General features: G+C 32.4%; 1 protein-coding gene across 4 annotated transcripts; it reads right to left on the bottom strand.

Moving 5' to 3' along the window:
- Positions 1 to 6,368: 6,368 nt before the first annotated feature.
- On the bottom strand, positions 6,369 to 58,264 carry LOC124356637 (serine/threonine-protein phosphatase 4 regulatory subunit 4-like). 4 transcript variants are annotated; one of them, XM_046807755.1, is made up of 21 exons: positions 58,057 to 58,264; positions 56,574 to 56,653; positions 46,187 to 46,292; positions 44,020 to 44,164; positions 42,511 to 42,584; positions 40,370 to 40,476; positions 37,422 to 37,648; positions 34,992 to 35,114; positions 33,420 to 33,523; positions 29,345 to 29,542; positions 28,891 to 29,049; positions 24,030 to 24,209; positions 22,794 to 22,896; positions 20,112 to 20,234; positions 19,302 to 19,501; positions 16,428 to 16,518; positions 16,165 to 16,201; positions 15,811 to 15,887; positions 14,341 to 14,476; positions 9,189 to 9,906; positions 6,369 to 6,891 (listed from the first exon to the last, which is right to left on the bottom strand). In XM_046807755.1, the coding sequence occupies exons 1-21, from the start codon at positions 58,111 to 58,113 to the stop codon at positions 6,883 to 6,885; spliced, it is 3,054 nt and encodes a 1,017-aa protein (XP_046663711.1). In that variant the 5' UTR covers positions 58,114 to 58,264; the 3' UTR covers positions 6,369 to 6,882. The 4 variants fall into 4 exon arrangements, with proteins under 4 accessions (XP_046663711.1, XP_046663713.1, XP_046663712.1 ...); XM_046807757.1 differs by having other exon boundaries at positions 6,370 to 6,891; positions 56,552 to 56,653; positions 58,057 to 58,073; XM_046807756.1 differs by lacking the exons at positions 56,574 to 56,653; positions 58,057 to 58,264 and adding an exon at positions 52,428 to 52,716 and having other exon boundaries at positions 6,370 to 6,891.
- Positions 58,265 to 60,948: the final 2,684 nt, after the last annotated feature.

The raw sequence follows: 60,948 nt of genomic DNA, 5'->3' as shown, positions 1-60,948 counted from the left end.
ACTATTTTTTAATTTGCCTCATTGTATCACTGGTGTAGCAGAGCGAGGCAGACTTATAGACACCATAAAATTCAGAGAAAGTAGATTTAAAGTTATTATGTAACAATTTGTTTTCAGTTTAATACATTAAACTTGCGCCACATTACATTTTATTTCTAGCAAAGTAAAAACTAACTCCACAGTTAGTTGAAATCGAATAGAATCAAATTGCCTTAAAAAAATGTTAAAGATAGACATGTTTATCTTTAAAATTACTTTTTTACAGTATATATTGTTTTCCTGTTTTTCAGATGCAATAAATATGAAATTTAAACTGCAAATATTAAAGTTTGGATTTGTATTGTACATCTGGCTGTTCTAAAGTGACTTGAGTTTTAGCCCATAAGAACAATATTACCCTCAAACATTTCCAACCCTATAATCTGTGCAATGTTAATGTTAATGTTCAAAATGGACACCCCATATGTTCTGCACTTTGCAAGCTTTTTTAATCGCCACACATACAATATTTCTTCTAATTGTAAATATTTTTAGTTTTCTCAGAAAATGTGATTAAGATTGTTAAACAAAATAATAATTTTGAACTTTAAAAAATTGCTCACACAAGATAAATTAAGTTTGTTTTGAAGAAAACCCAAAATGTACAAAAGATGCCCAATTTCATAAGGAATACAGATACTGTAAATAATTTTGTAAATGTGTAGAAGAAAATTTCCCTATAAATTATGTGTAGCGGTAAAATTTTAACGTGAAAAAAGAACTTCCTTTGTTTTATTTTATTAACTATGGACCTAATATTGCATCCAGGTAAAATATATCTCAGCATTTTATGTTATGAACATTCCTTTTCCAATTAGTAACCTTTTTTTTAATTTTTCTTGTGAAGTGTAACTTTGAAATAATAAAGTACAACAAAATTAGAGCTTTTATTGTAAAAAACTCAATGAAATTATTAAAAATGTGTTTGGCTGGATAGCTAAATTTATATCTTTAAAGCTATAAATTTCCCATGATTCCAGAACCAAAAATAAAGCGGCAATATGTTTTTTATAATTGTTATGGGATTAAAATCAAGACAGTAACAAGTACAGCCATTAAATATTTCTTCTGTAAATACAAACCAAAATTTTAATATTTTCATTAAAAAATTTACGTATCCAAATAAAAATATTGTAATAGTTATTTTTTACAAAAACCATATCCTTATTTGATTACATATCAAAGTCCAAAAAACACTCAATCATTATTAATTAAGAGGCTTCTCTTATATTTTTTATTCCTACAGTGAAAAAAAAAAAATACTTTAATACAGATATATAAGTAAGACTTTAGTCATTTCAAGCTTGTTTACTCCCTTTAAAAACTAAAACCTGTCATTTCTTAAAATACAGCTGTTTCAATCTTCATTTACTTTATGAAGTTTGACTCTTAGATTACATAAAAAAAACAACAACTGTTTAAATTACATTTTGTTCCGTTTGTACTTAATTTACCAAAGTTAATCAATTTTCAATTAAAGTGTATAAACTATGATTAAATTTGGCTGTTTAATATACAATATTATGCAAGGCAAAGTACTGCATACACTATATAAATGCCTGTATATAGTATATAAATATATTTATTTAGACGATACGTTTAGATTACGTACTCTGGTTGGTACGTTCTTTTTCTATTTTTGGAAAATCAAATTCCTGTTTAATCAACACTAACAAATCAATTTGTTACAACAAAATATATACTTACTACAAATATAGGAAGGGGTTTTGATACACACTTTACTACAAATAGTTAAAATTAACAAAATTTTACACGACTGTACAGAAAATCACAAACAGTACAAAAAAAAACAACACAACCATCTCTATACCACTTTGATATGGCTACATACACAAGACACACAGAGTTAATGTTTTAATTATTACATTGTCTTTTATTAGTTATCACATGTCAATTTTACAAAGGTACAACACAATATTGCTTAAGGTACTAAACATCATAAATAGAAAAATACCCTTAACATAAATTTGTATATAATATCTCAAAGAAATTTATGATTTTCAACCTTGTAAGCTTGGAAAAATCATTTATTATTAGTTAAATTTATTAATAGTTATTAGGAAGAAATGTTTGGTCCTGGTATATTGAATAAGCTTTGTAAAAAAATTAACAACACTGACATCAAACCTGTTAATGTTATAATATTATTAGTAAAACTTGATTTACAACTTTTTTCTAGTGAAGTACTGCAAAGCACCTTATGTTATATCTGGCACTTTAAAATACACATATATTTGAAGTGAACAAATTTCATGACAGATCATATTTTTATATGGCACTGAAAAGGTTAAGAACACCTGTTCATAGGAAATCATCACATAAATGTCACTATTAAAATCAACAGTTAAAACTAATACCAATTAAACATTTTGAATATCAAATTAATCTCTAACTTTGCCACCTCGCTGCCCGCAATAGTTCAAAGCGAAAAAAGATATAATTACCCTTAATTGATACTAATAAAAAAAAGAAAATTCCACCAAAGTTCCCCTTTAAAAGATTAAAATCTTAGCGTACTATATATGTGAAATTCGTAAATGACAATAATGTGTATTTATTAGAAAAAATAATGCTATAAAACTATATAAAGAAACCTTTTTTTGAACAACGAAATAGATTTAACAAAAACCGAGTGTAAAATGTTTTAATAAAAACTTCATATACTCTTGTAATAGTTAAGAAGATAAATATTACATATATCAGCTTATATTGATAAGGCATAATACACCTTAGCAGATCTGATATTTTTACACAATGTAGTATAATAAAAATAAATAATCTAGCTGAATTATATGAAACCTCATATCATTCTATTGGACATGTACATGTCATCTTATTAGTACTAATTAGTAATTAGTTTAAAACATTTCAATAAAATGACAACTGCACTACAAATGGGGTTTCACTATTAAATGTACTCAAAATTAAATATTGTGTGCACGAACTTCTGATCTTCACATTTTTTTTAAAATTAACAGAGAATCTCAATAGTATAATTTATTAAAAACAAAATTGTAATTATTTTAAGACATCTTTTCGTACGTACAATTTTTTTTTTATTCATGTAGTTTTATTGAACAAAGTAAATAAAAATACTTCTTAATCGCCCTCAAACATTTTTCTGATACTTTGGTATTGAATCCATATGCTTTGGGTGTATAAAATAAATAAATATGTCCAAACTTAAGAGATGCTTTATTTGACTTTCATTATAACTTTATATTTGTTTTGTTCTACTGCTTTTTACAAGTTTAGTTGACACAGTCATGGATATGTAATTTTGCATGTACATGAGGCATGCTACAAAGTGAAGCTACGTTGAGGTATATTTACTCTAGAAAAACAATTTACTTTTTGTGTTGTGCTGCAAAACTTAAATAACAAGGATCTTGGATTTCTTGCAATACGCTGTTTGACTCCGCTTTTGTTTGTATTCTCATACTGTGTAATTATCATTAACAATTAGCACGCTAATTTTTAATTAAGGCATTTCAGCACCTTGGAATTCCAATTATTTTTGTTGTTTGGCATTTGATCATCATGATATACTTTGTTTTGTTCATCAAGACCTTTATTGTATTAAATAGTTGTAATAAATTGTATAAATAAATTTATATTTTGTTTTCAAGTTATAGGTTAGTTTCTGATCTTAAGTGTAGTCAATTGTAGAACTACATTCTGAGCACGACAGCTTCCATATATTTTTCCTTATATCAAAAAAATAATACACTATATTTGAGTTCTAAAATTGTGATATGTACCAAAGACAAGCATTTTGTAGTTGTATGAGTGTTACAGAGTGTGTAAGAAAATAACTGGAACCTGTTGTGATAAGATTGTAGTACCTACAATTGACTACACAAGATCAGAACTAACCTGTAATTTGAAGAAAAAATTATTATTTTTTCAATACTCGTATAGTCAATTATTAATCTTCATCACATACTATATATCTAATTTATGACAAAATAAATCAAATTCAGCAATAACAAGAATTCTTTGGCAAAATTAGACAACTGACAAAAAAAGAACAAAAATCAATACCATGAATCAAACTTAAACTATTTATAAGTGCGTGGAAAAAGATTAATACAACATGTTGTACGAGCAACTCTCTTATCAGTCATATCTAGATACTATTTTTTCAGTTCTACGTTGAATTAATATTTATACTATAAAGTGGCATCATTTTTGACAACTACAACTGCCAGGCCCATTAAAAATAAGTATTAAAATGAGTTCCTGAATTTAATTCAGGGAACTACCAAGTACCTCATGTGTGAAAGTGAGATTTTTCTGTGAGGCTTCTGCAATGTCTAAGCAATTTGAACACTTCCAGACCAATAAACTTAAGTTTTGATTTTAAATAATTAATTCTGGCTTATCTGGTTGAAGAACACAGATTACAAAATCATTGTTATGGGCTGATAAAACGACAATACAGAAGGGGTTGTTTAGGTTCAAAAAATCTATTTCAATTTAGCAGTGAAGAGAAAGTGGAGAAAATGTCATGAGTTAACAATTCTGTATCAAAAACACAATAATATTTAAAAAAACAAGGCTCCAAGAAACATCTTATGTAGGCTTTCTCTAGTTTATCTAGTTCTCCTTCCAGTTTTTACTTTCTCAATCTATACGAGGCAGAGAAATAGCGGCATATGTAGAAGTCTTTTACATCTTTGAAAGAATAAAAGGAGTTTGGACATTTGCCATTGTTATTTGTCTTCTTTCAAGACATCTATCGTCAATAACAAACATCAGACGTAGACGATTGGTTGTTTTTGTTTAATTTTGATGTAATTATTTATAATAAATCGAAAAAACTTTAAATTATATACGATTTTAAATAAAACCAATAAGACTCCGAAAATTACTGTATTAAAATTGTGGAAAATTTGAAAAAAAATGTTAGGCAATTTGAAGTGACTGCGGAAAAACTATCTATTATGCACTTCTCAAATTATGAAGTTCTCAAAATTTGGACAAAATATTTTAATTCACACTAACACAGTACTTAAGAATTAGAATGTTAAGTAAACATAATAATAACATTGTAAACATTTATAGTCATGAGTTTTGAAATTATTATTGTTTGTTAAATTGTGGATTAAAGAATAAGAAAAATCAGAACCAGTTTAAACAGTGTGGTATTTAAATAGTTTTTAAATATTATGAGTACATGGTTACATAAAAATAAAATAATTATATAGTTTTATTTAATTAGAATAACAAATCATGTATAATATGTTTATAATATGCATTTGGATTATATTCGACAGTACAATCTTAACACTTAGAGTGCTAATCCCGTAATTTTACGGAACGGCGAAACTTCCGAAGAATGCTAATCCCGTAGTTTTACGTGGTTCTCATTTCAATTGGTATTATATTACATTGTCCGTATTTAAACAGGTTTTGCCTACTCTACAATGTTATTTGGGTTTTTAGTAACACAATTCACCGCTAGAAGGCGTCAGATGTATAGAATGAGCTTGATTACAAAGCAACTTCGGTCGCTTTGTTTACGTGCCGCTAAACGTGACGTTCGTTGCAGCCGGCAGTCGATGGCGCAATCATGGCTTCTCGCAGCTTGAACGACGTTGCGATCAGTGATGTATTAGATGAAGATAGTTTTATTGTTGTTGATAGTATTTTTGACGATTCTGACATTGATCTTGATTTTATGGAAGAAGATGAGACACATATTTCAGGTAAGAATAAGTCTATATAAACATCAGTCTAAAAGTTTGGTTATGTTATTGTTTTCGTGAATCAAACTATAATTCGTATTATAATAAATTAACTTTATTCAACTTATATTCTATTCATATGAATAAAATGAAAATATATTCATATTTTACATAGTATATTATTATGTTACAGATGCTGAAAACGGTATACTGACGGCAAAAGTAATGCCGACGCATCAATATGTCGGCATCGTTTTTTTGTCAAAAAAACTACAAAATATAAAAACATGATTTGTATTATTCAAAGGATAGTTTATATTTGTAAATGGGTCATTGTAAATAATTGTATATATGCTTAGTTTAGTTTGTTACATAAAAAAACTGTCTCAAAAAATATATATATTTTTTTTAATATATGTTTTTCAAAAAGATTTTTTTATGTGTAGTTTATTAAAATATTACCAACAATCTCACGTTAAAAGAAAGACGAAAGTAAGCTGAATTAAGGCATGTAAGTATTTTTCTTATACCTTAAATACTTTTTTTTTTAATAAATTTTTGAAAACCACCAAAAACGCCCAGCATTCTACAGAGTTACATGTTATTTAGGGCCAGCACTCAAAGTGTTAAATTAACACAAATTAAGATTGCACTTGTTATTTGAGAAAATTATAAATGAATCAAAGAAGTTCATGTTATTTTCTGGTAAAATCCATAATAAGGTTATCTAAAAAATCTGGAATGCGGATTAGACGAAACAGTTTCATACATTCAAATCCACTAATTTAAAGTCACTGCAAGAAGACAATAAAAAATAAATGTTGTTTACCTTAATTTATGTAAATTGTTTACATCGATACTGTACTTGTGTAGTAACAGCTTGTGAGGATTACGCACTATTTTGTGTACATTAGAGATGCAATCCTAATTAAGACCCTGCTATGGCACTAACTCTAAGGCTGTCATTTACATTACAAGTCTTTGAATCAATAAATATAAAATCTTACGTATCTATTAAAAATAAATACTTTGTTGCGTCATAACTTATTTCAACCTAATTTTACTATCACAGTTACCATAGAAACTTTCTTCATTTTGGGAGTTGCTTCATTTTGGTTTTGATGGCTTTGGATCAGTTGCCCTAAAACAGATACAATTAATTTATAATGAACACAGTAAAAACTTTGGAAACTTTACTAAAACATGAAAAAATAATCTAAAATACACATGGTGTTTACATATTTAATCATCTAATTGAATATATGTTGCAATTTAATGAAATTGTTGAATTCCAAGTAGCTCTGTCTGATTTTAACCATGTTAAAGTTTCATGACAAACTACACAGTTTTGTACTGAAAATGCAGAAATAAGAATCTCATGTTTACTTGACAATCCTGTAATGACAGCAACTCTATTGTGGTGAAAATTTGGCCTAATAAACATGAATATCCACTATTAATTTTAAAGTTATTTTTAAATTGATAATAGTCAGTGTGTGATTAGTTAAAGAAAACTGCTACATATTTTTATCTAAACCAACTTCAGATATTTTTATTCTTCCAAAATATGTGATTAAAATTATGTTAACTAATTGATTAATACTGTAATAGCACCAGGAAAAATGAGAACTTACATTAAATTTTAAACAAATGGTGTCCTTTTTCAATTAAAAATTTAAAATATCACTTATATTACAAAACAAATCCTAGGACCCTGCCAAATTTTAAAATTAAATACAAGTTTTTAATATAGATAACACTTTACATTTTATATTTTTCAAACAATAGCATCAATTTTAAGCTAATAAAAATACAACAATAAAATTAATATCTGATCAATATTATATTTTATGTTTTTTTTCCCACAAAGGGAATTTTTAAAAGAAGGGATCTTCGAAAGCAAAGTTAATTTAAGAAATGCAATTTATTTTCATTACTTTGCGCTTGGGCAGTGTCTACTTGGTCTTTGACCTTAGCCTTTTTGATTGTAAGGGATGTGAAATGAGGAATCCATATTTCACCTCCAGCTACGATCTTTCTCAACATGCAAAAGAGTAAGATTTGAAATTAAATGCAAGATTTCAGAAGCTGCATGCACTAAGTGGAAGATGAAATGGAGCTGAACTTAACACTTAACATTAGAATTGAATCACTCTTCCCACCACAGCTACATTTTGTGTAGAAAACTCAGTTGCTCCACCATGCTTTAAGATTGTTTTTAAAACTTTGTGTGCACTCAATTGAGCCCCTGATTAGAAAAGGAGAAAACTTTTCATCTAGATTACACTTGAACGTGAAATCTAGGTGTCTCTGATGTCAAAAAATTCAGCGTTTTTTTTTAAACTTTTCCTTTGCCTTTTTTTTGGATCTCTTCTGACAAACGGGACTCCAGATTCCAGAATCAAGTCTGAGACAGCGTTAGATTCCAGGTGCCGCACTAAGTGGAAGGATTAAACCAACTCAATCAAATAGCTATGTTATCCTTACTCTGCATGCCATCCAATCCCTTCCTCCTTATAAAGGTGTCAAAACATTCACCGAATAATCAGCCTTTTGTTTTCATGAAACTCTGTTAAAAGTTTAGAAATCCAAAGAAAGTATAGCTTCTTTAAGTTAAAATTTTCAGAAACAATTTTTCACACCACTGACGAAAAATCTTGACGAAAAAATCACTGACTTGAAGGAATTCGTTTGAGAAAGTAATTTTTGTGAAGCATCCGGTTTTACAAAATCACACTGAGAGCAGGTCTCATCATGGATTTTGTTACAGCCAACTTTAAAGGTGTGACCCTCTTATGCACTTTGCCAACAATCATAGCACAGCACCGTAACTTCACAAATCTGCCGGTAAATGGGTATAGGGCGGATGATTTGATAGTTTTAATAATTTTCAAAACACAAAACAGACCGTAAAATTTAACAACGGACAGTTGAAACTGAGAACAGTTGTTCTAAACAACTGCCCAGAACAGCTATTTTTCAGTCCAATTTTACATTTTACTGTCATGAAAGGTATTAAAAATATTATAATTACGTCTCTAATCGAATTGATACACGAACACATGGTAAATTTCCAATGCTGTATTTTAATTTCATGATATATTTATATAAAACAAATTTTGTATACAGAATTAGTAATAAAATAAAAGATCTATATACAAAATATTCCTAAAAGCAAAAGTACAATCAACATTATTAAATAGTAAGCGTGAATTTTCAAGTAATCTCTTGTGTCTAAAAATCTGAGATTTTTCATGTGGTAAATTAGAGGAAGGTTTCTATCAATTCATATCCACCAACAAAAAGCAATATTCCTGTTTTCCTACTTGCCATCCTACATTAGTTTGTCTCTTCTTGGCCTCTACGTTATTTGTTCAGAAAATACAATTACTTAGAACTGTTACCTCGTACCAGATAATAGAGATGTAATGTACTCACCTTACTGGGAGTCTGCTGGCCAACCTTGTCACTTTCGGTGGCAGATTCTCCACTGACATTGACCTCTTGGAGTGGTTCACCTTCTCTGTCTCCAAGACACACGACTGCGGCCCGAACTATTCCTGACCTTGTCGAACCCAATTTGGGACTCATTACGGTATTGTTGTTGATGCAAGACATACTCTTCTTATTTCCGACATCCTTTTTCGCATCGACGTTCAAACTGTAGCGTTTATTCACATTTCCAGACCTAGTCTCGATTCTGGTGTAAGTGTTAGAGATGACCCCCACATCCAGGCTGTACCTCTTGTTCTCCTTCTTGGACGTCCTCGTTGTCCGACCGGGATACTTCAGTCGGTCAGATGTTCTGGGGGAGTATGGATGGATAGAGTCCGACACGATTTCTTTATCCGGCAGTAAAAGCTCTTTCTCGATTTCTTCATTGGTCAAAGGCTTGAAATTTGCTTTCTTCACAGGTAAGTTGCTAGGACGGTAATTGAAGTTGATATTTTTGTTGATGAGTGTCGGTCTGGACGTTGTTAATACTGGTAGAGTCCTTGTACTGGTCTTGTGCTCTGAGTTAGATTCCTCCGAGTCTAACAGCAGCAGGGGACGATGGACTGGTCTGGGGGTTGGTATTCTCTTGACTACTTCCGTCGCAGTATTAAGGGGTATCCCTGCATCCACTAGAAACTCATCAGGGTCATCCATTGCCAATCTGGAAAAATATTGAATAATGAAACACATATAGTAGCAAAAAATGTTGAAATTTAAATTATGTTAATAATAATTAGAAACCACTGCAGAAAGACTAAATTTGTTAAAAGGATAGGTTCCAGAAACAATAAAAGTGGATGAACTGAACATAGGAACTATCATCATAAGGATAGCTAAAAAGTAGTAATATAATTATATTTGAAATATGTTACATTTAAAAACTGTAACATTAAAAGTCATACTTTTAAATACGGGTTGACTATAGAGGAAGACATACGTCCTGTATACATTTACTGTTAATTTGAATTGTCCAATACATACTTTTGCATTACTGTTAATTATTTTACCTGTAACCGTTTTTATTAATATTTACCATGTCAGCCTTTATTGTTATATTTCATCACCATAAAACAACAAAAGCTTTTTTGCTTTTTTGTATTTAGTTCTTTGGCTAGTCCTAAATAACTTTCACTATCTGACAAGTGTTATAATTTTGGAGGAAGGATTTCACCACCATTTGGTATAGTTTCCTCATTGATAGATTAATAATTTCTTACACCATTCCATAAATGTGTAATAAATTTAAAACCCGAAAGAAAAGACAGCCGCTACAGAGATACCCAATATCAAAATCATGATGCTGGATGATGTCACAACTAGTTGCAACAGTTAGTTCATAATGGCATAAAGTTCACTTGCAAAATACTACATTTTTCTCGAAAAACAAATGATGGACCTTCTATGTTTGATCTTGACAGATATTGAGTGTCTTCATTCCATAAAAAAATCATTTCAATTCACAGATAACATGCATTGCTTATGTTCCATACATTGAACATGTCATCCATAGACTTTCTCAGAGTCAAAAGTTCTTTGAAGACTACAATCTTTTTTCATGGTGTTCCACTATGGGACAAATGAGAGAAATTTCTTTTAAAGTTCAAGTTTACAGACTAAACAACTTTCAAGTACATATCTAGGACACTTGAGAAAATATACAGTTACATATTTTATTGTATCGCTTACAGTTTAGCAATTACAATTTCAAAATATGGCCAATTTCTAAGATTTCTTAACACTGAAAAAATACTTACAATACTGAAAGTTATAATGCAGTGAAGTTGATGGTTGTAAATGTAATTAAATAGTCTCAAAAATGTATTAATGTTTAGTCACCATTTGTATTTATAACAGTTTAACTTATATTTGACTAAGTGATAGTCGAATGGTTATTATCTATTTGTTGGATGCGGTGAAGCGCATGCTAAAACACTCGGCGTGCTATAAAACATTTCAATGTTTATCTGTTTTCTGTCTCATCTGTATTTTTGGCTGTCAGTCTGTTATAGACTACACATATTAAAGTCTTACATTTGATAAACAGACAAAAACGTCAAAGTTAGCCTGTTATTCAGTCTTATTGTACAAAATCCTTATTTTCTGACAGATGTTTAATAAATTTTGCAGTACTTTTTGATTAAACGGAGGTACCTATTCAAAGCAAGCTGCAGCTGATGTGGTTAGGCGATTTAGGTTTACTAACCGTTAGTATTTATTGTTTAACTGCACACCCAAAGTTGCTCTAAGTCCTGTTTATTATCGGTGGCCTCCGTTTAATCAGAAAGTACCAAATTTTGCACTATGGTTTGTCTTGATAGTAAAGCAATTTTAATGATGATTAATATAGTTAGTTTGTAGATTGATCTGGTAATTAAGGCTCGATTTCATTCATATATGACCAAAGGAGACAAAACCACAAATAAAGTAAGTGAATACAGAAACTTTGTAGGTAATATTTTTATTGATCTGATCTTATAAATTTGAATGTATATTATATGGCTAATTATAAGATTGAATTTAATTGATAGAAAACATATTTAGAGCAGAGTCCTATGGAGAACAATTTCTCTAACACTGATCTGTCTTTGGAAAGAAATCTCGATTAGATCAAACATATTTTTTATGAGTTCATCATGAAGCTAAAGGAATCATTTCAATCAAATTTGCAAGACTGTAAAACTCTTGAATGAAAGCAGTGGTTATTTATTATAATATTTTTAAAAGGAGATTCTGAAGCCCTTTTTATTTACAAGGACAAGACACTGATGAAACCCATACTGTACTCAACTCAATAAGATGTTTTATGCAGCTTCTCAAATTACAGGATATTGAGGGTGGATGTGTGTGAGGGATTGAGGTGGCTACAGGCCGACATCAAGTTGAGTGGTCATTATTTCAGCCAGGCTGCTTTGGAAGAAAGTCAAGCTAAAAAGTCAAACTCTAGCAGTCAAAAGTGAACAAAGGATACTTCTCTCTCACGTATAAACTTACTGACCTTTTAACACATTCACTGTGTAAAATAAGACAACAAGCAGATCTAAAATGCGGAAAGATACAAATGGTGACATTCCCTTGTTGACTGGAACTGATAACGTAATTTTCGGTAGTGGAATTTCAGTGCATTGCCACTGGTTCCAGTCCGTATTCAATACTCTGCTGGTTTCTCAACCCCTATCCCAACTGACATCCGTGAATCAGTTTGTTTATTTTTTTAATATTTATCGATAAAACAAAAATTTACTCCTCCCCCTCTCCAACAACAATATCCACTCTCATACAAATCGTCATCATCAGAACGATTTGAACTTGACTCGGATTCTTCTCCATCAGAAAACACATGTTCAGTGAGTTTCCTCACTTGGCGTACAGTACATATGCACAGCCATGATAAACTTAATACCCACAAAATAGAACGAACCAAGTTAGTGATCATAAAATACATGAAAAGAAACGGTGAAACCAGCAATAGATACAGTAAGCAGCATAAAACTGGTCTCACGCTCTGAGGCAATACGGCAGAGTGGAGGGGCACCCATTGGGAAACTTGCCCAAGTGGCACTTGTGCTCTTTCTAGACAAGCAAAATTAATCGATATCGGGAATATTTTTCAACTTGAAAATTACGAACTTAGCGCGACAGGCAAGGCCTGTCATCGGTAATTACGCTGATGCTAATTGATGACGGATGATATACTCCATCATTGGTAGCTAACGGATTAAACGATTTATACTACTGAAAGAAATGAAGATAATATACAATAATATACATTTTTATTTATTTAGAAAGTGTGTAACATAAAAGTACATTTGATAAATTATTAGTTTGTGTTTTAATCATACAAAATAGATTATCACTAAAGAAAGAACACTACCACTTCTGTTTACATCAGGAAAGGGGAGTGGTAGGATGTGGATTCATAAGAGGTAAATCTGCAACCAACTCATCTCCTAAAAAATAATATAAATTAAAATTATAATTTGTATTAAAGATAAATTTATTCATTTGCAAACTAAGTTAAAGTTAATCTTTCTGGAGCAGCGATAATCAAAAAGATTAATGATTGACTGCTATCTGAAATTTAAGTTGATGTAAACATACTACTAATATTGTTGCTGTGATGAGGTATTAGCTTATGTTATGAAGATTTTCCAAATTTTGAATTGCTACGTTGTAGGTTTAAAAGAACAAAGAAGATTTATGGAATCATCTCTCATTTTGTAATATTAAAAATCATAAATTCCAAGCATAACTAGCTGTTTCATAAAGATCAAAGGTATAACATAGTTGTCTAAACTATTTTGATAAACTAAATGAAATTATCACAAAATAGTAAAGTAGAAGCAAAATATAACCGATTATATATTATACACATTATGTCCAAGTTTATTTTAAAAATAATAATTAATTTTTATATCTAATGATTGTATAATTTAAAGTGTGTTTTAAAATTTAGTTTTTTAGGTTCTTCAGATTCATTATAACATTTTTCCTGTTTTTGCCATATTTCATTTACTGAAGAGTTTTCTACGTGTTACTACTTATTCAATCAATAACTGTTCAAATTCTAGTATTTCAAAAGTATTTAATTTTTATTTAAACCAAGGTTTTACACGCTCATTAAAGAAAATAAGTACAAATAAAAATAAAATAACACTTCTACGTCTTAAATTAAATTCTTAAACAATTAAGATGAAGCATTTATGTGTGTGAATATTTGTATTTATTTTTAAATGTTTCTTTTTAAGAAGTAATAACTAGCTGATTATATAATTATTAAAATAGACTAATTTACATTTGAACTAAACCTCTTTATGAACACACTTTATTTTAATTGTAATTGTTATTGTTTCTTCAAATTATAATTTATAAACTATTAATTCACTTTTATTTTTGAGTTTAGATAGTGCAGGTCATCCCTATATTAATCTCAATGTATGGTGGAAATTTTATTCGATCACAAAAATCATGACGGAAATTTCAAGAACAACAAATTTCTTAAGTCAATAGTTAACTTTACAAATGTTCAACAATAATGGTGTCCAGGAATACTTCATAAATTTTAAATCTATTACGTGACCTTGACATTTTTAAATACCTTTGTAATGATGGCTTTCTTTTTTCACCTGGTGCTTTGACCCCGGACTTCTGTTGTGTGGTGCGGGGGGACACCGGATACCTAGGAGAACCTGTTGTCGCTGCCGGCGTGCTCTGGACTCGAATAGCCTGGTTACCTGCACATCACAACACAGGTAACGTACAAGCTTTTTTCACAAGGCTTCTAGCAGGTGATGCAGGAAAAACAAGTATGAATTTTAACCCTTCCCATGCTGTAGACGGATATTTTAGAATGGTAGACTTTGTCCAAAACACCAAATACAATTATATCCGATATTATAGATTATGTCTCTTGGAAAGTTTTTTTAGTTCATAAGGCCTTCGAAATGCCCAGTGCATGCTCCGTGCTTATTGCAGTTGCCAAGGAAGTATTTATAAATGACCTTCACTCTGCAGCAGGGGGAGGGTAGCACCCTTTGTGTAACTCCGACCACCTGCTCGTCAGTTTTGCGTCTCCTACAGAGCCATAACCAAGCATATCCATGGCATGTATTACTGCTTTCTCAGTTGTCAAGAGTAAGCGTCTACTACGTATTTTGTTATTATTTTTCATCGTGTGGTAGTGTTGTGATTAGTTTGAAATCTTGTTTTATAGTGCGACAAGGTGTTTTCAATTTAATTTAAATTTATTCGAAATAAACAGTTTTATAAATAGTTCTTTTTATATTTTTATCAATAAATATGCTAATTTTAAGTAAAATGCTCTGTTTTATACTTTTTTTGCCAAGGCATGAACCCCTTCATTTCCTAAGTCACCCTTATAAACCAAGAATCCCAAGTAATTCTTATAACCAAGAATCCCAAGTAATTCTTATGTCCAAGAATCCCGTCACCCTTATGTCCAAGAATCCCGTCACCCTTATGCCCAAGAATCCCAAGTCACGGTGAAATTTTTTGATTATGCAAAGAAAAAACTAACTGATAACAACCCTAGACATGTTTGGAGTTCAAGATATGTCATCTCCTTTTCTTGGTGAAGGAGCAAGGAAAATATTCAAGATGTGCTAAAATAGAGTATCAGAAAAAAGGATGTAATTTGACAAGAAATATTTCACAAGTTACAATTTTAAGGAATGTTATAGAAAAACATTTTTGTCTGAGAAATGTTTCAAAGACATTCACAGGTATCCTAAGGTTTGGGGATTTTTTATACAATTCAAGAAAATACAAGAAAATGTAATAAATTGACCAAAAAAAGCAAACACTTTTTTTGTAATGTGAAACTATTTTTTTATAATGTAATATAAAATACACATAATTTTTATGTGTCTATAATACAAATTTGTTGAGTAAAGTAGCCCGACACATTGCATTGATAATGTCCTAGTTCAAATATATAGTTTCATCAAAGTAGGAAACTAAAGAAACTGATATTTGGCCGGTTGGCCTGACGTGGCAGCAAAGTAAAAATACAACTAGTTTTCAATTGTAGTGTACAAGCAGTTCTTACCAGTATAAGGTTTTGGTCTGGAAGAAGCTGCCTGCTGTTGGCTGGCCACGCTGTACTGGGATGATATACTTCTTGCCCTGTAACAATGTAAGTAACTTGTTTGATCACCAATACATAGAAAGCTTACAAAAATAAATATGTTGATATTTTGATGTTTTACTGGTTTCAACCAAAAAAACTGTTCTTTTATATATATATATATATATATATATATATATATATATATATATATATATATATATATATATATATATATAATAAAATATAAAAGCTGGTGAACACACATTTACTAAATTAAACTGTAAATCTAGATAAAAACAAAATTTCTAAAATATGCATTTAAAAAATACTTACGATGATTCACTAGTAAAACTTCTCATATCTGTCAAAGCTGAAACAGAAAAATAACATTAGACTGCATACTAAAAATATCGAAAAAATACTTAACTGGTACAAAACAAATTTGAAATAAAAAAATGTAATAATTATTAAAACTTGTGTTTAAAAATACAGTAGTATCTCTTTCATCTAACGTTATATATTTTAGATACTAATTCATAATTAAATACTGTATTTATCTGACCCTTGTACATTGAATATAAGGTATAAATACTCACGTGATATAGTATTGGAAAAGCCCATTGTATTGCTTTTCCGTTGCATTGAACTGCTTTCACCATCTGGCTCTAGCCGTTTACTGCCCAAAACCTAAACACATGTAAAGAACAACTGATTAATGTCTCTAGAAATAAGCATGAGCAACAATTCAAATACAATTTTAAATCTCCATACACTGGTAGTTACAAGATTTTATCATTATAATGATTTTTGTAACTAAAATTATTGCTATCAATTTAAATTAAAATAAATACTTAACCCATTGGCCTAGACTCACGTATATACCATGTGCAGTGATGCACGGACCGAATCTGGACTCACGTGTGCAGCACGATCTGGTGACGTTGCGATGTACTATTTAAAGTATTTATAGTTTTTTTCCCGTTAAATGGTATGCCAATACGCTTTCTGCAAGACCTTTTGAGTTGTTTGTGAGTTCAGGTGTGCCAGCTATGGCAGAAAAATATTACTTTTTTCAATAATTGTAATCAGTGCTTATTTTGTGTTGATACTAGGATTATGTTACGTCTAAAATTACGGATAGCACTTCTGACAATATTATTGAAAGTTTATTACAGTAGTTTTATAAAATCCATTTAAATATTTATTTGTGATATTCGGTAAAATTTTGTTTTGTTGCAAGACTAAAGGCTAGCCTGCAAAATAGAAACAATGTTGTTTGTCGTTTGTTTGTGAAGTTTTATTTTTTTAATTATTATTTATATTTTTATTTGTTTATTTTATTTTTACAGTGTATTTTTTTAGTGTAGTTCTGTGTTTTTATATGCAAATTGTGTGTGAATGCTACAAAATCTGCGACCCGTGCAAACTGATGGAAAAACTGCACCTGATGAGTACTCAAATATAATTTTTTTTAAATAATAAATGTTCAAATAAAAATTTTAATATAATTTATTTTTCATGACAAAAAGTTACTGAACAATAATTTATATTCAGTTTTTAGATAATAAATAATTTTAATAGCGAAAAAAAATTAAAACTAAAGTTTTTTACATAAAAACCTAACACTTTTGTTTTAATTAACATTATTAGTAAATTTAAAACTAAATAAAAATTAATTTTATAGTTGTAAAATGTAGCTTAGTTTCTTAGAAACATGATTGTAAAATAATCATGGTAATAACTTAATTAGTTAGGTTTCTATAAATATTATACGAAACCTTTACACTTTCAGCAAAATTAATTGCTAGTTCAAGTCCATGCAGCACCAGAAAAACTAATACGCCAATGGGTTAATACACATAAAATACCTAATATGTTACAGCTAAATATTTGTGGTATCTAAGGTTAAGCAACAGAGGTTGTAAAATAATGGCACAAACAACAGATTATAAAAACCCATAAGTTAGGTTTTAATACAGCCGCTCTATATCAGAACACTGGAAGTACTGGGTTAAATAAATGTTACCAATATTTTGATACAACTCTATGTTTTTTTTTTACTTTTTTCATATGAGTCGATGAATGAATTACTTTATTTCCATCAAGATTTTACAATGTACACAGGAACAGAAAACATACACGAAATAATTATTATTAATCTAAAGGAACAAAATAAAAGTAACTAAACTGGTTTCTTATGATAAATTCTTATCTTATCTGCCTGAGGAAAGGTCGCTCTAAGGAAATGGGTCTACATAGGCAATGTGGCCTGTGCGTAGACACGAGTTGCTCAAGTAAAAACAATAATTGCAACAATTATTCCAAAAAGGATGAGTTTGAACTATTATTGTAAGGTTTAATTGATTAAAGCCACAACCCCAACTATATGCAGCTAATGCCGATGTACGTCTTGAGTCAATGTGGCAGAGTGTGTCGTGGGGGGGGGGGGTGGATGGTGGAGAGGTAGCGGTCAAAGCCGTCCATAGTTGGTCGCTATCAGTGACTCGACCTCTGATACAGTAAAATTTTAAATTATGTTATTTATATTTTTTTTATCCAAATTTAAGATGCTGAAAAAATATTACTCGTAGTATTGATTATATTTGAAGAAATAATTCTATATCAAATTTGGGAAATGTAGTAGCAATTTGTTGTTGAGATCGATTTACTCACTCTGAGAGATCGAATTCCAGTACTATTGGAATAGCGGGTATTATGTGAATGTGAAACTGTAGAAAAGAGGTTACCTGAATTTTTGTAAATAAAAAGTAGGAGATTCTTAATGTTAAGTTGTCTTATGGTAAATATTTGAATTTCTCTGTATAAAGTGTCAGTTAGGAATCGCTGGGGCTTTCACTACACTTAAAATAAATACAGGCGTACACAACGCGTGCGGCGAAAGTCAGTTAACCGCTGCAAGCCGGTTTCTCTGTATCCCAGTTTATCTAATCTAAGGTGTAGTCTGGATTTATTTTTTTTTATAAGATTAATTGATTAGCCTATCACTGGCGACCCTAAAGTTGGAGAATGAAGTGTGCGTTTAAAAAAAAATGTAATTTGGATGTATTTGTATGTACATTAGTGTCTACAGTCAAGATTCGCAAGCTTACTATAGATGAACGAGGTTCACTTTTGAAAAAGTGGTGGCATTTCATAAATGTGATTACGGCACTCAATCTCCTAATCAGCAAGCAATCTATAAATTAAACCAGGGGTTTCAAGAGATATGTATATTAAGTGATTACCACATGTATAAACAATGTAGGTGGCAACTTTGGGAATTTCTGTAACAGGTAAATTACAATAATTGTATTATAGTAAATAACATATTAATTTTATTACGTTATGTCTACATGAAATAGAAGCTAGAGCTAAGCTGCACTGATTCTCTGACTATTACCACACCTTGTGGACTAAAATGTAGTGTTATAAGAACCAAAAGAGCAAGCACAGTACACAACTGTTCTTACCTTCACCTTGTCACCCTCATCCATGAGATTCAGTGCGATCTTGAGCTGCATCTGCACGTCACGGTCGGTCTCTCCACTCATTGAGGTAGTGGCAGCATCTATGCTAGCCAGCAACTTGCGATCTACTGGATCCATAGCTATTGTTTTCAATTTTGGCAACAGCTTGCAGAGCATCAACCGAATGTTGGGCACCTTATCTTCTACACAGACAAAAAAAAACAGAAATCAGTTCTATCTAGATCTGCAACTTCACGTCCTGATCAGTCCCTGCACTCATTGAGGCACTAGCATCATCTACGCTAGCCTGGAGCTTGCACAGCATCAACCAAATGTTGGGCACCTTATCTTCTACACAGACTCAAATACAGATATCAATGCTATCTTGGGCTGCATCTGAGTGTTTCAATCGGTTTCACACCTTTATCAAGTGCAACATCTACACTAGACCGGAGCTTGCAGTCCGTACGATCTAAAACTAGTGTCTTTAATATCAGCAGTAGATGTCTCTGTATAAATCTTTTTTTAATGTGTGAGAATAGTCTTATTCAGGACTCAATATCCTAAAAAAAGAAGAACATCTTCAAGATTGAGAATTTAGGTCACAATAATATAAAGAAAATCTAAGGTACTGGCTCATCTTTATATTTTGATAACTAATTATTATATTTTAATAAGAATATTTTTGCTCTCAGCTTGGATCACAATAATGAATTTATAGATGTACACTTGAATTTTACTTTGGGATTGAAATATAACAAACTAAAACCAATGAGTTTACAAATATTTAGCTCTTAACTCAATGCAACTAACCTGCCATAGAGGTAATGTTGTGGAAGAACAACTCCTTGAGCATCTCCGGTGAGACTGTGACGAGCGAGGACATCCCTCGCAGAAACAGCTGCCGGCAATGGAAGCTGGAGTTGTTACACAGCTCTGTGGAATATTTATTCTAGTTACAAATTAATAATGCTCTGGAAACACTAAAAACAGTCAGTCTACAATCACAACGTTTTCAAAAATGATTTATTACCACGTGATTTATGTTGAACTATATTTTTTTAACTAATAATATTTAGAAATATGCAAATAATATGAGTCTACACTAACTATGAATTATATTACCAGTAACTACTTATTTTACATAATATACATATATATAATTTCAATAAAAATTGAATCGCAAAAAGTACTTGCTCCGCCGGGACTCGAACACGGATCTCTCACTTGCTGGGTGAATGTGCTACCATTACACCACAGAGCCCTCACTTTTTACGATTCAATTATTTTGTATTTGGCCGTTTCTTTCACATATGTGTTTAAATAACCAAACTAACATATGATCGGAAGACCAAATACCTGTCAAATGACTTCTATTTACATTCATTAAATTTGTATAAGTGGCAATAGCCTAATTTAATTCCAATAAACATTGAATCGCAAAAAGTACTTGCTCCGCCGGGACTCGAACTTGGATTTCTCACTTGCCGGGTGAATGTGCTACAGTGTATTAACCCTTCGCACACCACTAATAAATCCATTAACATTCCTATAAGACGAAGACAAGAAAAAAATTGTGTTTCTTTAAGTTCAAAGCTATTTTTATTATAACTAAATTATAAAAGGTAAAAGCAAAAAAAGTATAAAACGGGGCATTTTACTCAAAACTAGCGTATTTATTGACAAAAATAAAAAAGAACTATTTACAAACTGTTTTTTTTTTTCAAATCAATTTCAATTTAATTTTAAAGTGTAATTAAACTGAACAATTTTAAATTTCCAAAATATGAGAAGAGGTACATCTGTATTATCCATTCTGATTTGTCAAAGAACTACTTTTAGTAAACTATTTACAGATTTAGCCACTCAATAGCTAATGCTTCTCTCAGCAAACATCTCGGCAGTGAATGCTGACGGTGGACGGTCTTAGGTAATGGTGTAATTGGGGCATTGGAATGCTAGTTGAATGAAAGCGAGTGTGACTGACTGGCAATAAGAACGAAAATATACGTGTATTTAAATTAATTATTGATGACTATTTATTTTAAGCTATAATTTTTGGTTATTTAAATTAAAAATAATTCAATTACGTTTAATTATTTTATTTAGATGTACTTGTTAAGAGGGACTTAACCCTTTCACCGCCAAGAGCCGATGTCATCGGCTCTGCAGTTTTGATCGTAAAAACGCCGAGAGCCGATGTCATCGGCCCGCGTATGTCTACTCAAAATCGCCGAGGGCCGATGACATCGGCCCACGTCCTTGGACCGAAAATCGCCATGAGCCGATGTCATCGGCTTTTAGTTATAATTTTATTTTTTTCGTTACTATAGTGATTACAAGTCATTATTATACATGTGGCGAAAGATAAAAAGGCATTCAATGTGAAAAACACATCAAGTATATAATCTATGACTAGTGTATATTACGGAATACGAACAATGAAACAGGGTCTAATCAGCTGTGGCAGACATCAGCTGTTTGACGTTTCTGCCAACCCTTAAACTTAATGGTTTCAGTCTATTGTTGTTTACAGTTTGTACTGTAACCTTTCAAGTTTGCAAGTTTGTTTTATTGTGGCTACTATTTTTGTGCCACAAAAATAAAAGCATAATAATTATTATTATAAAAATAATCTTATTATTATATAAAAATAATATTATTATGCAAAATTACATTATAAAACTCATTTTTACTAGGTATATTTAATTTATTTAGTGTTACTATTATTATTTCAACCTGTTTTATAGGATTTCTTGAAGAGCATTATGTAAAAAATGTGTGAAACATTTAGTATTTCTTCTATGCCTATATTTAGTAAAAAAATGTGTTATTTTAATTAAAGTGCTATACAAAATTTATTTCTAGTTTTTTTACCTGAAATTTGCAGGAAATGTTGTTAACATAATATTCTTCAATAAAACGTATAAACTAATAACAGAAACAATATTAAAAAATATTTTATCTAATTTTAAAAATAAAAATTTACAAAAATTTCAAAGTTAAAAACTAAAAAAATTTAGATTAAAAAAACAGTTTTGTTTTATTATTGATTCGAAATATATAGTATTACGGAGACTTTTATTGTCTACAAAACAAAACAAAAATTACGCAGATATCTCAATTTTTGACAGATTTATTGACGTTTTACTAAACCCTTACAATTAGTCAATATCGGCCGCGGCAGTTTTGGGGAGTGACATGCGATGCAGCGCCGGCGGTTTACGGCACACATCTGCAAACAGCGCGCGGCGTTTTTTCGACATGAATCGGCCAAATTACTGTGGCAGCGAAAGGGTTAAAAGTCTTAACTTCACTCCTCAATAAAGACACTTCACTTCATGTGAAAACCTTAATTTATTTTATGGATAACTCTTGAATATATTGGAACAAAATATTGTTCAGAATGTGAATAGAAAGAGATTATGAACAGGTTTGTTTTCTTTTTAACAATCATTACCACCTTAGTTGATGTAAAACTAAGAACATTATTACCTAATACTTTGTTGCGAATTTTCAACTTTTGTTTCGCTTGGGATGGATCAGCAATGATGACCAGAAGCGTGTTCAAGGCTGCAACTCGGCAAGGTAGAATTCTCTGGAACAGTAAATTCTAATAGTATTATTAATGAAATATTTATTGTACAATATTACCTTTGTTTTAACATGTTCACGACAACAGCTTATTTCCAAACTCTTTATTTACCGTCAAAATTTTCAATGATAATGGCAAAAAACCGCATCAATTTTGTACGTTAAACATCTAAGTATAATGAAAAAAAGTATGTAGGCTTTGCAATTTTGCACAAAAAAATAATTTCAATACGCTTTTTTAATGTTTCTCCATGTACCCCAAGAGGTACCTAAAAAATTAATTTACCTTAAAAATTAGGCAATCATGTGCCCTACAGGGTACATAATAAGGGCAATAATTAAGTTCGTAGATAAAATTCCAAAGGACATTGGAACCACTAGGTCCGCCCTGCAGATATCATTTTAGTTTATTATTACTCTATTTTGGTGGCATTTCATGTATTTTTATTTAACATCTAGAGTGGTGCTTGTAAGTTTTATTTGCCACAGTTAAACTTACTTGTAAATTTCAAAATTTGAGTATTTATTACTACGACCTAAGAGATCTCCACCTCCACATTTTCATCCTTTTGGTACAACTGTAAGAAGTTTAGAGACCTATTTTTAGAGCTATAGTGTAAATAAAAATGGTCCTATTCCTAATAATTCCATTAAAACCTTTGTAATTTTTTCGTACAGGCCCATCCTTAATCTACTCACAAACTTTAGTTAATAAACTGACAATGTCTACATTCTTTCTCAGGATGATTTGAAGATATGGTAAAATTTGTTAAATTTACGTTTCATGACAAAAATAACGTAAATAAGTTTTAAAACTATTTAGTAACACTCATTTAAAAGAAATTCAGCTTTGTAAATACAAATACGGTGTTTGTTAAATTAAATGCGGTAGGTGAAAGGGTGGTGAATTTCCCTAGGAGGACCTGATAGGTTGTTTTCGGCGGTTTGTGGAACTGCTGAAATCATAGTCTGGTAGGCCTCATGGTGTGCTTCCGGGGTGCGCAAAAGGTCCTTGAGGCTTAAGTGCACGGCAGTAGGCCGCCCCATACAAGAAGAAGAAGAAATTACATTTTGTTTGTGCTCCTAATTGACAAATCAACGTTTCTAGAATATTAAAAGTTGTGAAATGGACTTTACCCCGCTCACGGCCCTGGTCAGCAGGAGAGGCACAAAGTAGAGGTAGACAAACTCCGGGTGAAAGACCTTGGGCACAACACGGAACCCTGACAGCAACTCTTCCTGAAGCCTCCAGTGAGGGGCATCGTTCAGGTTCTTTTCACAGACAAATAGTGCCTGGCCCACGTCCTTGCCTGACTCCTGCAGCAAACATTGGGTAACATTAGTGCTAGCTTTGGTAACAAATCAACTACAGAAGTAACAATATGACAATTTATATTCTCAATTCCAATGCTTTAATTCTTCAGCCATCCATAATCAACTCAGATACCAATCACAAATTGGTACCAAAAATCTTAATAAATCGTAGTTGCCCATCAACAAAAAAATGTTCAATTTTTGGATAATACATAAATAACTACGCAAACTCATAATGAAGTATCTATGCAGCACATGTCTGCTTGTAATAATGTAGTATATTATGGACTTACATAAACAGAGAACTGTAAGCTCTTACGTTAATTTAAGTATTCAGAACCATTACTAATTGTTGGACAGGCTGTTATTATTGTATCATAAACTTATAAAATATACATTTATTCCAAAAAAGTTATTTTTAATTGTAAAATTTGTACCTAATATCCTAGAATCATACCACACTGTGTAACATAATTTATTTATATTATACAGTGTAAACAAGTTTTTATCTGTCTATTGAAAACTTGTATAAGGTACTTTTTCATTTACCAACAATAGTAAATTGTGTCGTGTATAAATTATAAAAATGAATAAAGTTAGTTTTTTGGAGTACATTTTGATAATAAATTAAATTCATTTCAGAACTATTCTCTTACTGTATATTACTTTATTTATTATATTGTGTTCAAATTTCAATTTCCTATGAATTTTATACAAAAATGTTTCTAATTTACTCGAAAACTGACAAATTATTGTAAGCCAAATTAAAATATTTAACAAAAAAGAACTACAGAAAACTACAGAAACCACTTGCAGTACTAGGGTTTGTATGATTCAATTTTGAATGTTAAATATAATAGAAACCACCACTTCTATAGATTTAAATATACTTATCACTTTCAGTATATCTTATCTCATTGGAGAAGATGGTAACCAGGTGAAACATTGCACTGGGTGTGAAACAGCACACAAAAAGATTATTACATAACAGCACCCAGATTATTCATTATATTTTTCTTCAAATGCTCATATTATTAATAAATCACGGTGATTCTGCATTTATTTATATTGCTTAAACAATAGCCTTGTATTAGTATGAGTTTTAATTTTTTATTTGATAGTTTTTTAATATTTTTTTGTAATGGAAGTTTATACTTGTTAATAGTTTTATATAAGACTAGCAGTTATCCATGGCTTTACACGTGATTTCCTATTGAATAACAGGTACATCACAGGCAAATCCTATTTGAATGGCATAGTAAACACTCTTCAAAATAAGTGATGGTCACTGAAAGATATTCCAATCAAAATCTTTATCCATGTCAGAATAATTTGTTTAACCCTAGAGCTGGCAATGGTGTCACTCTGTACTGGCGGCTCTATTTTAACAGCCTCACAGACGTTTCTTATAATGTATCACATTTCATAACTGTTAGTCCAAATATAAACCATTATAATATGTCAATGTATTCACAACTATATGGAGAACATTGTAATAATAATATCTTATTGTTTCCATGGAAACATATTTTTATTTTTTTTTTTACAAAATGTAAGAAAAATGTTTTTTGGAAATTTTTTTTGTAAATATTCCGTTGTGTAACTGCTTAGCAATAAGCTTTACATCAAAACCGTAAATGGATAACTTATTCGAAATTTTTTCCTGATTCCAAAAATATATAATTATTGTAACTTTTACCTCAAAACGTATGTGTTACAGGGCTTTGTATGAAAAAGCACCCATATTTACTTATTTTCAAAAATGCATACATTTCTAAATAAATATTATTGTTCGTGGGTAAACATAATCTCTTGACTGCATTTATACTTATATAAGTATGACAGTTAAAACAAAAATAAAATAAAATAATACATTTTAATCTTACCTTATTTACATATGTAAAATATATACAAAGTTTCATTTTTCACTTAGCGTCACTAGATCCCGCCCTGCGAGCTCTCTAAGATCATTTGATCCGTCTCTAAAGTTTTCATCCATACTGAACAACTAAAACTATAACCTAAGAAAGCTAAAAAAACAATAATAACAACACCAAATACTATTGGATTCGTAACCTCAAACACAAAACCCGGCACTTGTTTACAGTTCCACAACAATGTGGTTGACCCGTACTACGTTCACGTCAGCTGTCCAAAAAAAAACGATGTTTTACGGTAAACAAAGAAGACAATAATCGAAATAAGAACAGTAAATCGGTACTATAGTTATTGCTCTTCCAGAATATATAAAATAAAAATCATTTATATGACCTTAATTGCTTACAATTTCAATAACTGTACATGTCTACTTTGGCGACAAATATTCGTCGTTGCCAAATCGGACGGGCCTTTGGCGACGAAAATTTGTTTTCATACCAGCTCTAGGGTTAAAGAGTAATGTTTTGTTGCTCGGAGTCAGAGAGTGAAATATTTTTAATGAGTACCAATGAAATATGAAATGTCTTCTTTGGTCAAAAAGCATATATTTTTATTCATAACAATCTACTTTCAGTCAAGTTATTTTTGGTGCCTTAGTAGCATATGCATTGTTACTCTAATTAAGAAAATATATACGTAAATGAATAGATCTGAAAAATCTTTTCGGTCACAACACGACTACTTCCAACCATTGAATTCTACTTCTGATCTAAGGTATTTCTGACACGATAAAAGTGGTTTATTTTGTTGTCCTGATCAAGAAAGTATACACATACGTTGGTCTGAAAAGGCTACTTTGGTCAAATCAATCAAAAATCATAAATAATAAAATTTCTAAATATGTGTACTTTTATATGTTCTTTCAAATCAGTGGACCCTAGAAGTTAGTTTTTAAGGTAAGTCTCCTGACTTTTCTATCAACTAGCAACAACTCTTGACTTTCAACCTTATTAATTCAAACCTAACCTAAAAGTTTATCTTTATTGTAGGACATCAGGAAGTTGAAAAACAAACATATAGTTCTACTAGGGTTGCAACCTTATTTCAACCCCTATGGTTAATTGGTCTTTTAGAAAAATGCATTTGTTTTTTTTATTTCAGTTATGAGGCATGTGTGTCAAATTTTATACAGGGTGAGCCAGTCAAACCGGCGATTTTTAATGAGGTGTAATGACTTGACCTGCATATTGGAAAAATCATTTAATACTAAAAATTTAAAGTACACAACTGGAAATTTAGTTTAAACTCACCCAAACGTGATTTACAGTTTACTTTTTAAAAATTGTGTCACTTAAGTGATGCCCATTAGAATTTAGACATTGATCCAGTCTTGAACGAAAGTTATCCATAGTGTCTCGGAGCATTCTCAAAGGAATAGCATTCACTTCATCACGAATTCGTTGCTTCAGATCCATTACAGATGCTGGTCGGGTTTCAAAAACTTTTGCTTTTAAATAACCCCACAGGAAATAATCGCATGCGGAGAGATCTGGCGATCGTGGTGGCCAAGAAATGTCCCCATTCCTGCTGATAAGACGATTCGGGAACAAAGCTGACAATTCATTCATAACCACTCTTGCCGTATGACTGGTAGCTCCATCTTTTTGGAAAAACGTTTGTTCATTCACTGGAAAGTTTTGAAGTGTAGGAACTGCTCACAAAAATGCAACCGAACACCATAATCTTGTACGTTTAGAGCTTGCACAATTTGTAATTTGTAGGGATGATAATTCAAATCTTTATGCAAAATTCTTCTTACCGAAGTGAAGGAAATCCCTAATGCTGTGCTATGGCGTCGGGCAGATCAACGTGGACTTCTTTCCACTGCTGTGCGCACTGCATTCACATTCTCAGGTGTTCGCACTGTTTTCATTGATCCGCCTTTTTTTTTGGTTGTTGAACCTGACGATTCAAAATTCTGAATCCAGCCTTTAATAGCATGGGCTGATGGCACACGAGCACGAGGAGGCAGGCGGAAATGACAGCGAAAAGCACGTTGAGCACCGACGTAACTTTCACCACCAGTGTAAAAGGCTTTAACAGCGAACGCACGCTCTTCACCGGACCAACGCTGCATGGCGACTAAACTTCCCAGTAGGGAGGACAAGAATAGCGGTGACCTTGACTTCTCCCCCTCCCATCACGCAGCCGGACTCGTCTACAAATCGCCCGTTTCACTGGCGCACCCTGTATTTCTAGGTTATTGGCACAATGTAAAAATGGAAATTTATTTCTTCTGGAGGGTGCACCATCATAAAAATCTGTACTCGGTCTGTCGAGAGTATGAGTTGAGTGTATTTCAAATTTCATCATTCTAGGCCATCTGGATGTTTAAAAACAAATACATAGTTCTTCAAAGGCTTGCTACCCTATTTCAATCTTTATGGATGTTTGTTCTTTATTAAAATGCTTCCTTGAGGCAACAAGTGCCTATTTTCAACTTTCTGAGATATCAGTAAGTTGGAGAATTAGTACTGAGTGATTGAGTGAGTATGTGCTTTGCCTTTTTTATATATATATATATATATATATATATATATATATATATATATATATATATATAGATATTCTTAAATAATACTAAAGACTTAAGAGTTTTAAAAAGCAATCAAATGAAATTGCAATATTTTATACTGAAGATGTAAATACTTTTGATATTACTCTACCTGCACAAGCAATACAAAAAATTAAGAATTAAATAATAAGATGTGTTTCTTTAAAAAAACCTTGAGATATGTTGACTTACAACTTTATCTGAAGTTAGCGTGTTGGTACTAGACATACTGAGTAAGATGTCAGGAACATTTGGCACGAGACCTTCCAGAACAATGTCTATGTCATCCTTGAGCAGCCTGATGAACTCCACCTTGAGTGCTGCTTGCCACTTGGGCATCAGCTTCATCACCTGATCAAACACAAAGTCAACATTATTTTGTTGTTGAGGATGTTACGCATACGGCCTTCCAAACAATGTCTATGCTTAATGTTTCTTGTTAAAAACATCTTTGTTATGTGCAAGATAAACAACAACTACATTTCTAAATTTGTTGTTGCAAAAATAAAGAAAATGATTATATAGTTTATAAACTATATCAACAATAAATAATAAGCGAAGGAAAACCATTGAACAAGTTCTAACAGATATTCGGATGTAGTAGACGATAAAAAAGTAATCATTGTGCGGGAAATGTGAAACTCACCTCATAGAATCCGGAAGCTATCTTCTTGCGGACCTGACAGAAGCTGTCACTGGCTAGGTTACGCATGACACTGATTAAAGCATCTATCAGCTCCTGCTTGAGATCCTGGGAGAACAGGACCATGGCGGGAAAATTGTAGGCACAGTTGAGTCGGCACTCAGTGAGCCGTAGCGCCAACTCATCCTCGTCCATCACGATCTGCCTTACAAACATGTTGTTGTCTTGTACTTTGATGAGAGACAATGGAGACTTGAATAGTGCTATCTTTGGAAACCTACAAACCTTCTTTTCACCTAGAAACTTTGTAATCTAAACTTTAAAAACTGTTCAGTACTCAAAAGATTTCACCAGCTATGTATGGTGCAATCTGTGGAATCTTTGCCATCGTATGATAATGGAAAAGAGATTGTTAATCTTTTCTTATCTTCATTCTCTTTAGGCATCCTGTGTTAGAGTAATGTTAACCTTCAAACTGAGTTTAGAGTATTTGGTATTACAGTCACAGAGATGAAGAAATGTATATCTACAAAGAACATCATACCAAAAAATATTTCAGTTCTTATAAAATTCTAAATTGAACAGATTCTTAAAAAGTTTTAACCATATAACTGACGCGTAATGTGTAATAATAGTTGATAGTTAATGAATAGCTAATGTATAATCTTTACATTTGTAAATAAGTTTTTACACTTACTATATTTGCGATTTCATGAAAACACACAAAGTTCAAAAGATTCAAATCCACTAAGTTTAAATACTGATAATTAGGTCATCAAAATGATTGTAATGTATTAAAAATGTTTCAAAATGATAAGAGAAATAAATTATAATGTAAAATACCTCATGTGCAGTCTGCCTGTTACAGTTTCTTAGTGCTAGAGGATGTACAAGTGAGCATACAAGTATTTTCAATTTTTTGATTTTATTCATGGGGTGCTCCATCCAACAAAGATTCCAACTAACTCTTAACCCTAAACGTAGGCCTTATATCTATATCAGGTTCAGAGGTATTTGCTCTAATCCACAGTTTTTTAACGTTAGCTCGAGGCATTCTTTGGGCTACAGGAATAGGCTTAGTAGTATTTGGATCGCTACTCTCATTGATTTCATCATCAGAGGTTTCAGTTTAGTCGACATCAGGACATAGTCTTTGTCACTACATGATGAAAAATCTAACAAGTTAGTTTCCGGAACATCTTCTACATCGGTCATGTACGTTACTGCCACTAATTATAAAGTCTTCATTTATTTCTCTATCAATCTCACTTGTTCCTAAAGGCTCCATATTTACATAAAATATCCACAGCAACACTAGTAACAACACAAACATGACAAAAAGTAAACAAACATAACAGAGTATAGCTGAGACATATCTTTCAGCTGCATTTCAACGCTACATCTGTTATTTAGTATAGTCCTTAGTTTCTAACGATCCCAGATACAGGGCTATACTCAGCTTTGGCGGACTGGAAAAATATTTGACCGAGACCCCCATGTCCCGCCACCCGCCCCGTACAAGTGTGGCAGACCCTAGAAATGTTGTCCAGAACAACCGGTCTGAGTACGGACGGGCCTGCCCGTATATAACGTGTTTGTGAAGTATGATTGAAGCTATCACAAATTAAAGACAACACTGTCCAATTGCTGATGCAACATCAATAAACCCTTTTAATGCGTTAATTATGCAGACACATCAATAAACCACGGTAAGGTTAAACAATGAAATACAAAAGTTTGATTTGAAAACAAATTACTAGTAAAAAACTGAAAAAGGCTAATAATAACCATATTGCCATATTTGACCATGTTCATAACGACCATATTGCCATAATTAGCCTACATGTTAATTCCAATATTTTTTATGAAGATGCAAAAACTTAAGTAAAGGCGTGTTCTTTTTATCTTAACAAAGCGTTTTTATCTTGTTAATTTTGATATTTTAAGAAGAAAACTTTTCAAAATTGGTATACGCAGCCTTATCCCGTGTTTGAATTAGTTTGCAAATTATGTACATAACAAATGTCAGTTTGTATAGACAAATCACAAAATCAAAACAATATCTACCTCAGAGTTTTATTTTAATATCAACGATATAAAAGATGGAGTTCCTCAGGGTTTCATCCTAGGCCCTCTCTTTTTCCTTATCTTTGTTAATGACATTACTAACATGCTGCACTGTCACTCATAAAGCTTTCACCGTATACTCGTTCCATTCTACGGTGAATTTCTGCTGCAGATAACCCTTCAGCTTGCAAGAAACGAATGACACTTCTCAACTCACACTTGGCGGGAGATTCTATCATGGTAGCCATGTTTATGTGTCGCTAGATAAATTGGAAATGGCGTCGGCCGTCCGAAAATGAGTGAGGTTGTAGTGGGAGAGGTGCGCAGTTGACTGCCGCGCATTGCTGGCCGATACCGCTCGCCCAGCCATCTAGTGGCACGATTGGAAGTTAAAAAAAAAACAGCCCTCGTACATGCGCACACGCACGCACACACACACACACACACGTCAACCAGATTTCAGTTATTTCCAAAATAACATGATAGTAAACCCATCAAAGACCAAATATATAAATTTTAAGTTAACAAAAATTAAATCAATCCATCACTTTAATTATGGTTGATACTGAATTAGAGGAAGTTATTGATACTAAATTTCTGGATGTTAAAGTGGATATATTCTGATCTGGAAGGAACATATAAATTATACCTCATCTAAATTAATTATCAACTCGACTTTTCATAATAAAACATATCTACTCTAGAAAATAAAAAATTTATAAAATTCTCACACTACGAGGTTCCTCTTCAAAAGACAATTTACAAAGAATCTTTATTTTACTAAAAGAGCAATTAGTTATATCGAACATTTAACACTTAGAGTGCTAATCCTGTAATTTTATGGAACGGCGAAACTTCCGAAGAATGCTAATCCCGTAGTTTTACGTGGTTGTCATTTCAATTGGTATTATATTACATTGTCGTATTTAAACGGGTTTTGCCTACTCTACAATGTTATTTGGGTTTTGAGTAACACAATTCACCGCTAGAAAGCGTCAGATGTATTGTATGAGCTTAATGACAAAGCAACTTCGGTCGCGTTGTTTACGTGCCGCTAACGTGACGTTCGTTGCAGCCGGCAGTCGATGTCGCAATCATGGCTTCTCGCAGCTTGACCGACGTTGCGATCAGTGATGTATTAGATAAAGATAATTTTATTGGATTAGATAGTATTTTTTGACGATTCTGACATTGATCCTGATTTAATGGAAGAAGATTAGACACATACTTCAGGTAAGAATAAGTAAGTCTATTTATCATATAAACATCAGTCTAAAAGTTTGGTTATGTTATTGTTTTCGTGAATCAAACTATAATTTGTATTATAATAAATTAACTTTATACAACTAATATTTTATTCTTATGAATAAAATAAAAATATATTCATATTTTACATAGTATATCATTATGTTACAGATGCTGAAAACAGTGCTGACAGTGAAAGTGATGCCGACGCATCAATATGACGGCATAGTTTTTTGTCAAAAAACTACAAAATATAAAAACATGATTTGTATTATTCAAAGGACAGTTTATATTTGTAAATTTGTCATTGTAAATAATTGTATGTATGCTTAGTTTAGTAAGTTAGATAAAAAAACTGTCTCAAAAAATATTTTTTTTCCCAAAAATATATGTTTTTAAAAAACATGTTTTATGTGTAGTTTTTAAAAAAAACCACAAAAAATCTGACGTTAAAAGAAAGACGAAAGTAAGCTGAATTAAGGTATGTAAGTATTTTTCTCATACCTTAAATACTTTTTTTTAAATAAATTTTTGAAAACCACCAAAAACGCCCAGCATTCTACAGAGTTACATGTCATTTAGGGCCAGCACTCAAAGTGTTAAAGAATAATGAATCATGCAGAAATCCTTTTAATGAATCATGCAGAAATCCTTTCCGGTTAAACAAACTTTGAACTGTTGTATAAATTTATATATTGTCCGATAAAAGACAATTAACATGGGTGATAATTACACCTTAGTACAGGTAGTACTCAGTGAAGCTTACCGGATTGTAGGGGTTGATCTTGTTGCGTCTAGTGTTGGAGTTGAGCTGGGACATCTGGATGTAACGCTGTAGAAACTGGCTCTTCTCTATCACTGTCATGTAATCTGAGGGACATAACAACTTTTCTCAACATAAACACAGTTTTCAGTAAACCATTGCATTCACCCAGCAGGGATCACTTCTGGCTGGTTTATACCTTCCAGTTGAACCCTCCACTGGGCACAGCTAAAACCGATGTGTCACTTAAATCTGGGCAGCCTTATGGATGTCCAGGAGCGGCACATCACTAACCGCGAATGTCGAGCTTCTGGGGTGCAAGGGCAATTCTATAGGTCTAGTCTACTGCGGGAGATGACTGTTGGAGTTTGGTGGGGTTCATTCCCTAAGTGTCAAAGGTTCTTGCTAGTCTAAACAAGGGTATGCCACCCCCTGCCTGCTTTGACTGGAGAGGCTGGTTTAGAGCTGACTCCCCCCCCCCTTGATTGATATTTATTAGAGATATTTATTACAATAGTTCATAAACAATATATTGTATTCAATTATTTTGTTTTCATGAATATAATTGGAGATATTTTTATAAACCAGGATCCAGTTCAATGTAGATATGAAGTGAGTATATAATAGCGAGTGATACGATGTGGCGCACCATTGCTGTTCATTCGGCCGCTGACCGTAAATTAATTCGTGCCCACTGGTGCCCGCGCGCCAAAACAATACAATCCGCAATGGGTTAATAAAGTTTACGTGCGAAATTAACTAAGGATTAACACTTTGAGTGCTGCTGCCACTTTTACAAGTCATATGCATATAATGTGCCGACCGTTATTCTGTAAATTTGCATTAAGAAAAAACTATTGTACAAACAGATCTTCATAGTTCTTTTTTTGTTTTTGTACAATGAAGTGATGTGTACTATTATAAATACCCAATTATTTTTACACACAAATAAAAATCACTGTGTTTTAGTGAAAAAAACGTTCTTATTGTTTTATAAAAAATCAAATTTTAACCAACTCTTGGTATATCTGATATTGTTAAAGCATTACTTTGGTACCACCGTATGAAAGACCATAAAGAAACTAACCAGATTTAATACAGTATTAATTTTTCTAGATCAAAATTTTTTTTATAGTAATGCACTGAAAGTAAGTTTAATTCAAATCCAAGTCTATTTTATTTTAAGATTATTGTATTAAAATCATTTAGTAGTTAATGATTATACTTTTCTCATCATGTTATTGAGTAAATTTTAAAACATTTATAGATAAAAATTGTTGTCTGTGTTTTACACGAAATTTTTAAGTTTTAAGTAAGTTTTGTTACACGCTACATTTTTTACATTTATTATAACTATTCTATGTAAGAGGGCATAGCACTATAGATAAAGCTCATATACAATATACGTTTTTTGAGGTATAAAGACGTACACGGCATTATAATGTAGGCTTTAAATATAATGCCAACTGCTGCAGCTACCCTTATCTATACACTACTAGGAGGGTTTTAATTTTAAATATACACAGTGTGTCCATATAAGTATTATATAGTACTTAGTTTATTAAAAATACTTACTTTTCAAACCGACAGCATACTGCCCATAAACTTTAGTCAGTACTACCAATAAACCATCTTCATTCTTCACGATATCAGGAAATACTTTTTTGGTAAGTGGTATGATTGTACTCTTCAATATGTCTGCAATAAAGACATTCAAATTTAATTAATGCCACAAAATTAATGTTACAACACACATGTTTAACATCAGCAACAAAACCATCTTTGAGAAGGGAACTGGAAAGGAAGGGTATCAAAGGCAGTAGTGACCGCAGTATAATCGTTTTTATTTTACCGTATCTCACATCTGCAGTAGACTGATTTCTTTAAGCAGGTAATATGTGAGGAGTAAACTATTGACACTATGGTCTGGTAGTGCAAAAACAAACTGTAGGGTTTTGAAATTAAATATTTCAGTTAAATCGAAAATTCAGGTAAATGTTTTATACTTATTTTTAACCCTGGAACTTTTTTCCCCTTTTAAGCTTTATTCTGTCCGTCCTCATGGGCCACTGGTCTGTGCGAGGATTTTATCAAACAGAATAAGGGGGAGAGTCGATACAGTACAAGGTTGATGGTACTGATAAAAAGTGCAACGGTCACAGACAGGATTTGATCCAGCGCTATCTCTAACTCAGACCCAAAGTCCAACGATTTAGACCGCTCGGCCATCGGCACTCCCAACTAGCATGCATTTTAGCCTTTATAACTCATTGCAAGGAGTTAAAAAAAAAAAATTAACTGCAAAAACAATTACTACTCAAAACCTAAGGTGTTGTATATCATTTTATCCAAAACAAAATACAGTTTATTATAGAAGAAATAAAAACTGGGTTTACTGTTACATTTATGGAAGTATCGTGCTCCGAAGTTGAAATTTTTATTTTCTACAGCCCATAGAAATCACTAATCACTTTAAATCCAAAATATACTAAATATCTGGGTTGTAAAGCTGATCAAGAAAATGTCTTATTCATAATACAGAATGAAAAAAATGAAAAACTCAACAAAGCAGAATCCAGTTGACTTGGACAGTAACACTTGTCTAAGACATCTTTAGCTTTTAGTTGGCCAGTAAAATATAAATAAACATTTTATGTATAAAAGTGAGTACATTAAAATAAAGTGCGGGATCTGCCGATTACAATGATATGGTTTTCTACGCTTTAAATGAAGATTGTTCGAAAGATAACATAACTAGCAGACGATGTCTAATGTACAGCAAATTACGATTCTGCTAGTTCACGGTGGGAAAAAAATGCGTTGTAAATTACAACTTTGCCAGTTCTACGGTTAAAGGTAATGTTTACTTTTGACTAGATTTCATTGCATACATCCTAACACTTCTTCCTGTATCCAGGTCAGCAAGTCTTGAAACTGTGAATTAATTTTGTTAATGTACGCCCAAAAACTGTAAGTTGTCTTAGAAAATATGATAACTATGAAGAATATGTTTATATTGATATTTTGTCAGATACAACATACGGTAAAATGTTAGGCTGATTTTTCAACAATTATGATTTAAATGATCACGCTATTTAAAATATGCATAGGGAGCAATTTGAGGTCCCTAATGATATTTTACGTTTCCGTGGATTAAAATCTTCTCACCCGCACAATAAGAGATTAACTATTTTGAATATTATTTGAAATCTTTAAGTAGGTTTATCAAAGTTAAGTACATTTTATTGTTAAGAAATTGGAATACGTTGGAGGTGCATAAAACTATTGACACAATATTTTAAGAAATATTTATTAGGATATGTTACAGCTATGCCATTGCACACATTTTACTGGATTGCAAGAGTAATATCTATTTGGAAATACTATTAGAGCGTTTTCACACATATCTGCATGGGAAATATGTGGTTTTCACACACATATACAAAACCGGAACCAGATAATTGTACTCTCTCAATAGTCCAGTAAACAGTTTACTTGTATGAAGTGAGGATATCTCCTACAGTTAACCTGTGGTAACTGCCTAGCTTCTTTATTTGAGGATTAAGTACCAAAAACTAGATTTTACTAGGTTCACCCCTATAAAGTGTGGGTCACTTGGAGGGGATTTATTACCCTGAAGGAAAATTACTCTGAAAAAATGATGCATTAATTAATATTGACAAAATATATTGGTAGGCTAATGACCAGATATTCAACATGAAAACTTTGAGGATAAGTTGCTAGTTTAAGACTTAAGTAAATACCATAAAGGGTTAGCTTTTATTTGCCCGGCAAGAAAACCAAACTAAACAAAATGAGTAATACACATTTAAAATTGTATTATTTTCATTTGTGATTGTTTATCGATTTTATTGTATGCACAAAATTGTTCAAAACTTCACAAGGTTATAAATGTTACAGATTTCTAGAATTTTTTAATATCAAGCTTAAAAAGAAATTAATACTATACAAAGGAACACGATGTATGTACACCAAGTGACGTACCCGGAGGGAACTTTGGCAACATGTAGGCCACCGCTTCCACAGCAGCCTCTCGGACCAAAACCTCTTCGTCTGACACGAGGTCCAGCAGATGGTTCAGCAGGAAGTTGCTTGTCTCCAGACCCAGAGTGGATGCGAGATTGGGCAACTCCTTGCTCATGGCTGCTCGCACCTCTCCGGAGACATCCTGACACAGAGAGATCACCACGGGGATGATGTCTCTCTTGACTCTGGAAGTAAATTAATTAAGTCAGAACATATGGTTAGCATGATACCAATTTTCTGTATGTGGCCAATAAACATATACAAATTTAACACTCCTGCTCTCTATATAACTATTTTTAACAATATGATTAAAATATATATATATATATATATATATATATATATATATATATATATATATATATATCCAGAATAATTGTAACAAAGACGGATCTCAAATTAAAATCTTTTATTGTCAGGACATTATTAAAAATGTATTGCAATAGTCATATTTTTTCTACAATTTTGACCAGGCACTAGACATCAAGACCACAGTCAAACATAGAGTATTTTCAGTCACACCACATTCATTCATGCCAATTTTCCCATTTTCCAACGCCGATTGTCAGTCTTCCAATTGTGCGGTCACCCAGTCGGATGCCATAAACTCGTCAGCACTATAAAATGCTTGAGACGCTAGAAAACGCTTTAAACAAGTTTTAAACGCCTTAAGCGTTGGGGTATTTTTTATTGAAATTAACAATTTTTTGATGAAATGGACTCCTGCCTGTGAGGGTAAGTTTCATAAACCTCATCTTGTGACTTCCAGTTCTGTAGATAACTCTACCTCTTGTCTAATATGAATGTATGACTCAGCCATGTGTCATAGCACATGCAGACATACAAAACAAGGTTGTTTCCAAAATGTAGAGACACGCAAAATTCATCAGTTGCAGTTTTTCAAAAGCTTCCTTGCATGTTTCTCTGAACCTTAACTGTGCGATTATACGAATCGCTTGCTTCTGCAATTTGAATGCTCTGAAGAACTGGTTGTCTTAATTTAACTTTTGTTTTGAATTAGATTAATCAGTTATAACATTAGTTCTGGGGCTTTGGAAGTTAACATCTAACATATACAGTTGTAACTGTAGGTTAAAATTCACAAAACAGTTAAAATTATGAAGTTAAAAATTTTATGTAAGTATATTCTTTATTTTCTTCCAATAATAATTTTGAGTTCATACTCATCTCAAACGTCATAAAAAAAATGAAAAGCAGTTACGTTTGGGAAATAACAGGTAAGTAGGAAGGCCGCAGAGAACAAAGAATGGCAAGATTCAGAAGTAGATAGGTTGAGATGTAAATGAAAAGTTTAGAGATGTAAATTACAAGTTAAGTTAGAGATGTAAATGACATTCTTAAAGGCCATGCCGATGCTTTGGAGAACTGTTCATTCTTGAACACTTCTGTCATGGAAATACAACATTATACCAACCATGGATTCCACATGAGTAAATCTGAGAAACACGATTTGGCTGGGATGATTGCTGATTCTCTAAAGGAGGATACATCAAATTAAACTGTCACTAACCAATATAATAAGAATGCTTTAAAGGAGTCTAATAAAAGTAGTAAAAGTAAGCAAGTGACAAACAAAATGTGACAGATCAATAAAAAAGAAACAAAATACAAACGAGTGAATGTTTGTGACAATAAATTACGACATATAAGTGTAAAAATGACTTAAAAACGAATCAAAGTAAACAAACTTTATATTGGAACAAATTAAAATAATTCAATTATAAAGAGTACTAATGAAATTTGTATTTTATAATGAGATATATTGGATTCATTGAGCATGTTGGTGTGGGTACAAGATTGTAAGAGGAAGGAAGCCTCTTCCACCCTTCTTGACCTCCTTTTTGAGTAGCATCTTGAACAGTTACGACTAATAAAATAGTTTTCATGAAGTAAATTACCAATTAATGATGATGATTTGGTAAACACATGTTTCATAAACCTCACTAGTTCATATTAAGTTTATAAAATAGAATTCAATAGTGAATAAAAGTTTAGCGAACGCGATAAAGGTATCAGAACCGGAGGCTCAATATTCGCAAAATGACAAACAAAAAACCAAAAGGAACAACAATTTAAAATTATTCTTCAAAGTTATCCATTGAATTATTGCTAATGGCAGGTGAACTGCATCATGATGTATTTATTATTTCTGAACACAATTTCAAGCCTGAGACAGTTGGACTTTTCAGAATTGAAAGCTATAAATTGGCAAGCACTTTAAAGGGTAAGGTGTGAGGTCGCTGGAGTTAAAAGCGATTTAAGATCCATGCACAGAATTATTGTCATTGTTCTATACAGATCTCTGAATGGTAGTAGCAACAATTTTTTGAGGACTTTTGGAGACTTCAATATCAATGTTTTAAACCACATTGACCCCCTGACCCAGTGGCTTCGAGATGTTCTAAAATCGTTTGGTTTAAATTGGTCTGTGGACTCTCCAACATGAGCGACTGCTACATCGAGAAAAGGCATCGACAACGTTATTAACAGCATTCCAAACGTCTTGGTCACTGTACCCCACAATCATACAGGCAGACGTATTGTGACCTGTATTCTGTAGTTCAGTTTTAATTATAAGTGAAGTTTACACACAACATGGTGGTTGTTATTTCTGACTTAGGCGTGTCATAACGCTTTGGTATGATTTGTTTATTTTAACCAATTTCTAATTATGTATTAGGTTAGTTATTTACCTGAAAAAGATATCAGATTGCAGATCTCGAAACGTAGTGTTACTGATTTTTTGTTTCACTGAACGATGGCCAATGTCCGGAAAAATCCTGTTTCCTTTACAATCCTTCCATCGTCAAAAATAAACTTCAAATAAAAAAACATGATGAGAAAAACACGATTTAAAGAGCAGTTGTATAATGATGTAAACTCACTGTGCAGCTGAAAACGAGAGAGCAAGATGGCCGAGGATGCGACAGCTGGTTACTCGGACGTGAACAGGCTTGGAGATATGCGCTTTGTTTACAGCAATCGGCAAAACCTGCACATCAATATCAGACATTGGAGCATCAAGACAATTTCAAAATACTTGTTATTACACTCAAAGTAACAATATAAATATAAAGTTGGGTATGTTGTTAACACCATATACAATATTTCTAGCTTTTTATGAAAATTAATAACCCACAGTATTACAAACTAAAGATGCAACAAAATATATTCATTCATTTAATTTCAAGTGTTAAATTGCACAAATAATATTTAACACTTTGAAGACCAAACAAATATAACTCATACTGGGGAAAAACGTTCATTTACAAGCCAAGTTTGCTAAAAACCCCAGAGTAAAAATTTGATTTTCTGAAGTTAACAAAATATCCTTATCTTCAGTTCAACAAAAGATATTATAACCTTTTTGGGATCAAAATTCTTAGAATAGATCTCTTTATAAGAAAGGAATTATATGAATAATCTCATAATACCTTTAGAAGGTGACACACAAATAATAATAAATATATATTTTTTTTGTTTTTACTAATATTTTATTTTTAAAAAACTAAAAATTTCTTCACTATTTTAACATTGTTATTTGAAATCGATGTATAATAGAGCACAAGTACACAAAGTGTCAGGCAAATTGAGTAAAAATTAATGATTCTTTGGATTTTTTAACAAAGCACGTTAACGCACGAACCCGCCCGTTCTGCCAGCTGGGAATGAATGACCAAAAAAAGAGAATTAAAAAGATTCACTAGCCATCCATTAGGCCTTTTTTGCACAAAAAATAAAATTATATCGGCAAAGCTTCTCAGGCAAACTTTAAGGTCTCAAAAATTAAATAAACACAATATACACGTCTTTTCAAACAATGTCGTCATATCAACTGTATATGGCCAGCTGGTCTTTTTCACGTAGATATCGGTTAACTATACATAGTTGGCCGGTATTTTTTACATAGTTATCTAATAACAATATATCGTCGGTGGGTCTTCAAAAGCTTAAAAGCAATGGTTGCCTAGAATTTTTTGGAATTGCAAGACCTTTTGTCTATGAAGAACAGTACAGCCTGTCACATCAGGCCTAACGGGGTGATGGGGTAGGCTGATATGGAATTGTGATACCAGAAATAATAGGGGCTAAACACGTATTGGATAAACAAATTTCTGATAGTTGTGGTTATATTAATATGAAGAACTTCCAGAAAATAAACTTAGGTTCACTCAAATTGTAACTTTAACATGTTATTTATAATAGAGAACAAGAAATATTTCACAGAACTTTTACAATCAAGTCAATATAAACTTTTTGTTCTAAGAAAAAATCTGAAATAAAAACATATATAATCATCCGAACATCATTCTTTACAAACTTCCGCATTTAAAATACTTATAGAATGATACAAAAAAGTGTATTGTATTTTAAACTCTAAACTACACTAATGCACTGGATGTTATTAACTTTCGTGATGACATATGTACAACAAAATATAACTGAACACGGCAATATACTCGTTTTTTTAATGAATTATTCAGCAATGTACAATATTTTAAATTCAGATCTTAACTTACTGATAAAAAAATAGTAACTAATCCGCTACTACAACCAGTCCCCAATGCAAATTAGAATGCTAACTCAATAGCACTAACATCATTTTCAACAAGGTCATTTGTTTCTAAAAATGCCATGGTTGGTAAGGGGAACAAAATCCCAACCTACTTCCCCCCTGCCTCACTAGCTTGACCATGAGGTATTTTTTGATTGCAAAGCTTGCGATTACAAAACACTATCATATGTGAGCAGACTGGGCATCGCAGGGCTGGATATGATAGGTTGTATTTGGAAGTGTGCTATACATATTTGTACAACAAATTGGCTACATATATACATAGATTTAACACTCCATCTTATAAATTTGAGTTAAATTATTATTATTAATCTTAAAGCAACAAATTTGAGATAATCTGAAACTAATTCTACAAAGTTACCCTGCCCCGTAGTAACGTAATATTCGTTTTGTACAACAAAATCAATTTTTCGGTTGAATTTCTTTGTTAAATACAACAGTCTTACTAACCTCAGTGTGAAGCACGTTTATTGGCAACACTTTTATTATGTCCAATAAGACGTTGAGCCATTCATCTGCTGCAACTGAAAGAAAATTAAATTTTTTTTAACTTTACCTTATTTATTTATACTACATTTACTCTACAACACACAATATTTTACTGGCCTGTGAAATTAAAATTTCAATTTAAAAAAATAAAAAAGTAAACTTTTTAAAGAGTTATTGAGTATATAAACATAACATATAGGTTGTGTTGAGCAATAAGTTCTGGTTGGTATATGGCATAGCAGAAGCACTGTTTTTACTAAAACATTCATAGGTTTATTCCATTACTAGTGCTACAGAATTTTGATTAAAAATAATCAGAAAAATTGTTGATCAGTGTTTTTTTACTATGAAATTTGCTACTGTACTTCCAATTCAGAAATCTCAGCCACTACCAAAGTGAAGCTATGAGCAACACTGTAAACTATGCCAATTGCCAAAACATAACAGAATAATAAAATAGATTCAATGACATTGGCAGACAAATCACAGTGTTCACAGTCTTTTAATGTGTATGATGTCCGTATAACTTCTAATACAATGAAAGTGTCATTTCATATTATGTGGTAAAGTGGGCAAAAGCCAGGTTTCAACATAGAGATCAAATAGGAAAGACACCATTTGTGTTCCAACTTGGAAGGTTTGTTGTGTTCTTAAGACAAAACAGGTTTATATATTTTGCTGGCTTGCGCTTTTTTTTTACATAATAAGAGATGTGAATTGAGGTTAGAGTCTGAGTGTTGGAGAAGCCTATCACTTAAGAGACTGTGAAAATAGCATTTCTGTATATCTGTCTGCACGCTATTTTGAAAATGAATTTACCTATAGACTTGAAATTTTGCATGAACCTTCATTCCTATATGATGATGGTAAATGTCACTCCATGGAATTTGGCTGAGCGTAAGAAAACATTTAAAAAAATTAGTCTTGGGTACCCAAGATTTAACACGAAAATCATAGAATAAACAAATTTATAAACAAACTTAGTAAAAAGTCATTTGACCTTATATCATGTAACGTAATGCCACTAAACTGTGGCAAAAAAAAGAAGATATTATCTGTAAACTTTAAACTTGCACAGGACTTCACTTCTACATGGACAAGAATGAGTACTATAATGGTGTATGCCCATTAATGGGATTTGGCTGGCATAATTTTTCTTTTGTCTTCCGGGGCATTTATACATTATTTTCTCTACGATTGCCCACTTGTCCACAACCAACAGTTAGCTGGTAGAACGCTGGAAGAAACTTTTTCTTACAATACCTATTGTATTTAATTGTTTCCTCTTAAACAAATTTTCATTTCTTTACCCAGTATCTGAATAGTAAATTCTTTGTCTATCTAAATGATTTCAACACTGTGGCTACTGCTTGACCTGTTTTTTTTTAATGATTAACTCATTTTTTTATAACAACGTTTTACATCTAACACTTTTATGAAGCAACAGTTCAATTTAGTGAACAAACATACCCGTGTCACGGCTCTCCAAGGAATTAAGGATGTGTTGGAGGAAGACCTTGGTGAAGTTGTCGGTAGACATGAGGTTCTGCCGTGCTACTGTCCTTACAGCATCGCAAGCTCCCATGTTGTACTCGGTGGTGCCATGGGGTAAAGTCTGTCATCAACAAAGTTAGTTTTTCTGCAAGAAGTGATTGTATCCAGCGTATCTATATCAGATTTGTTCTTATTTACCGCAACTAAAGTAGGCCAAAAAGATTTGGTGTAAAGCTACACATGAAATAAGAAACATAATATTGTTTCAAAAGTTTAAAAACCAGTTCACACTAAATAGCTATGTATTTACCATGTGTGGAGCATGTATGTAGTAGCTAGATGAGTACAGAGTGAAACTTCAAATCTGTTCAAAGTAGTAAAAATGTTTATTTAAAACTCCTTATTGACAATAGATGCCTTAGAAGAATAACAGGATTTTGGATATTTACCGTTGTTATATGTTACAAAATCAAATCAAAAACATTTCCATTATGATACAAAAATTTAGAAATCGTAGGAGCACAATTTTACATTTATAATATAACATTACTTTAGTAATTAAAACCAAAACATAAAATTGTAAAAATAATAAATACTTATATGGACCTGTACTACATTTATATTTCATAACATTCCAAATATCTGAAAACCAACTGTCCTCCTATGATCTGTTGTAGCAATGTCATGTAACAAGTGCCATTTCTAGAGAAAAGCCTTCTAGATTATCTTTGGTGACCCATATCTTATCAAACACAACCCAGTCTTCCTGCCCATGTTCTCAGGGTGAACAAAACTGCCTTCATCTTCTTCCGCTAACGTGACTCTTCATCTGGTGTGCCTCAGTTGTGCTCTGTAATTGCCTTATTTTCAATCCCATTTTAAGTAATAAACTTACATGTATCTATCTTTGATTGTTACTTGCTCCTGTAGAGAAAGTAGATCCATCTGGACAAGCTTGCCTCTCACGTGGATATGGTAACCTCTCACAACTGTATATAGGTTTAAATATTACAAAAGAGCACTAGCCCTTAGCTTTCACCTATCTCAAATTAATCATTCGATTCATAATTTGAGATATGCATCCTCGCATTAGCCTACCAGTGTCTGATAAATACTTAATAATTTTAAGAGTACTATCTACTATATACTACTTATTATACAGGGTGTCCCGTAACTCTCTGAAGACAGTTATATCACGATATTGCCCAGGTTAAGACAAATGTATCTCACCATATGAACATAGGCCTCCGATGTTTAGTTTCCCATCTGTCTGTCTGTATGTGTTTTTTATTAAAACATTAAAAACTTAATTTATTGGTAAAAACTTAACATTAATTTATTGGTTTTTAATACATACCAACCATAATTACAGTATACCAAATTTGGCTCAAATGTTTTTAATAACAAGGCCAGTTGCTGAAAAAATATCATGAAATTATCTGTTGTATTTTCAAAATGGCGGTCATAAGAACTTTTAAACTTCAAATATTTTTAAAACCAGCAGTTTTTCTCAAGAACTAGAAGAATAGGTAATAGTTTTAAGAGTATATTATCACAAATCTAATTACACAAAAAATATTTAAATCAAATAATAAATACCAGATTTACTATGACAAGAGGTGGCCCACGTTGAGAGCTGCCATTTATTCAGTTTTTGTATTGTTGCCTATTTTGGCTAAGAACCTCAATGTAGGCCATGAGTAAATTTTTGCACTAAATCAGTTATTTATTATTCGATTTAGATAATGTTGGTGCAATTGGATTGTGATAATATCCTCTAAAAACTGTTATTCTTGTAATTCATGAGAAAAACTACTGGTTTTTCAAAGAAGTTTAAAAGTTCTTAATGCCTGCCATTTTGAAAATACTAAAGATAAATTCATGGTATTTTTTCAGTAATTTGCTTTGTTATCATAAACATTTAAATCAAATTTGGTATAGTTAAACTTATTAGTTTTTAAGACATTAATTTTTTTCTAAAAAAAAACACATACAAACAGACAGATGGGAAACTTAGCATCAAAGACCCATGTTCATATGAAGAAATAGGTTTGTCTCGACTTGAGCAATAAAGTTGTATACTTTTGTCCATAGAGTTACATAACACTGTATATTTTGTTTACTTATACTATATACTACTAACCTGTTGCATTCGTGGTATGATCCTTTGCATACATGCTGTCAAGTCTTCTTTAATTAACATGGGCAGGTTTTTCATCACACTTATTTTTTGCAATTCATCTCCGACTCTGAAAGATATTTAAAACATTCACCACGGACACCAGGTCAATGTAACAAAAGTAACAATTTAGTAACATGGTTTTTCTTGATGTGTAATTGATTGATTTCAGCGAGGTCCTGTCAGTTCGTTAATTGTAATTTCGTTTGTATAATGTTGCAATTTAAAATTACTAGAGTTCAAGTCTTGTGCGACTTCTGATAAATATCTGTGAATGTAACAACTTACTATGATATAGGCCTAATCTTCTTTTAAATAACCAGCTATGATAAATCGACCCGAGTTTTATAGTATGAGAACAATTTTACACCTTAAAACCTAATTAGCCGTTACGTTTGGTAACAGAATTATAGAGCATATCTCAATTTAAATACAAGATTAATAATGCAACAAAAAATTTGGAGATTTATTATAGCGTAAAGTATATACTTTTAAATTTTGTTTAAAGCTAAGTAAAATAATTAGGGACTTTTGAACACTTAATAACATGAGATGCCTGCAGTATAATAAGTGGCCACCATGACAATCAAACCGAAACGAACTATTGATTAGAAATAGCCGAAGTATCCAATACAAAACCATTCTTATTATAGTAATTTAAAATCAAATTTAATGGTAGCTTTTTTAATGTAATACAACAATATTATTTAGACTTAATTGAAACTATGTAAAATAATATATAGTATTTAAGTAATGGCCGCAACTACAATGGCGATGGCGACCTTTGTTATTTGTGTCACAAGCTATCAGAAACGCATCTGATAAAATAATAAGAAGTAAGTTTTACAAGTTGCTTTTTGTATACACATACATAGTTTTTAACTCATCATTAAATTATTACTTTTTAGACATAAAAAATAGCTGAAATATACCATAATATACGAAATACTAATAACGTGATTCGGTTTAATATTTTGGTTTGTTCGGTAGTTTAGATTTAATCAGAAATATCAATTATTCGATTGTCATAGTGGCTGCTTAATTAACATACTGCAGCCCATGAGACATTTGTGGTTTGTGGTTTTAACATTATTCTTGTGCGGTTAAAATCATCATGGCTACCATTATTGCTGGGTCATAATAGTTTTGATGAGTTTATCACGCGTTCATTGCGTTATTTGAATTTCATGAACATTACTTGAGTTGTGCTGAGAGTGGTTACTCCTGTAAATACATTGCATATGCCATATGAGTAACCGGTTACTTGTTGCCTAATGATTTTATAACAAAGAAAAAAAGAGTCCAATATCCATTACAGCCTTATTCTGCCTGTATATGTATGCACGCTATTTCTCAATAGCTGACGTTCGTGGAGCACTCTAGGTTAATTTGGAGGAGCTGTTACAACTCTATTGCCAATATAGTACTCAGTAGCAGAAGCAATTACCACAAAATAAATAAACTGTAAAATTTAGTTGAATTCATATCTTTAACTTCAGAAAAAGTTGTGTACATACAGAGTTAGCAAGTTCAATGAGATGTGGAATCCAGTGGAAGTTGGATGAAAAAATTGATCTGTAAAATCACAGTTTTTCAGTACTTTTTCTGTTTTTCGTCATTTGGTTATTTTTTTAAGGAGTGGCCGATCCCCTTTAAATCGGATCCCCAAAATTGAAGGTAACATCACAGAGTGGATGGAAAGACAGCACAGAGAGGTGGGCTTCTCCTCACTCAATTCCTGTCGGACCACGGTTATTTTGGATCACACCTACACAGGATAGGGAAATGGGGGTTGCCCAATTGGGGTTTGGACATTCACGTCGTGATGACAAGGAACATACCTTCTTTAGGTGCAGGCGATGGATATAAGAAAGAAGAAAGGACCATGAGGAAATCGAGGTTGTCAACATTCACACGAGGTTATTCTTTCGCTACGTTTCCTGTTTTACGTCATTTGGTTTTTTTTTAAAGAAGGGGCCGTTGCCCTTTTAAGACTTATTCTACCTGTCCTCAGTGTACCACTGGCCTGTGCGAGTATCTTATCAAACAGAATAAGGCGATTCGATACAGTAGGCCTACAAGGTCGATGATACTACGGAAAAAGTGCAACGGTCACAGACAGATTTGAACCTGCGCTTCCTCTAACTCAGACCCAAAGTTCGACGTCTGAAACCACTCGGCCATCTGCACTCCCAAATGACTCTTCTACCACTCTACTACTATGGAGAAGCAGGGTTTAAGTTGAGATGAAAAAATTTTTCTTCGCAAGAATGCTACAAGCTCTTCAGACTTTTAAGCAAAAATGTTTGTCTTGTAGCACTTATTAATAATATTGGTATTCCGCGAAGATTACAATAATACTTATATAGAAAAACAGTTTTCAGCTCTATAATACTTTAGCCTCCAGAACCAATATTTCCATTAATGTTCTTAAAATAATATTTTCCATTAGTGTTCTTAAAATATTTAAAATCTAAATAATTAAACAATTTTGTTTTATTTAAAAAAGTATAGTTAAAAAATAAAATTTTAAATGTATTGTAAAAATATATTAAAAAAAAAACCAAAAAGTCTTCTATGAATTTAAAATAAAAAATAAATGTAAATAGTATGGTTATTTGTTATAAAAGAAGTTAATTTTAATATCAGTTTATCTTTAAAAAACTAATTAGGTCCTACCAACATCATTCAATCGTTTTGTAAACACCAACTTAAGCCTTAATTAATTCCTTTCTATTCGTACCTTCAATAAAGATCATAAATACATTCTTTGATTGGTTATACCAAACCTTTTACAAATGTCTAACATTAAATTCTGACTATAACATACCCTCAAATCTCCAGTACTAGTAACAGACATCAAGAAGTGTACAATGTTCTTTATTGTTCGTATGTGTGTCAGCCACAGCGCATCAGCACCGCTGTCATAGCAACAAGCGTCGCCGTTCGTTGGGTACTACTCTCGCATCAAAATGGTACCTGTTTTTCCTTTTTTCATCCAAACTACAATTTTGAACATTCATAAACAGGAAAACTTGTAATTCATATTAAGAGCAAAGTTTTATACAAGATAATATGTATAAGAGTATTAACTTAGAGAATGTAATTTTTGAATTATATGGATAAAAGTTGTCAAACCAGTTGTTTTTAAACCATTTAAACTTTTATTCTCAACCGGGTTCAGTTAAATAGACTCGGAATTGGTCACCTTATTGAGCTTATAGTCATTATTTTTGTTTTAAAGCAACTTGTTTTTAACACCACTTATTAAATAGATTTTGATAATGTGCAGTGGCTGGTGCCTGCTCGTTAGAACGCGCAAACTGTCGAGAGCGATGTTGTAATGATCGTCCGTGGTCCACTCGCGCCCTTAAGTGTATGAGGAAGCTTAATACATTAAATATAGTTTTAATGTATTAGACCATTCCCTATCAGCTTTTTTATATGAGCTTTAGGCCTCCAATGGCAGATTTAACAATTTGCTTTCTACGTCTAGACGTAGTAATAAAGAAGGTTAAGTTTAATGCAACTCCCATAATTTTATCTCTATTAGTTAGTTTTCGTTCATCGTTCAAACTCGGGTATCTATGTTTGTCGGCCTGCAACGCGGCACAGTGTCTAATATTGTATATACATGAAATTAAATGTGATTACAAAATATATGATATTAATATAATTGAAAAACAACATTTTTAACGCTGTAAACGGATTTTCAAAATTCGATAAACATATCACAGTTGGTTGTTTTGTCTCGCTTTTGTCACAATTTTACGAGAGCTTTTCTCGACAGTATCACATTTTCTCTAACTGTTTCGAAAAATGCGACAAATGCGGTTACAGTTTAAACCCTGACAGAAATACTTGTTCTTTCTCTTGTGACAAAAATGCTTTTTCACTAGTGAGTGATATTTCTGTATATTCGATGTAAAAGTGTGTGTTGTGAGTACACTTTAAAGCATACTTAGTTACTATTATTGCATAAGAATAGACAAAAATACCTATTGTTTTCTTTTACTTCGTAATGGGAATTTAAATTCTTTAGGACTGCCATTGTCGGCCATTATTTATTTACTTTTCAGAACATTTACCATGACGCATTTTAAGGTAAAGTATGGTTTGATCTCAACAGATAATGTATGTTTTCATTTCATTTCTTACGCTCATAATATTGCACATGATTTTAGAGGGTATATACATAAATAGTTAAATTCTTAATGTTTTAATGTTCTGTTTGTGTGCTGTGTCTGGATATCTGTAAATATTATCTGGGGGTGGGACTGATAGCGTATCTGTTATCTGAGCGCTCTGGGACAGAAGTCAGAGATAACGTGTACTGTAGGTTGGATCGAGTGAGTGCGTGACAATCATGGATCAACCATCCACTAGTTCGACCAATCGTAGTGAACTGGTGTGTCGTAAATATTATCTGTGGCTGGGACTGATAGCGTATCTGTTATCTGAACACTCCGAGGCAGAAGTCAGTGCTTCACTAGATATCGTGTACTGTAGTTTGGATCGAGTGAGTGCGTGACGATCATGGATCAACCATCGGTAATTCTAAGCAATATATGGGTCAACCTCGATTTTTCTCATATTACAATATAATGTTCCAATAGTCAATTAGAAAAGGAAATGACTAGAATTTCTTGCCGGAAAGCAGTTATAGGGAGCAGGCAACCGCCAGACGGTCATATATTGCTTAGAATTACCTATTAGTGATCTGGGCTTCAAATTTGGAACTACTCGAGTTAATTTTTTTTCTAAAAAAACAAGCAGCGCGAAGCGCTGCACAGCGGGCAGGCATCGTGCGTGATCTGGGTATATATTGAATTAACGCACGATGCCTGCCCGCTGCGCAGCGCTTCGCGCTGCTTGCTATTTTAGAAAAAAAATTAACTCGACTGCTTTCCGGTCCCATATATTGCTTAGAATTACCCAACCATCCACTAGTTCGACCAATTGTAGTAAATTGGTGTGTCGGGCATGTTAAGAGTTTACGTCTCGACCGAAACAAGATTATTTAGATTCTGTACATCTGTGGAACACACTAATGGTAAGTGTTCTCTATTAATGTCCATTTATATATTTATTCATATTGGGGGTATTCATGATTTATTAAGTTTTTTACACGGTACATAATTGTCTTTCCATTACAATTCAATTTATATTTCTGATCAGCCCCTCTAGAATTTGATATTTTACTGATAGGTACTATCTCGAGAGATGCTTTTCTTTTATTGACATCAGCGCGGGGCAGAAGGTGCTGCCGAAGCCCGCGCTGATGGCCGGAGGCACTCGTCTCAAATCGATAACAACTAATTAGAGAATAAGAGAGAAGAGAATAATGAGAAGAGAATAATTAATTTGTAGCTCAAAATTTAAGAAAAACATTGTTCATTTGGATCAAAATTCAGCTCATTTCAGTATTATTTTTCATTTACGTTTGCAAAGATGGCGCCGCATCCGATGACGTCATCACGAGGTTTAATCATAGTCACATGTGATGCCCGATGTGGATGTAAAACATGGAAATATTTCTCCGCCCTTGAACCATTTTTGATGTTCTAGAACTTCGTTATTTCTCATTTCCACCCCGTCAAACCTTATATATTGTTTTGTTCTGTACGACGATTCCAATAAGTTAATAACGCAAAACTCATATTTTGCCACTCCAGCCTTTAATGTGACAATTACCAAAATCGATAATCATAATCCGACTGTGATGGTGACCGCTTATTATACCGTAGCCCAACTAGAGACATAAAATAAATTGCAGTGTGTTGTTTAGAACTTACTGAATCCATTGAGACTAAAATCATAGTGGTATTTGGATACATGTTTAATCAACCGAAAACTCATAAGCTCCTACCACACTTCTAGGTTTAAAACTAGAATTAGGCCTAAGTAGTTTTCTAAAATCAAGTTGACATTCTTCTGTCCACTAGTTATTTGTTTTAGTAGCAACATTAAGATGTTCAGTCTGTCAGTCAGTAAAATGTAAAAATCACAAAAACAGGATAGGGGTCACAAGGCCTGCCTATGTAATTAGGCTACTTAGAAAGTGGGCTAGGATGTATTTATTGAGGTTAAGTAATACCTGAAATATCAAGCTATTTAGCATAACTAAACTCATATAATTGAGATGTACATACACATCTAGTGTTCACCAGCCAGTGATAATAATAATTAAAAAAATAATACTTACGGTCCACTCTCATTACTCATTTCAAAATTCCCCAAACACGTCATTTGTACAACCTAACCTACATCTCAGTCGTCAAGAGTACAAAACAAAATTGCTGATTTTACATTATTAAATTAGTGTCAAAACTTCAATCAAAGTATAATTATTTTAAATATTAACGTAGTATACGTAAATGGACATGGAACAAACACTAATTACGAAACAGAAAAATTACAAAAGTCGCAAGATAAAACAAACAAACAATAAATAACTCTGACGGTCGGGGTCGACATCTCTTTTTATCACTCTACCTCTGGTAACGTAGTAACACAACACAGTAGGTTACATTTTTTGTAAATAGATCACGGTCATACAAGACCTGCTTGATCACGATGTTCAAGTAGAACAATCTTACAGTATATAAAATAGGCAGAAGATCATTGTAAGTACTAAATGATGAATAAAAAGAAAAGCCTAAAATGATTAAGGCATTATGATTTAACAAAGTTATATATAGATAAGAGAGCTATAAAAACTCGATCTAGAAAAAAAAGGATACTTTTCATTCGTCCAAATGGCTGGTAAGAATTTAGTTCTTGTGGTGTTACCAAAAGTTATAAAAAGTAAACTTAGAATACAGTAGTTTGGATGTACAGATTTAAAAGATTTTGAAATAGAGTACTGTTCACAATTACTCTCGATCTCGATGAGAATGGATCTTTCAGCACATTCAACTTGAAACCATAAAAGATATCCGAGAACATAATTACTAGAATCCTAGCGTTTGCTTTATGTTAAACCAAGGTATTATTAAGCTAAACAGTACTTAAGTTCATCCCTCTTTGAATTACATCTACTTCAGGTATACATGGAACTCAAAGAAGATACAGAAATCTAGATTATCTCCGATTGTGAAAATGAAGAGCAGTGTTAAGAAAATATAGAGGTAACTGAAGAAGACATTATCTAATGAAGGTAAGTAGGAAATTTAAACATAAGCTTAAGTTTATTTTCTATTTGGGATGTATCTTTTGATACGATAAATTTCTGTTAACTTATTTAGGGTTTTATTTTTGTCCTGTCTAATCATAAACAAAATAACTTGTAATCCAAGCGGTCTGTCTCTTTTAAAATAAGCAATTGTAATACAAAAGTAACAAATACTTTAGTCAGATATTAATACAGTGCTATGACAGATGGATTTTTACAGGTCTTAGTGCAAATCCTATCATGCTGTAGACTTGCACTTCCATGCCTTAAACCACATTGATTCTGACCTTTTTACATTTTGCTTAAAATTAAAGTGATCTAAGTCTTCAATCTATACTATTACATAAAAAATTATGGTTGCCTGTAAAGTCGGTTTTACGGGCGAAGATTTTACGTGACAACGTCTTTTTCTCGGTAGAATATTTATTGATATGAATATTATTAAATTGCACAATAGGAACAAGGAATTGAATGAAAATAAGAATTGCACAAATTTTAACTATAGAAATATATTTTGCTTACTAAAACATTGTACATAATTTGAAATTAATTAAAATTTTTTATTGTAAATGGTAAAGTTGAATAAAACATTTACTAAAATTGGAATTTGAAATTCTTGCTAAACACAGTTAAATTCTAACTCCGCGCGTGGTGATTGGTCGGTTTAGTTCGTTTGTTTGGTCGCACTGTTATGACAGGTTAGAGGTTATAATTTGTTATTTTAAATGTTTGACTAGCAATACGCGCTGTTTCTTCTTAATCGACTGAATTACGATTGATTGCAGAGTGATTTAAACTAATAATTTACTTAACACTATCGACATTTGTCAATAGTATGACATAACCTATAAACTCAGTTTCTCAACTTTTGTGTCAATCTAACAATTAATCAATCAATCATAGTTTACGATAATGAAATATCAGTGTACAATTATTTACCTTTATTGTTGTAGTTGTTGTAAATTACGAATCTAAGCACTCCACATTTTCACGAATAAACATAGTTATCTGCTTTATCCCGTGCGGCGGACCCACAGTTATCTGCTTTATCCCGTGCGGATCCCGTGCGGCGGACCCACTGGACGGGCATCGTAACGTTACCGGGAGTTACACTTTTTCATGAGTGACTCCGAGCCGCAACCTAATTCAAGACGTTGTCACGTCAAAATCCCTCTGTGCTACGCCCCACTTGTCTCGTTGCATTACCGCGAACAAATGTTACTAACTGAAATATAATCAGTGTAATCAATTAAATATAATCAAGTGCTCTGCGTAAATATATAACATCACAACCATATGTTTAATTAATGTAACCATTATTATCAGTGTGTCCACATTTATTGTCTCGAAAGACTCTGTAAGAGCTGTAGTCACTAACAACCCAATAAAATACTTAAAGCCATTTCATATTTTTCCAGGAGTTAAAAATGTTTCACCGATGGTCAAAGCCCTCTGGACTCAATGGTAAGTAAAACCGAATTCTCGTACAAGTGCCTTAATCAAGACGGATTAAACTTTTTCCGTCATCTCCTGACGCTTACCGAAAAATAGTCAAAGGACTAACAGACTTGAATGTTAGTTCCATACGTACCAGTTAAAGCAAGAACGTGCATATAAAGATTTGCTGGAGAACATGCATTACTCTATTCCTATTGAAGAACTAAACATAGCGATCGAAGGAAAAGGCCGCAAGAAATCTTATCAATGTAAGAAATAAAGTCACAATGAAACCAATGTCTCTGTTTTTATCGATTTGAAGTCTTGTGATCGCAATAAAGAGATATTTCAAATTTATTATTTACTAAAAGCTGAAGTTTTATTTCAAACACATAATAATAAGAAGATAGTTGTTCAAAGTAAACGACGGCAACATTATGGACATACTAAATCATACTGTCAAAATGCAGTGTGTGCGTGTGTGTGTTAAATGTTCCAAGGATCATGATGTATTTCTAACAGTAAATTTCAGCAAATATTAAGGATGCAGTGCTTGGTCCGTACTGCAATGCAGACATAAAAGATCAAGTTACTATCTAGCTTTTACAATAAATTCAGTTATCTTTCGACAGAATTGAGTCATTTAGACCTGTGTATGTGCATGCATGTGTGTTCTTAGATGTGATATCTTCCTATTTTATGTGTGTGTGTGTGTGTGTGTGTGTGTGTGTGTGTGTGTGTGTGTGTGTGTGTGTGCGTGTGTGTGTGTGTGTGTGTGTGTGTGTGTGTATGTGTGTGTGTGTGTGTGTGTGTGTGCGTGTGTGTGTGTGTGTGCGTGTGTGTGCGTGTGTGTGTGTGTGTGTGTGTGTGATCGGGAAAACAAGGCAAAATCAACTATGGCCTACTAGAATCGGACTAAAGCACAATGGCCAGAAATATACACTTTTTCAAGTGTATTCTCGATCGTGGGAGCAAGGCAAACTCATTGGGCAAATATTGGGGTCGAAAATATAATTCACTCGAACCAAAAGTGCTCATAAACGTTCAAAGCCAACGAAATTGCGTGCGAAGCCGCGGGTAACTGCTAGTCCCTTACAAAACCTACACATTGTTAAGTGTGGTTGTGTCTATAAGTACATACACCACACATTAAATTAAAACACACACACATCAGTAACATGTTTATGTTGTTGTAAATTAACATTTTATAAGGTTTTTGGTGAATAATTAATAATTATTCTATTATGACTTCTCATAGCTTTTAAGACACGAATTCTCATTCTAAAATTTACAATTAATTATGATCAGCTTAATAGTAAAAAAATACATGTACAGTATTGAAGTAGAAAAATGAACAGATCGACGTGTTTATCTAATGATACATAAAAACTATTTTTTTTTTTTACTTTCACCGCAAATTTTTCTACACAGCTACACTAAACAACGTGTAGAAGTCTTCATCTATCACGGGCAGTGATGACAGTCAAAATTCTAAAAGTTCTATGAATCATGTTGAAATGCATTGGTACCTTCTTACATATTAGGGGGACTGATCAAGCTTTAGCTAAGTTACGTGTATTGCATTCTGTATTCTTTTGAAACTATCTATAAAAGCTATAAACGCTTACAGTTTATCTCAAAATTGCTAGGGTTTACGGTTGCTCTCAACATTTTAACGAACTCTAAGATATACGTGTTATAATAAATAAATCAATTACGCCAAACAAGATGTTATCTCACGTGAGGAGATGTAGAGCTCTATCCACAATTCGTGCCTCGAGGTAACCTTCCACTGTGTGTTTCGCGATTTGCTCCGGAGTCTGAAAATCGAGAAAAGATTCAGATTTCGCCACAGTAACAGTTTCATTGCTCAGTAGTTACTGTGTCTAATGAGTCTTTTTTACTTTCAAAATGGAAGCACAGCCTATTGTTTTAATATTATTTACAATTCCAATGGTAGGAAAGCAGAAAAACGATGTCACAGAAGTGTTTAAAATCATTTTGAGGTAAGTTTTGTGCAGTGGATGTTACCGTGGTATGTAAGCTAAATCCTAAAAAGCATTTTTACTCTCGAACTCCATCTGGTGTCAGAAGCTCTGTATTATAGTGATTGTTTTCCTACATTTAAAAGTACGGTACTTTCTGATTAAACGAGGCCACCGATAATTAATAAACGGGATTTAGCAACTTTGGGTGGGCAGTTACACAATAAATACTAACGGTTAGGTTAGGTTAGTAAACCTAAATCGCCTAACCACGTCAGCCGCAGCGTGGTTTGTATAGGTGGCCTCCGTTTAATCAGAAGTACCAAAAGTACTTCCATCTCTCTGAGCTGCTGAAAAAACTTATAAGGTTGGTTGATATAGATGAAAAAGCTACGATCATTAGCTATGACGTCATTCCATTTGAATGTTATTAACACTCTTCTAGTAGTAGGTAATGCAAATACGTATTAAATATCCTATTCAACTGTAACCATTAACAGAAATGTAAGTATTCTGGAAAATACTCTTCTAAGGGTCTGAGAACCATTCTTTAAACTAATTTTCCAAGTTAGACATCTGGTTCACAACAACCTGCTGAAGAGTTTGCAAGTTTGGGAGCAAATGATAGTGGCTAACTACTGGCGTCTGAGAATTCCCCTTTACACTGATATTCATGCAAAATTAAAACTCTTGTTTTAATGTAACGTTACTCTTCGGTTTTCAATCAATGTTATATCACTAAATCCTTCTAAAGTGCTAATGACTATATTCGTTTAGTAGAGGTTGAGCAAGTTGGTAATCTTATCGACTAAGATTTTAGTTATAGGCCCTATGAAGTATCTACTAATCTATAGAAGGCGATAGTAAAATGTTATTTTTCTTGACTTACAAAACATGAAGTGCTACGGACTACAATAGAATTCAGAATTGAAAATTATTCTACAATGTTAGGTTTAAGCTTAAAACAAATGGTTTCATCCAACCTTACACGATAAAACAGATAGTCTTCCCTATGTCTTCCCAAAATTGATTCTGCAGTAAAAAAGATTAGCATGTGATGCTTGTCTGGATACCCTATTACGCCTCTCTTACTGTATACAGCAAATTGTGGTGACTAGTTGACAAGCTGTCAAAAATAACGAAACAATACCATGGTCATTTATAATTTTAATTCACTTGTCACAGAAATGTTCTGATAGTGGTAAATTGTACGGATGATTGCAAGATAAACTGATTACCTTTAACTCCCTTCGAGTAAGTTTGTCGAGATTAAGGTCGCGAAAGTCGTCAGACATTTTTCAGTCCGAAAATTCGTAATGATCAATGCACGTTTTCATCACTGGACTGTCACCGGTAGTCTAAATAATGTTACATTTAAACATTAAAACCCATAGATGTCATTCCAAAATCTAATGAACTTTAAATTTTAAAATGTTATTGTAAGGTTATTTGAAAGTATTGATAGACCATATGTATAAATAAATGTTACATTTTGGACCAGAGTTCAATCTATCGTTATGGCTTAAATGTCTAAGTTGTTTGTTTGTTCTTTCCTTCTTCAGACTCAATTCTTTCATCTATGTTATTTAGATACACTTAGCTTCAAGATTCTATAGCCGTATTTATAGACTGGAGTTGTTTCTCTTAAAACATATATTTTATCAATTTTTTTTAGTAAATATTTATCTTTGCTTCGTTTTCTTACAACCGACTCTTCAAAACAATTGAATATGTATGTTTGTAAAACATCTATTATTACATTGATGATTATAAATTCATGTGATTGATAATTTCTTTTAGGATTCGATCTCAAATATCGACTTGTAAAATTTAACATGTCCCGACTGCCAACTTCTATCAAAGTAATTTTATTAAATTATTTAATATACCTTTAATGGAAAAAATAAATAAAGGAATACACAACCAACTACCGAAATGACAATTAAGCCAGCCAGCATGGTAGAATTAGCACTAGTTTCATATGGCACCTGCTTTACCGGTCAGTACATATGAAGTGTGCTAGCTAGGTATGCTTACCGGAAGTACCCGGACCAGCTGTCTATCCCTGTGGTTGCAGGGGCTGCCCGTTCTCAAGATAAAATGTGTCATGAAAGGAAACATGAACATTGCCTGTCACGAATTTCCAGTATGCACCATAGATGACTAAAATAATGGTTGCGGAGACACAATACGTCGTTTAATTGGGCATCCAAATTGATAAAAAGGTTGGAACAAGTGGTAGAGTGAGAACATGTGGAGATATCTTACTTGATAAAGTTACCCTCGGTAAAGGCTAGACTAATTTTTCAGTATTTTAAAAGAATAGCATGGTACATTTTATAGTACTGTATGTTTCTTGCATATTTTATACCACTAATAAATTATTCACACAGAACATAAAAATGTAAGTTGTTAATTGTAATACAATTGACAGAAAATCCAATATTTTTATGTGAAAAAGACGTGAGATTTCTTTACAATTTCATTGTATTTAGGTTTAAAATTGATTTCCTGCCGTTGTAATGACAATTTTCAGCGCTTTAACATATCTTAAAACTTGCTACTTTAAATAAGAAACGAAGTGCAATAAGTATAGTTTATGTCACGTGATTTATTTGCGTTTGTCGGCGAAAAGTAAGTAGGGTTACAGCGACCATAACCTACAAGCAGACGCGTGATATTAAAAGAAGTAATTACGAAGGCAGTGGCAGTGGCAGCGAGTTGGCGGAACCGCTGACAGAGCGCGTTGTCATCGGGCAGACGTGTCAATTAGAGCAGTTTTATAACCTAAACAGGGCGCGTCAATTTGCGGCTTGCTGACGCTTCATTTGAGCGCACAGCCGCGACATTTTTACTTCTGAGACAGCAGGCGCAATTATTGATGCACATTTTGACACTTGTCTCCTACTGCCCTGACAGAAACCGTCGGATCGTGACTGTGTTTCACCTCCCTTTTCCGAATTTTAGTTCAGCTTTTAGATATATTTCAACCAGTGGCGTAATCAGACTAAGTGTTTTCGTGAGGGTGAGAGGGGGAGTTAAAATGTCAAAGACGTTTAAAAATAGACAGTTCCCTGGGAAGTTTTAGAAAGCGCTGAGGTCAGAAGTGCAGTTTTTGGACAATTTGACTTCAATAGCCTACATTTATTCATGTATTTTTTTTTTATTTATTATAAGCTTCACATAGGTTTATAATTTTCAGCATGGATAAAGATAAACATATGAATTGTCAACGTTTAAAAATAAACTAAACTAAACCAAACCAATAAAGAAATATTTATATATCTGCAAAGCTTAGTAAGCTTAGTCTAAAATTTAAATAATAAGTAGCCTACTTGTAAACAACTGTTATTCATTTAAGTATTCATCAACTGAATAGTATGCCCGGTTAATGAGGTACCATTTTAGGGAAGTTTTAAATGTAATTATGGAATTCTCCCTCTTTAGATTTAGAGGTAATTTATTATAGATTTTGGGAGCTGAATATTAAGGACCCTGCTCGAATAGTTTTAATCGATGTATGGGGTATTGTAAGGGTTGATTTCTAATGTTATAATGGTCATATAGCCTACTTGATAAATCATACAGCCAAATATTAAAAAAAAACTGACCATACCATATTGTAAAATATTTTAATATTCGTGTTCTTAACTTACTAGTTTAAAATGTTTCTTAAGAAAACGATTTTTAAAGGACGTCATTTGTATTTTAACGTAAAGTAATACAATTTATTGGTCTTAATGTACACACAGTTTAGTGTCCTATATTGGATTCGAATTATGATTACAGTGGACTTAATTAATGTTTTCTTTGAATAATTTAATTTATTTATCAATTCCAATTAGTTATAATTAATACAAACATTACAAGCTTGATTATAATAAAATTGATTAAAATGCGTATTTCTATAGATATTTAAACATTGTTAACTCTGCAATATACCTTTAAATGAGGATTGAGTATGGAAGGTTTTGCACAAGATGCGGAAAGCGAACATTTAGGCGTACATTTTACTGCAACAGAATCGCGAAGGAAATAAACAAAATCCCAACGAGCGATATTGCCAGTAGGCCTATGTTGTGCAAACGTGAGCCAACGCCAAGTTTTCACCAATATTCCCGACATTTTTG

The sequence above is a fragment of the Homalodisca vitripennis genome, chromosome 3 (genome assembly GCF_021130785.1).
Source record: "Homalodisca vitripennis isolate AUS2020 chromosome 3, UT_GWSS_2.1, whole genome shotgun sequence".
Lineage (NCBI taxonomy): Eukaryota > Metazoa > Arthropoda > Insecta > Hemiptera > Cicadellidae > Homalodisca > Homalodisca vitripennis.
The sequence above is the reverse complement of the archived record's forward strand: the minus strand, read 5'-3'. Positions and strand labels throughout refer to the sequence as shown.

Coding starts and splice junctions, on each gene's coding strand:
- LOC124356637 (XM_046807755.1), bottom strand. CDS start 58,113: ATGTCTGACGACTTTCGCGACCTTAATCTCGACAAACTTACTCGAAGG. Junction 22,897..24,029: donor TGACCAGGGCCGTGAGCGGG/GTAAAGTCCATT, acceptor TTACTGTTCCAG/AGAATTCTACCTTGCCGAGT. Junction 20,235..22,793: donor AATTCGCAACAAAGTATTAG/GTAATAATGTTC, acceptor AATATTCCACAG/AGCTGTGTAACAACTCCAGC.